Consider the following 68,754-nt stretch of genomic DNA (forward strand, 5'->3'; position numbering starts at 1 on the left):
CTCCACACCCTGAGAATTGAAATGCATGAAAAAATAGATTTAAAATACAACTCTTTAAAGGAAGAAATTTCCACGATCAGAGCTGATATGACAACCATGAATAGCTCTCTGACATCCATAAACTCCGCAATTGAAACCATAACACAAAGAGTGGACCATATAGAATCCAGAATCTCTCGCCTGGACGATGAAGCAGCTGACAACAACCAGAAAATGACCACACTCCAAGAAAAGGTGAAGCTTCAGGGAAGATTAATCCAGGAACTAATGGACAAAGACAAGAGATATAATCTGTGCATAATTGGAATAGAAGAAGGAGCCAAATATCAGAACAGAGGGCTTAATCATGTTCTCAATAAAGTTATTGCAGAAAACTTCCCCAATCTCACAGGGGACCCCATCCAGGTAACCGAAGCCTATAGGACACCTGGCAGGCCAGACCCCAGGAAAACCACCCCAAGGCACATAATATTCAAGACTACAGACCTCAAGATTAAAGAGCAAATTCTGAATTCAGCCAAAGCGAAGAAGGAAACTTTTTTCAATGGGAAGAGGATTCGAATAACATCCGACTTATCCACACAAACTTACCAAGCTCGAAGTGAGTGGAAGAACACCATCCAAGTACTTCAGAATAACAATTTACAACCTCGGATCAAATATCCAGCGAAACTGGAGTTCACATTCGAAGGGAGAACCAGATCTTTCCACACCAAAGAGGAGCTAAAGGAGTATGTGAATAAAAAAACAGCCCTACAGCGAATATTAAGAGGGGAAGCCCACCCAACAGAGATCGTAAAAGACACACAGACAGAATCAGAAAGAAACTTCAATAGCCAAAGTCCAGCAGAAAGACCAGCTCACTAAAGACAAGAAGAAGAAAAAAAAAAAAAAAAAAAAAAAAACAGGAAAAAACAGCCCAACAAGAAAATGGAAGGAGAAAAAACACCCTTATCCTTGATCTCTTTAAATATAAATGGCTTAAACTCCCCGATCAAGAGGAGCAGACTGGCAGAATGGATCCGCAAACAAAAAGTTGACATCTGCTGTCTACAAGAGACCCACCTTACAGCAAGGGACAAAAACAGGCTTCGAATGAAAGGATGGAGCAAGATCTACCAAGCAAATGCACCCACCAAAAGGCAGGTGTAGCCCTTCTGATCTCAGACAAGCTGATCTTCTCTTTAAAGTCCACTCAAAAAGACAAAGAAGGACACTACATATTAATACAAGGAAAAATCCAGAATCAAGACATCACGGTGATAAATGTATACTCACCGAACAAAAGAGGCCCGACATATGTCAAGCAAATTCTCACAGAATTACAGAGCAAGATAGATGCAAACACAATCATAGTGGGTGACTTTAATACTCCTCTCTCTCCAAGAGACAGATCCAACACCCAGAGGATTAGTAAGGGAGCTGAGGACCTAAATAACACCATTTCCCAAATGGATCTAACAGACCTATATAGAACCTTCCACCCTACAGAGACCCAATACACCTTCTTTTCAGCAGCCCATGGATCATATTCCAAAATAGACCACGTCATAGCCCACACAAAGAACCTCAGCAAATACAAAAGTATTGACATCATCCCATGTATTATATCTGATCACAGTGGATTAAAGGTAACCCTCAACAACAAAGGATACCACAGAGCCTATACACACTCTTGGAGGCTAAACTCCACGCTGCTATCCAACACTTGGGCCACAGATCAAATTAAAGATGAAATCAACGAATTCATAAGCCACAATGACAAAGAAAACACATCACAAAGAAACCTATGGGACACAGCTAAGGCAGTACTGAGGGGCAAGATCATTGCACTCAGTACCCACATTAAAAGAATGGAAGCAGAGCAGGTGAATACCCTCACGATGAAACTAAAACAACTGGAGAAACAAGAAATGACAGAATCTAAAACGACTAGGAGGGGAGAGATTACAAAGATTAAAGAAGAGATAAATCTGATTGAAAATAGAAAGACTATTCAACAAATAAATAAGACTAAAAGCTGGTTCTTTGAGAAAATAAACAAAATTGACAGACCCCTTGCAAGACTCACAAAAAAAAGAAGAGAAGAGACTCATATTCGTAAAATCAGGGACTCCACAGGAAAAATTACAACAAGTACACACGATATTCAAACAATCATAAGGAGCTATTTCCAAAACCTCTACTCAGCAAAAAACAATAATTTTACAGAAATGGATCAATTCTTAGAGAAGTACAAACTGCCCAAACTGAACCAAGAAGAAAAAAATCAACTAAATAAACCAATAACTTACGGTGAGATACAAGAGGTAATCAAGAACCTCCCTACTAAGAAAAGCCCAGGCCCAGATGGATTCACCAACGAATTCTACAAAACCTTTAGTGAGGAGCTAATTCCAATACTCCTCAAACTCTTCCGCGAAATAGAAACGGAGGGAGAAATCCCAAACTCATTCTACGAAGCTAATATCATACTCATCCCCAAACCAGGCAAAGACCCAACAAAAAAAGAGAACTACAGACCAATATCACTAATGAACACAGATGCAAAGCTCCTCAATAAAATATTAGCTAACAGGATCCAGAAAGTGATCAAGAATATCATACATCATGACCAAGTAGGCTTCATCCCTCAGTCACAAGGATGGTTCAACATCCGTAAATCAATCAATGTAATTCACCACATAAACAGAACTAAAATCAAGAATCACATTGTTATCTCAGTCGATGCCCAAAAAGCCTTCGACAAAATACAACATCCATACCTATTAAAAGCTTTGGAGAGAACAGGAATAGATGGAACATTCCTCAAAACAATAAAAGCCATATACAACAGACCAACTGCTAATATCGTATTAAATGGAGAGAAACTTAAATCATTCCCCCTAAACACAGGAACAAGACAAGGATGCCCACTCTCCCCACTTCTGTTCAACATAGTGCTGGAATCCCTAGCCATAGCAATAAGGCAAGAGGAGGACATCAAAGGGATCCACATCGGCAAGGAAGAAATCAAGTTATCCCTATTCGCAGACGACATGATCTTATATCTCAAGGACCCAAAAAACTCAGTACCCAAACTCCTACATCTAATAAACCAATTTGGCAAAGTAGCAGGATACAAAATCAATCCACAAAAGTCAGCAGCTTTTCTGTACACCAGCAATAGACAAACAGAAAAGGAAATTATGGAAACAATTCCATTTACAGTAGCCAAAAAAAGAATAAAGTACCTAGGGATCAACTTAACCAAGGACATGACGGACCTATTCAATGAAAACTACAAAAATCTAATAAGGGAAATCAAAGAAGACACAAGGAGATGGAAAGACCTCCCATGCTCATGGGTAGGCAGAATCAATATAGTGAAAATGGCCATATTGCCCAAATTGTTATACAAATTCAATGCAATCCCTATCAAAATCCCAGCCACATTCTTCACTGAAATAGAGAAACCAATCCATAAATCCATATGGAACAGCAAAAAACCTAGAATAGCCAAAGCAATTCTAGGCAAAAAACATAGTGCAGGAGGTATCACCATACTAGACTTCAAGCTCTACTACAAGGCCATCATAACAAAAACAGCATGGTATTGGTATAAAAACAGATCGGAAGACCAGTGGATTAGAATTGAAGACCCAGAAATAAAACCGCACTCTTACAGCCAACTGATATTCGACAAAGGAGCTAAAGACATACAATGGAATAAACATAGCCTCTTCAACTACTGGTGCTGGGAGAACTGGGCAGCCATATGCAGAAAACTCAAAGTAGACCCAAGCCTATCACCATGCACCAAGATCAACTCAAAATGGATCAAGGACCTCAACATCAGACCTGAATCCTTGAAACTACTGAAGGACAGAGTAGGAAAGACACTAGAACTTATAGGCACAGGAAGGAACTTCCTGAATAGAGTCCCAGGGGCACAACAAATAGGGGAAAGACTCAACAAATGGGACTACTACAAATTAAAAAGTTTCTGCACAGCTAAGGTCATAGCCACCAAAATAGAAAGACAGCCAACGATATGGGAAAGGATATTTACCAGCACAGCAACAGACAAAGGCCTGATATCTGTCATCTACAGAGAACTCAAAAAACTAAGCCCCTCCAAGCCCAATAAACCTATTAGGAAATGGGCAAAAGAGCTAAAGAGAGACTTCACAAGAGAAGATATAAAAATGGCAAAGAAACACATGAGGAAATGCTCAACATCCCTGGTAGTAAAGGAAATGCAAATAAAAACAACCCTGAGATACCACCTCACCCCAGTTAGAATGGCCTATACTCTGAACTCAGGAAACAACAAATGCTGGAGGGGCTGTGGGGAAAGAGGAACCCTTCTCCATTGTTGGTGGGAGTGCAAATTAGTACAACCACTTTGGAGAACAGTATGGAGGTTTCTCAAAAAGCTCAATATAGACCTACCCTATGACCCAGCCATACCACTCCTAGGCATCTATCCTAAACAGCAAAACCCAAGATATCAAAAGGACATTTGTACTTCCATGTTTATCGCGGCACAATTCACAATAGCCAAAATTTGGAAACAACCCAGATGCCCCTCCACAGATGAATGGATCCAAAAAATATGGTACTTATACACAATGGAATACTACATAGCGATTAGGAATGGTGAAATATTGTTATTCGCAGGGAAATGGTCAGAACTCGAACAAATAATGTTGAGTGAGACAAGCCTAGAACACAGAAAACAAAGGGGCATGATCTCCCTGATATATGACTGTTAACAAAGGGAGATGGAGAGACAGTAGAGACCAAGTCTGTGAACACTGTATATGTGCTTGATACATTGTATATTGCATATGGGTCTACCTGACCTAGACAAGGGATGGAAAAACAGGTTGTAAGATATCACAAGAAATGTACACACTGCCCTACTATGTAACTGCACCCTCTTTGCACAACACCTTGTAAAAAAAAATTTATGTTCAATTAATAATAAAAAAATTTAAAAAAAAAAATGAGTCTCATGCTAGGCACAGATGGCTCATGCCTGTAATCCTACGTACTTAGGAGCTTGCTATATGAGGATTGTAATTTGAAGCCAGTTCAAGCAAAAAAGTCTTTACAATTCTTATCTCCAAATAACCAACAGAAAGAAAGCTAGAAGTAGCCTGGCATTGGTGGCTCACGCTGTAATCCTAGCTACTCAGGACGCTGAGATCTAAGGGTCCCAGTTCAAAACCAGTGCAGGCGGGAAAGTCCCTAAGACTCTTATCCCCAATAAATTCAAAAAAAAAACCCAAAGTGGCACTGTGGTGCTAGTGGTAGAATGCTAGCCTTGAACAAAAAGAAGCTCAGGAACAGTGCCCAGGACTTGAGTTCAAGTCCCAGGACCAGCAAAAAAAGAAAACAAAAAAAAAAACCCACAGATATAAGAGGAGGTATGGCTTGAGTCATAGTCTCATCCTTGAGCAGAAAAGCTAAACAAGAGCATGAAGCACTGAGTGAAAGGCCCAATACTGGTAAAAGTAAAATAAAATGAGCCACATTGTAATCTATGAATTTTCAGTGGTTAATAAGTCAATGTAGCTCACCAATTATAAGAAATGAACTGGAAGACTTCTGGGAAGATGGCAGAGGAGCAGCAGAGCCCTAGTTAAGCTCCCTCCCACATCCCAGTTTTACCACTCCAGAGAAACTTTTACTCCTAGAAAGACAGCCCAAGTAAGTTATAACAGAATAGGGATTCTGTCCAGAAAGGAAAAATCGACTTTGCTGGCCTGAAAACACAGATTTGAGCTCTGGGTGGTGTCCCGCTGCCACGCTGGTGCCGGCTCCCACACAACACCCAGCATTCCGCGCACCTAAAGCACACAACGACAACCAGGAAGAAATCCTCCAGACAGCAGCAAACAGACGCAGATCGCAGGCTGAGCACAGACGGGCTGAAATAGCAGAGAAGCGTGAGTACCCCACAAAAGACATTCTCACTCACACCCACAGAGCAGCATTTGGAAGGTAGCCCTTCCCCCACCACCAGAGCGAAAAGCCATATTTGATTATGGCATAGACCCGGTCAGACCAGACTGGAACTAAAGCAGGCCAGGGGAAAGCGAGGATGAAGGACCCATCTTTGAAAAGTGCAAGAGTAACTGACCTGTGAGAGCCAACTCCACCCAGAAGAAGGTCCCCCCACCCAGGTGGGAGGCACAGCGTCCCAGGCCATGGCTCACAGACTCAGGTAATCTCAGTCAGAGGTGCCCCGTCCCATCGACACTGCAGCTACCAACTCTCCAGCAGCCAAAATTTCTAAAATCAAACCACAAGTGGTGAGCAGCTATGGGTGGCATCGAAAATCAGACGGGGGAAAGTAAACACTTCCCGAGACAAAAAAACGGCCCCATTACAAAAGACAGCCAATTCCTACCAGCAAACCAAGCTGAATTCTATAGGCAGCTCTGTCCAGGATAAGGACGTCCTGCCCAGGAAGGAGGAACAGGAGCTCCTCCGAGACAAGCAGCCCTCATCCAGGTAAACCAGACCCGAGGTACCCCACCCTGCTGAGTCCGAAGCCTAGACAGAGCCAGGCGTTAAAGGCAACAGCCCCACACCAGACAGGAGGAGCCGCGGTTCCTGAGACTGTTCAGTGTCCCCCAACTACAGAGGACACCCAAGTCCTACCTGCAAGCTGTGCGAACCACAGAGCCCCAGGATTTAACTAATAGGGGAAGAAGATCAGAACAGATCCACCCCCTCCAAGCTGAAAGCAAATCAAACCAGCCAAGCAGCAGGAAAGTAAACTATAGACCATTGCAAGGAAACCAGAGACTGGGAAGAGCCCACACAAACAAGGAAGATTCCATTTTTAAACATTTTTTAACTTTTTTATATTTTATTTTTCATTTTTGAGATCTCATCCGATTACCCTGGATACTGTATATACTGGTATTAGAACTAGGGAAGTGAAAGGGAATATCAAAATCGAGAGACAAAGGATAAAAAAGACAAATGACTCCAAAAGCAATACTTGCAGAACCATTTGGTGTAAACCAACTGAACAAATTCATGGGGAGAGGAGGGGAGAGGGAGGTGGAGGGGGAACGAGGGAAGAGGTAACAAATAGTACAGGAAATGTACCCATGGCCTTACGTATGAAACTGTATCCCCTCTGTACATCACTTTGACAATAAATAAGTAATTATTAAAAGAAAGAAGAGGAGGAGGAGGAGGAGGAGGAGGAGGAGGAGGAGGAGGAGGAGGAGGAGGAGGAGGAGGAGGAGGAGGAGGAGATGAACCACTAGGCCTCAAAAATGTGGTCAAGGTAGAGGCTAGAAATCAGCCTCTCAAGGATGGAGATCAAGGATGGGGGTATAAAGGAGTATTTTATGCTTTCTGGGTTTTTGTTCCATAAACCCAAACTGCTCTAAAAGACAAAAATATATTTTTAAAATATTTTAAATGTAACTTAATTATTGCCCAGTCACATTCACTTTGCTCTGGACAATGCCAGCCATCTAGGTATGTTTTGTACAAGGCTTGCTATAAAGTGTGGACCGAAATTCCTCCCATTGTCCACCAGGCCCACTCCAGATGCCTTACCCAGCACCTCCTCTCCCCTCCTCTGCTACCAGAAACAGATGGTTTAGGGAACACTGTAAGATCTTGGCAACAATTCGAGTGGCCTCTGAGAAAACAATACCCAAAGGAATCCTGCTCTCCCAGGCAAAAATCCCAAGACAACGTTGTTTCAACAGATGAAAAGAGACACTTGAAGAAGTAGCAGAAGAACCTAGGATCCCCAGGCACTATTTTGGGCTCTGTGCAGGAGCTCAGCCTAGGTTGATAGGAGCTGGGGGGCCCCTGAGTGCCAATTAGGGACGGAAGTCAGGGTGAGGGAAGGGAGAAGTGATACCAGCAATCACCAATTAAAAGTAAGTGGAAGCCACAGCACCATGGGACCATGATCAAAATATTACATCAGCCAAGTTCCAGAATCAAGTCCCTGAACAAAGGGTGAGGGGAAGAAAGAGGGGAGGCAGAGGCAGCCCACACTCTGGCAAGCTTCCACTTCCATCCCCAGTGCATAGCATCGACAATCAGGGCATAATTGATGTCTCTTAATTGATCATCTAAAAAACCCCAACTGGCTATGGCAGGACATGAGAAACACACCTTACAGAGTTAGCCAGGGGGCTATCAGCATAACAGACGCCCAACTAACTCAAAGTTGCTCATGTCAAGTCAGATCACTTTGTGTAGAACAAAGATGACTTGGTGTAGAACAATAAACAATAAACTTCCATGACTAACTCCTTCCATCCTGGAGGATGGTTTTCCAAGCATATTCACAAACCCTAGTTGATAGGTTTTTCTCAGAATCACTGTCTTAGGTTAGTATGAGTATTTCTACCTGGGAATCTAAAGAACTTTAAAAAGTCAACCCTGGGATTCCAGACACCTGCCAAAGACACAGGCAGTGTGTGTGTGTGTGTGTGTGTGTGTGTGTGTGTGTGTGTGTGTGTGTGTATGTGTGTGTGTGTGTGTGTGGACTTGGACTTGAACTTGGCCTGAAAACTGTCCCTTTAACTTTTTCTGCTCAAAGTTAGCACTCTATTACTTGAGCCACATCTCCATTTTCAGCTTTTTGGTGATTAATTAGAGATAAAAGTCTCAAAGACTTTGCTGCCTGAATCTGGCTTCAAACAGCAATCCTCAGATCTCAGGCTTCTGAGTAGCTAGGATTACAGGTGTGAGCCACCAGTAGCCTAGCTCAGTACACATGCAGTATTATGTTCTTAAGCAATACTATGATTACATATGCACAGAATGTCTCTAGAAGAGAGGCAGAAAATGAAAACATTATTCCAGTGAGGGAACTAGAGGCTCAGGGGTAAAAATGAAGCTTTTCCCTTGTATACTTTTTGGGGAGTTTTAAAACTTTTCAATTTTATGCCACTGAGTATATAGTTCTTGCAATAAAGTGAAAAGAAAGTTACAATTAGAAAACAGAAAACCACAGTCTAATTGTCTCATAGTATAAGGAGCATCTCTAATATGGGGTAAGAAGCCAGAGGTGTTTTCTTTCTCCTGTGTCTTGTGCCTCACCCGTCACCCCATCCACACAGACATGCCCCAAGTTCCTGTGAAGACTCTCCCCATGATTGCCTGGAAGGAGGAACTTGAGACTCCAAGGCTCCAGTTTGGGGCCCTCTGAACCAGCTCTAGCTTATGTCCTTTTAAATGAAAGGACATAGATCTGCTCTGTGCATGCCAGCCAGAACAAAATGGGACTTTGGTTGATAGGTAAAATGATCCTAAAAACATGATTTTGACCTGGAAAATAAAGATGTAATTTTTGTACAATTATCTAAGGAAAATAGAAAAGCTAACACTACAGCATAAAGGATCAAAACTAGAAAGCATGAAGGCCACCCTGCAGTTCTTCCATACTCAGTGATCTGGCAGGTCCAGACAGAAGAGGAGGAACATCCATTTGAAGGGAGCACTCAGGGAGGTTTCTTGGAATCAGAGAAGCCACTCCCTCATACAATGTGACACTTGACACAGAAGGAAAGGATTAACCAGTGCAGTAACTAAACCTATAATCCTACCTAAGAGGCTGAGATAAGAGGCTTTCAGTATAAAACCAGCCAGGCAGAAAAGTCCAGGAAACTCCAATTAACCAGCAGAAAGCTGAAAGTGGAGGTGTGACTCGAGTGGTTGAGCATCAAGAGAGCACAAGACCCTAAGTTCAAGTCCCAGTACTGAAAAAGAATGTAGTTACATTCATACATCTAGAGACATTAAATTAGTTGATAGAACTGTGAAAGAAATCACTTCTCAGGCTGCTCTATGTTGACACTCAATCTATAAATCATGGTCAGTGCTGTCCTTTAGGTTTTGCACCCAACTATTTGAGCTGAAGCCCAAGTTCTGGCTTTTTGGTGGTTAACAAGAGATAAGAGTCTCACATACTTTCCTATACAGGCTGGTTTTGAACCCTGATCCTCAAATCTCAGCCTCCTGAGTAGCTACAATTGCAGTCATGAGCCACTGGCACTTAGTTCTCTTCTCTTCTCCCAAAGCTTTCCTGTCACATTTTTAACTTCTGGACATTTCCATGCTCCATCATAGCTCAGTACTTCTACACAGGTGCTGATTTCTGTTGTCTTCACTTCCTCTGTGGTCCTCCCTTAACCCTTCAAGACACTGCTACAACATTACATTGATATTACACCTTTCCTGTGCATACTATTATGGTCTACCAAAGGTAGACTTTGACATGTCTGTGTCTGTACCCAGAGAGCACTTATGGCATTGCATGCCAATTACTGTCTCCTGTAGAATTCTCACCTTTCAAATCATGATTTCTAGGTTTGAGTTCCTAGGTTTTTGTTGTGATTTTTGGTGGTTGGGGGGGCGGGGGATGTGGTTGGTCTTGGGGCTTGAACTTGGCTTGGGTGCTATCCCTGAGCTCTTCAGCTCAAGGCTAACACTCTACCACTTGAGCCACACAGTACCACTTCTGGTTTTCTGTTGGTTAATTGGAGATAAGGAGTCTCATGGACTTTCCTGCCCAGGCTGGCTTTGAACCATCTCAGATCTCCGCCTCCTGAGTAGCTAGGATTATAGGTGTGAGCCACCAGTGCCTGGCTTGGTTTCTAGTTTAATACCTGACACAAGTACCCAACAAATTTATATGGAACCAATGAATGATCCCTGAAAGAATATTCCCATAGTATACTCCTAGGTTAACCATTGATCAAACAAGCAAAGCAACTACTAGAGCAGGAATTCTGTTTCCTAGGCTCTTCAAGCCAGCAGAACGGCTTCAGAATTAGCATTATTCCACACATAAGTTATCAGCATTCTCTATATTAATTTTATATGTTTTCCAAATCCATAATCTATGTCAGCACCATGACTGCACTGGGTAATGTCTAGCACTCAGATGCATACAACAATGTATAGAGCACAAAAGATGAGGAACTCAGGGGCTGGGAGTATGGCCTAGTGGCAAGAGTGCTTGCCTCATATACATGAAGCCCTGGTTTGATTCCTCAACACCACATATATAGAAAACAGCCAGAAGTGGCACTGTGGCTCAAGTGGTAGAGTGCTAGCCTTGAGCAAAAAAAGCCAGGGACAGTGCTCAGGCCCTGAGTCCAAGCCCCAGGACTGGCAAAAAAAAAAAAAAAAAGATAAGGAAGGCTCCTTTCTGCCTTCCTTTTTTTTTTTGGTGCTGGTACTGGGGCTTAAACTCAGAGCCTAGGCACTATCTCTAAGCTTTTTTACTCAAGGCAGGCACTCTTCCACTTGAGCCACAGATCCACATCTGGCTTTTTGGTATTTAGTTGGAGATAAGAGTTTCACAGACTTTCCTGCTCAGGTTGGCTTGGAACCTAGAACCTCAGCTATCAGCCTCCTGAATAGGCCACCAGTACCCAGCCCCTATATCATTCTCTAAATGTTATCTCCCCTAGTTTTAAATACATTTTTCTCAAGTTGAGATGCCGTTTTTTACACTTGACATCAATCTGTAAATAAGTTGCAAGTGAAAATTTAAAATAAAGAAAAATCATACTATCAGATATTAAAAATATATATCTATTGCCCACTTAACAAAACTCACTAAAAGCTGCTGAATAAAAGGAGTAGGGTATGGGGCTGGGGATATAGCCTAGTGGCAAGAGCACTTGCCTCATATGCATGAAGCCCTGGGTTCGATTCCCCAGCACCACATATACAGAAAATGGCCAGAAGTGGCGCTGTGACTCAAGTGGCAGAGTGCTAGCCTTGAGCAAAAAGAACCCAGGGACAGTGCTCAGGCCCTGAGTCCAAGGCCCAGGACTGGCAAAAAAAAAAAAAAAAAAAAAAAAGGATTAGGGTAATAGAAAAGTGAAAGAAATTTAATGATCAATCTGATTAAAGTATATATGTATATATCCAAGTAAAACTGCTTTGAGCAATTTACCCTAAAAAAACAACAACAAAAAAAACTAGACAACATGAGGGTAAAAATGGTCCTGTCTGTATGTGTATACACTAGTGAGTAAACAAGGAAGGTTGAAACAGGAAAAACATGGTGATAATAGTTTGTGTACAAGTGTGAAAACACTATGGCTACTAGCAGAAGTAGAAGACTGAAAGGGGATGAACTTGACCAAGTTGTATGCATAGAGGAATATGTCAAAATTAAGCCTCCTTGTACAACTCTACTCATTTCCTGACTTATGAAACAGTAACCTCTGTACAACACCTTAATAATAATAAATTTATATATGTAGGAAAAAAAGATCTGAGATACTCAGTAGGCTGACATCTGAGGAATAAGGATCAAAGCCAGTCCAAGCAGGAAAGTCTATGAGACTCTTTTTTTTTTTTAAATTTTATTGTCAAGGTGACATACAGAGGGGTGAGACTCTTATTTCCAATTAACTAACAAGACGTTAGAAGTTCAAGTGGAAGAGCAGCAGCTTTGAACAAAAAAGCCAATGGATAACACCCACTCCCTGAGTTCAAGCCTCAGTATCAGCATAAACAAATAAATAAATATATATATATATATATATTTTTTTTTTTAATGAGCAAGCTGGGCCTTGGTGACTCACTCCTATAATCCTAGCTATTCAGGAGACTGAGATCCAGCCAGCCCAGGCAGAGAAGTTCATGAAACTCCATGTTAACAAGTACAGGAAAAGACAAAAGGGGGGGGAGCGGGTAGTACAGAAAACTATGCAATAAGAGACTAAGATCCGAGGATCACAATTTGAAGCCAGATTCATATCCATTTAACCACTAAAAATATCAAGACGTAGAGCTATGACTCACTGAAGTGGTACAGCACTAGCCTTGAGCACAAAAGCCCAAGGACAGTTCAAGCCCTGAGTTCAAGCCCCAGGACCACAACAAAAAAATTAAAAAGTAAAAGAATAAAGATGCTGTGATGTATGCAGACTCCAGATTGCTACATCATTTCCTGAAGAACATAATTGGCAGCATAGATATCAATCTCAGAACTGATGCATATCACAACTATTTGAATCTTATTCACAAAATCTTTTTCTATATGTACCAAATATAGCTGCTACCTACCCCAAATTTGGCAGCACCTTTATGAGCTTTCTTCCATTACTCAGATTAGTCTGTATTAGATTACAAGATTCCAATATAAAGAACATTCCAATTTAGAGATTTGTAAGGAATGGAAAAGGAAATGGAGACATCACTGGAGTTCTACTTTATTCTTAGCACGGGATTGATCATTTAATGAAACATGATCTTCTATCCTACAGAAAACACACACACACACACACACACACACACACACACACACACACTCCTTGGGAATCAGAGCAAACTTTTTTGCTTGTAAAAAGTTCTCTACACGTAAATCCCAAGTATGTGGGTAAGCAGCTCAAAAATCTAAGGATTTAGGAGAAATTAATAACCAATGCCTGGTTCAGAGATCTCTAAAGCTGATTCTGAACATCTATCTGTATTCACATGTTTTGGTCTGGAAATGTTTTTGATCTAACTAGAAGATTAATGCTCAACCTATCATTTTTCACCAGCCTAAACAAGAAGTTTTAATTGAAAGTGATCTTTAATCAACTGACTGATAAAGATTTCTCATTCATTGTACTCAATGTAGATAGTAATCATTACCATTAAAAGAATGCACAATTCCTAAAGCAGACAGGCTGTTTTCCATAGCTTCAGAAGTAATTTCCTTACAGTGAATAGCAGACTCATTTCCATGAGTGATCCATTAAATTACAACTCGATGCTGGATTAAAAATAACTAAGAGGGCTTGTGGGCCTCCACCACTTGGGAGGCTTAGGCAAGAAGACTGATTTTGAGGCTAGGCTAGGCTATTTGTTCCAGTTGACTATTTTATGAGTATAGACCTCAAAATCGACAAGCACCTGCCTAGCAAGTTGTATGTTCAAACCCCAGCACTATCAAAAAAAAAAAAAAAAGGGCTGGGGATATAGCCTAGTGGCAAGAGTGCCTGCCTCGTATACACGAGGCCCTAGGTTCGATTCCCCAGCACCACATATACACAAAACGGCCAGAAGCGGCGCTGTGGCTCAAGTGGCAGAGTGCTAGCCTTGAGCGGGAAGAAGCCAGGGACAGTGCTCAGGCCCTGAGTCCAAGGCCCAGGACTGGCCAAAAAAAAAAAAAAAAAAAACAATTTTGGTACCCTGGGTATTTATTGTATATATGTTTACCATAAGTAAGGAAAGGAAGGGGAACATCAAAATGGAGACACAAAGGGTAAAAGGAGAACCAATGCAACAGCAGTACTTACAAAACTATATGCTGGGGCTGGGAGTATGGCCGAGTGGCAAGAGTGCTTGCCTCCTACACATGAAGCTCTCAGTTCCATTCCCCAGCACCACATATATGGAAAACGGCCAGAGGGGGCGCTGTGGCTCAAGTGGCAGAGTGCTAGCCTTGAGCAAGAAGAGGCCAGGGACAGTGCTCAGGCCCTGAGTCCAAGGCCCAGGACTGGCCAAAAAAAAATAAAAAAAAACTATATGCTGTAAACTAACTGTACAACTGGGGTGGGGGGGATGGAGAGAAAAGGGGAAGGGGGAGAAAAATGAGGAAGGAGGTAACAAGTTTGATAAGAAATGTACTCACTGCCTTACATATGAAACTGTAACCCCTCTGTACATCACTTTGACAATAAATTTAGAATAAAAAAATGGGCTACACTCAAAACTGAATCCAAGTCCCCATGTATGGCCTCAAGGCAGACACTGTATTAAATCCTCTCTGGCTGCCCTAGTTACTTTGGTGTAATCCAGGATAAGTGCTTTCTCAAACTATTTCAAGCTGAACTTTCATTCATATATGTTGTTAAAGATACACTTCAAGAAATTAGTCTTTCAGGACAAAAAGGAGGACTTCAAAGTGTCATCTTATTAGATTCAGCCCTTATAACTTCTTTAACTAATCAGATAGTTACTGTCACCCGTTCTCTGAGAAATCCTCTGCATTTTACATTCTTTTTAATTTGTCTTTTTTATGCCAGTACTGGTGCTTGAACTCAGAGCCTCTGCTCTTACTAGGCTTTGTCTGCTCAAGGGTAGCATACCACTTGAGCCACACCTTCACTTCTGGATGGTTTTATGTTTGAACTCAGAGCCTGGGCACTATCCCTCAGCTTCTTTACTCAAGGCTGGGCTCTACTACTTGCAGCAAAGTTCTACTTTAGTCATTTTGCTTGTTAACTGGAGATAAGAGTCTCACAGACTTTTCTATCTGAGCTGGCTTGGAAAACACAATCCTCAGATCTCAGCCTCCTGAGTAGCTAAGATTATAGTCATGAGCCACCAGTGCCCAGCCATTCTTTATACATTTCCATCAATGATACCAAAGTCACTGAACAAGAGCTACACTGGACTCAGGACAAAGACCTAAGATACATCACTAAAAATCTTCTAACCACATTAATATTTTATAGCATTTCACTTTTTATTAATTATCTGATATTTCTCTATTTTCCATAGCATGTTAACAGAAACCACTATAAAATGTATCACTAGAACATAAAGAAACTGAATAGCTAGCTCTGATCTTTCAGCTTGGGAATATTACTGTAACACTACTATTCGGTAAACTTGAACCACTCTGGGGACTACTTTTGGGGTGACGGATGTGAACAGGACAAGGTAGATAAGCCCGGTGCTGATGGCACACACCTGCGATCCTAGCTACTCAGAAGGCAGAGATCTGAGGATACTGGTTTGAAGCTAGCATGGGCAGAAAAGCCTGGAGACTCTCACCTCCAACTAACCAGCAAGAATCCTAAAGTAGAGATATAGCACCAAGTGGTAGAGTGCCAGCCTTGAGCAAAACAGCTAAGGGAGAGAACCCAGACACTGATATCAAACCCCACTGACACACACACACACACACACACACACACACACACACACACACACACACACCTTTCTGGACTGTATGAACTGCCAGATCTAATTTTAACTGGGAAAGAAATAAACTTTTTTTTAAGGGATACAAAAGTATTCCTTTTTTTTTTTCTTTTCCAGTCCTGGGGCTTGGACTCAGGGCCTGAGCAGTGTCCCTGGCCTTTCTTTTTTTGTGTGTGTGTGCAAGGCTTGAACTCCACCTCTTGAGCCACAGTGACACTTCTGGCTTTTTCTGTTTATGTGGTGCTGAGGAATTGAACCCAGGGCTTTGTGCATGCTAGGCAAGCACTCTACCACTAAGCCACATTCTCAGCCCCAGAATATAAAAGTATTCTTGAGAGAGAGAGAGAGAGAGAGAGAGAGAGAGAGAGAGAGAGAGAGAGAGAGAGAGAGAGAGGTACTACTTCAATTCACTGAAGGGATCCTGAAACCAAGAATCCACATCTAGAAAGAATAAAGCAGACCACACACTATAGGGTAGTTTTTTTTTCTGTCCAAACAATTTTAATTTTGTTCCAACCCCAGAAAGGAGTCTAGGATCTTAAAAATGAAAAACTGCTTATAAACAAAGCTATTTAAAAATTAAGCCTCCACCTTTAACAATAAATACTTAGCTGATATATACATATACATTAGGACTTGGGAAGGAGACAAAAGCAGAAATTGGGACTCTGCCCCATGGCAAGATCCCAAACTTCTACCAATTCTGTGTTCTCTGCTTAAAACAGAGAGCAGTCAGAGACAGCACAGACATGTCGGGAAAGTTACAGCTCTGGTAGAGCTAGAACATGATCAGAGAAAGAAAAGACACCAGGTATCTCACAGGGCAGAGAAGAGACAACCCCATACAACACACAACCCTCTTCCCTAGCCCAGATGAGTTACTGGTGGATTTGGCTGGTCCAGCAGCTTAAGTGCTGAGTGCTTATCTCCTGCCTCCACTCTTCTCTTCTCGCATGCATGTCAGAAAGGTCATTCACACTTTGGTCTGGAGGCCACTGTGGCAGCAGCCTGACTGCTCGAACCCTGAGGCTTTCCATTCACCACCAACAGGAGGGGCGTTTCCACACGAATGCTGGAAAAGGCGTAATCCTACAAAAGACACATACACCAAAGTTTATTACGAGGCCCTAGGTGCAGAGAACTCCAGAAAGGGGATATACCAGCTGCAACTTCTCCCCTGCCCTCCCTTTACCTCTCCTTCACATTAGAGGAAAATCAGCTGACAAAAACTGAGCTTGTCAGTCCTCATAAGGAAACCCAGGACTGATAGGGTGCTAACAGTGCAACTACACAAATGGGACAAGAGCCAGGTGCTGGTGGCTCATCACTATAATTCTAGCTACTCAGCAGGCTGATATCTGAGGATCACAGTACTACGGCAGCCCAGGAAGGGTAGTTTATGAGACTCTTATCTCCAGTTAACTCCCAAAAAGCCATAAATGGAGCTCAAGTGGTAGAGTGCTAGCACTGAACTAAAAAGCTCAGGCACAGTGCCCAGGCCCTGAGCTCAAGCTGCAGGACCAGAAAAAAAAAAAAAAAAAAAAAAGACATTAAGTTCCTCTCATAGATCTGTCCTTCCCCATGATGTTTAGTGACATAAAATTAGAAACAGTTTACACCCAACAAGCAATACTATCAACACCACTACATAGGAGTGATAATTTAAAAGAATGTAAAACATGTAAAAACATGCAAATGTTCACAAACATTTAAATCAAATATTTTAATGATTTAATATGTGTGTGCATATATTTCAGAAATGGCAAAAGACTCAAAGTATACATTACATGCTGAAGTATTCATAGTAATAAGAGCTGAGTGATATTATTCCAGTCTATTTTTTTTGCTTACTAGTCACTTCCTTTTACAGTAAAATGCATATTCACGTCCATCTATATATATGATATATATAAAGTATATAAGCATCAAACGAAAACACTCATACATGGACCAATTACTTTTCTGCCTTTTTTTTTTTTTTTTTTTTTTTGCCAGTCCTGGGCATTGGACTCAGGGCCCGAGCACTGTCCTTGGCTTCTTTTTGCTCAAGGCTAGCACTCTGTCACTTGAGCCACAGCACCACTTCTGGCCATTTTCCACATATATGGTGCTGGGGAATTGAACCCAGGGCTTCATGTATACGAGGCAAGCACTTTTGCCACTAGGCCATATTCCCAGCCCTTTTCTGCCTTTTTTAAAAGCAGACAAGCTTCAGCCAGGCACTTCTGTAATCCTCATCAGGAAGCTGAGATCTGAGGAATGCAGCTCAAAGCCAGCCCATCCAAGAAAACCCATGAGATTCTTATCTCCAATGAAGCACAAAAAAGCTGGAAGGGGAGCTGTGTCTCAATTGACAGAGCACTAGTCTTGAGCAAAAACCTAAGGGACAGCACCCAGACCCTAAATTTAAATCCCAGTAACACACACACTAACACACACACACACACACACACGCTTAGTTTCACTAAGTTGCAAAAGAATCCTAACCATTACTCACTCACCTTTCCCTTATGATGAATTCGGTGAAGCCGAAGGCTAGGCTCAGGGATGGCTACAGAGTCTCCAATGAGCACTCCCCAGCTCTGCACCATATTATACACCATCACTGCATAGCATGGTCCATCAGTATCTACTAGGCCAAATGTGCTGCCAGGTTAAAGTAAGGTTGGAGAGAAAGAGGAGAAGAAAGGTATGTGGGCAGGAATAAACACAAACAGTGGCTTAAAAACACAGCAAAACAAACATGCTTTTTCAGTCATATAGGCAATCCACAACAGGTATCATTTACTATGTATATCTGAGTCCTCATCTGTCTTAGGTATTATATACCACTAGAAAACACTCACCAGGCTCAATAATCTATCACTCAGCTAAAAACTCAGGACACAAGCACTCTGTAGCTGTCTCACAAAAAATAATTCACATGAATTATGCTGCAGGTGGAAACAGTATCACTATCTTAACCAAACCCTCGAACCATCACTGTAAATCTATCTTAATTCCATGAAGTTTCACTGAATTTTACAGTAGGATACCAATTCAATTATGAATGACCTACAATTTAGCAGAAGTCAAGACAACAAAACTATCCCTTGGGCTAAAATACAGCTCTCAGACAGACTTGCCTTACATGTGCCACGTCCAGGATTTGATCCCCAACACTGCAAGAAGGTAATCTGTTAATATCACTAACAGCCCCGTGGGTTGGGCACTCAAACAACTTTTCCTTTGTGCTAAATTCAGTGAAACAAGCTGGGCCATAAGCCTAACTTGAAGGCTACTTGAAGAATTCACCCTCTAAGTGGATTTTTTTTTTAACTAGAATCTCAAATCAGGGCCTCATACTTGCTAGAGAGGCATTTTTCCACTAGAACCATACCCCTAGTCCTCAAAATGAATCTTAAAGGATGAAAAATTATCTAGGTTACCTGGGTGTGGTGCCACCTGCCTATAATCCCAACACACTAGAGACTGAGATAAGAGATCTAGAGTTTGAGGTCAGTCTACTGCACACGGAGATTTCATGGTCAACTTGATCTACTTAGTAAAACACTGTCAAAAACAAAGGGGCCAGGTGCCAATGGTTCATGCCTGCAATCCTAGCTACTCAGGAGACTGAGATCTGAGGATTATGGTTTGAAGCCAGCCCAGGCAGGAAAGTCCATGAGACTCATTAACCACCAGAAAAAAAGTAGAGCTTTGGCTCACTTGGTAAAGTTGCTAGCCTTGAGCAAAAAGCTCAGGGATAGCACCTAGGCCTTGCATCAGAAAAAAAAAGAGCGTAAAACTACTAAAATCAGTAGTTTAGCAGTATGCTAAACTATTTAGAGGAAAGCACATGGATTTCTGAACTTATTTTGAAATGTAAGATAAAGACAGATTGAGCTAGAGGTGTGGCTCAAGTGGTTGCATGCCATGAGTTCAAACTGTAGTACAACTGAAAAACAAAAAACGAAAGACAGATCAATCAATAAACTAATTATAATGGGATAAACTAATTATAATGTTAATAACAGAATATAGATAACTACCTATAAATAAAATAAGGATTTAGATTACATAGGTGTATGCATTTACCAAAATTCTAAGAATTTTCAAATTCTTGGAATAAAATGTTGAATAATAAAGCTATAGGATTAGCCAAGCAGAGCAACTGAGTATGACATAAAGACATGAAAATGGCTGTCCTGAAACTTACATAACAATTGCATGGTTGGAACAAAGGCACATTCGTGAGGGTGACAGAATATAATGGAGAGAAGCAGGGTGCAAGCCATGACAGAGTTTGCATACTAAGCTATCTTTTATTCCCCAAACCACAGAGTATCAGTAAAATACTTTGAATAGGAAGTGACACTGGTCAGAAGCGTATCTGATTTCTCTGAGGGGCACAGAGGAAAAACCAAAGTCAGAAAGATATGTTTGGAGAAATAAGAGGCTAAGTAAGGTAATAGGGACAGAAGAACGGGGACAAAAAGCAAACAAACTACACAATCTGGTGACTGCTTTAGTGCAGGAGAATGGAAAGGTCTAGAACAATTTCCAGAAGTCTTAGCTTTATGACTCAATAGAAAGATGGTACCACTCACTGACAAGAGATTCCGGGGAGGAGGAGAAGGCTTAGATACAAAGAATAGATGAATCATTTTGAACACAGAAAGTTTTGAGAGTCCAGAGGCAGTTATATAAGTATAGCAATCTAAAATCTAGAATATGAGATGTGGACCAGACCAGCACAGAGGAGCAGCAAAAGCTCTGGATTTATGGGACATCGCCAAACAAGATGAGTTGTAAGTACGATGGTGAGGATCAGAGCCATGGCATCCCCTGACGATCGGAATTCCTAGGAAATACTGTGCATAAGCATAGTACTCTCCTAGAGAATCCAGTGCAAGCCCCAAAACTTTCTACACACTGTAGAAAATTGATAGGTGAGTCAAGTTGTCAACTGTGGTCCCTCAGGTTAAGAGAAAAGAAGAGAACAAAAATAGAGTCCTAAGAACTTAATATTTCAAAGTTGGGCAGAAAAAGAAAAACCAAGAGTGGTAAAGTATTTATTTGTCCTCAAGATTCTCTAAAACCTATGCTTGTCTGTATTCCTCTTTGGCTCTTAAGAGTCCACTTAAGTTAACTAACCTTTTTTCAACTTTCTTCTTGCCTTTCAAATCACCAAATACAAGGATCTCTAGAGAGATCCCAGAGAATTCTCCCAGAGAATTTTCAGGAATAGAATGAGAACTATGTGTAAATTGGAAGGAAGCAGAAAGGATGTGACAGGCAACAGTAAAAGACAAGTCAGAATGTCACACGGCCATGTAACAGAAGCCACTGGATCAGATGTCTCAAAAACTGAGCCTAGAAAATATACCACTTCAGAAGAAAACAGAAAGAAGAAATCGATCAGCCAAGGATTAGGAAGTGAGTAGAGGATGAAGGACTGACAAAGTTAACTAAATCCTAATTTTTTCACTTAAAACTTTTCCAAGTAAATTTTCTTGATTCATTCCTCTGATAGACTATAAGCACTCTTTGTTTGGGTTTTTTTAATTTACTTTTCTTTTTTTCTCATTATATGTGTGTGTGTGTGTGTGTGTGTGTGTGTGTGTGTGTGTATATATATATATATATATATACACACACACACACATACTGAATGACCTGAGGTAATTCTGCAATCAGGCAATCAAGCCTTAAATTCTACCTCAAAGCTTACCTTCTAGAACTGCTTAAAACATACCTAAGTATGTACTCTTTCAACTCTTATGGTCATCAAAACTCTAAGGGTCAGGAGAAGTTTAGAATCTCTATGGAGATCTTACAAAACCCTGTCCAGAACTGGAGATGTTGCTCAGCAGCAGAACGCTTACCTAACATGCACAAAGCCCTGGATGCTTTGTCTCCTGCACCACAGAAAAACAAAAAAGGATAACTTCTTAGCCAGGCATTGTAGTACCTATGTACTATAATCTCAACACTTAGAAGGCAGTAAAATAGTGAATTCAAAGCTAGCCTGGATTACATAACAAGTCCAAGACAAGCCTGAAATACATATATATACATACACATATATGTACCTCATATATATATATATAACTATATATGGCTCAAAACAAATAAGTCAAGCACTGGTGGCTCGCACCTGCAATTCTACCAGCTACTCAGGAGGCTGGGGCTGAGGATCACAGTTAAACTGCATAGAAAAGAGTTTGTGAGACTCTTATCTCCAGTTAATCAGAAAAAAAGCTAGAAAAGTTGCTTCAACTTCAGTGGTAGAATATCAGCCTTGAGCAAAATGCTAAATGACAGTGCTCAGGCCTTGAATTCAAACCCCAGTATAGCAAGTACTATTCATAGAACAGTCAAAGAAAGGAATCAGATGTCACTAATCTGTAACCACTATGTCCTCAACTGCCAGAGAAAGGCCAGGAAATTAGTTCAGCAGGGAAAAATCAGAAAGGTAAGAGAAACTCACAAGGGAACCTTCTCCTCTGTGGTCAGACTAAATACCACCTTTCCTAGGACCACAACACCGCTGTTCACACCAGGCTGCAGCTTATTCAATGGCTTGAGCTCCAGTGCCACCTTCTGCCCAGAGGCTGACTGATAGCGCCCATCACCACAAGGGCCTAAGTGGGCTGGGCGCAAGTTTCCCAGCATGCTCTGCAGCTTTTTGGTCTTTATCTTTCCCTGCAAAGGAAGCAGAAATAGGTAAAACACTGGAAACTGGACTCATAGGGGATCCAGTCCTTCCCTCCTGCCTACCCACTTCTGTAGTGTCATTCCCTACCAACTAAGCCTATTCTTTTTAGTGCCAGCCCTAGGTTTTGAACTCAGAGCCTTGGACACTGTCCCTTAGCTTTTACACTCAAGGATGACACTCTACCACTTGAGCCACAGCTCCACTCACAGACTTTTCTTGCCTGGGCTGGCTTTGAACTGTAATGCTCAGATCTCAGCCTCCTGAGTATCTAGGTTTACAGGCGTAAGCGAGCCATCAGCACCAGGCACCTATTCGTTTTTTATTATTATTACTTTACTGAATCACTCAAGAATAAAAGTAGGGGGCTGGGAATATGGCCTAGTGGCAAGAGTGCTTGCCTCCTACACATGAAGCTCTCGGTTTGATTCCCCAGTACCACATATATGGAAAACGGCCAGAAGGGGCGCTGTGGCTTAGGTGGTAGAGTGCTAGCCTTGAGCTGGAAGAAGCCAGGGAGGGTGCTCAGGCCCTGAGTCCAAGGCCCAGGACTGCCCCCCCCCCCAAAAAAAGAATAAAAGTAGACTTTGGCCCTTTATACATCTTTACCTTGCTCTCCAGGAGGCTGGTTAATCTATTGAGGAATTCCAGGAGTTGTTGCTCACGTTGATGGGGCTCTGGCCAGCCAGGGTCTAGTGCTGCAGCCTGAGAGAAGCCCTCCAGGGCCTCCCCATAATTCTCTTCATATTTATGTAACTGCACAAAAGGAACCCATACCTCTCAATTATTTACAAACCAATGCAGAGGAAATACTACAATGGGCTCGAAATGTAGAGAAATAAAACTGCTTTCCTTCCCTGATAGCTTCCTTTCCTACCATGAACATCCTTCATCCTGGTCAGTGGATAAAAATGTCACAGAGAAGAGCAAAGAAGCTATTTTCTGATCCCTAAAATAAAAGTTACATATACTAAATCATTCTCATTTTTATATTTATACTTTATGTCAGAAGGTTTTTGTTTTATTTACTTTTTGTTGTTTTGTGAGTACTGAGGCTTAACCTCAGGGCCTTACATCCTTACTTGGCTTTTTTGCTCAAGGCTAGTGTTTTACCACTTGACCCGTAACTCTACTTCCAGATTTTTGCAGATTAATTGAAAAAATTATACTAAGTGAAACAAGCCAGACCCAAAGAAACATAGATTCTATGGTTTCCCTCATTGAGAATAATTAGTACATGTCTAGGATAGTCCTAGCAGAAGATTACAATGGCTAAATAGCTATGTCCATATGAACACATAAGATGATGCTAGGCAAAATAAACTCCAAGTTACGGAAAAAAGTGGTTTATTATTGTTATTTTCAACATATCATATGAAATTATGCCCTTTTTCTTTTGTCTTTCTTTCCCATGGTTTTACCCGATATCACTGTAACTGATTTTAGTACCCTGGAACTAGGGAAGGGAAAGAGAATACCAAAATCAAGAGACAAAGGATAAAAAGACAAACCAATCCAACAACAATACTTACAAAACTATATGGTGTAAACCAAGTGTACAATTCATGGGGGGTGGGGGAATGGGGAGGGGGAGGCAGGGGAAAAATGAGGGAGGAGGTAACAAGTTGGATAATAACTGTACTCACTGCCTTACGTATGAAACTGTAATCCCTCTATATATCACTTTAACAATAAAGAAATGAAAAGGGGAAAAAAAGTCTCAAGGACTTTTCTGCTCAAAATGGCTTTGAACCACAATCCTGAGATCTCAGCCTTCTCAGTAGCTCACTCTTTACATTGCCACCAATACCTAGGAACCTCAGAAATTTTCTAAATCATCTTCCCATTCTTTCTTAAAAATTTTTTGCTTAATTTTTTCATTGTTATTATAAAGGCAATATACAGATGGGTCACAGTTAGGTAAGTTGGGTAAAGACTACATATTATTTTGGACAATGTCATCCTTCTCTTGCTCTCTCCTAGTTTGTCCCTCCCATCCCCACTCACAAGTTACATAATTCATTTTCAACATAGTGTCCAGTGAGTACCACTGCTGCATTTGTTTGACCTTTTTCCCTCCATTTCTGTGCCTCCCCTTACATTCCCAAAGACATATAAATGAACAAACAGAACAAACAGGAAATAAAACAAAAACAGCAAATAAAGAAAAAAAAACCCTCATTTTCATTTCCTGGAGTTTGTTTCAATAAATATTAGTTTGTATGATCAGATGCACGTAGGCATTTTGGCTTTCTGCTCCTCTCATCTTCCTATTCTTGATGTGTTCCTTGGCCCCCTACACTTTCCCTCTGGTGGTATTCCTATGGATACCCAACTGAGCAAACGCTTCTTAAAATGAACTTAGTAAAAGGTAAAAGATTTATAGGATCTGAAGAGAAACCAGAGTATATTTAAAATGAATTTAGGTTTCCTCCCACAGGCAATACCCAACTCTGTCCCTAAGTATAAATGAGTTATCTTTGCAGACTTCAGATTTAGATGTCTTCTTACAGTGGCCCTATTCAGATGAAGGTCAGGATTGCTGGAAGCTCTCTTGTCAACCTTCTCCTGTAACAGGATAAAAACATCATCAGTGGATCCCACCTAAATCCTAATAGCTGTGCCCAACATGTCCCTGGCCTCACCTCAGAAAAATCTTAGGTTGTTCTTTTTCAAAATGTTACCTATAGCCATGCATTGGTAGCTCACACCTGTAATCCTAAGAACACAGGAAGCTGAGATCTGAGGATCAAGGTTTGAAGCTACCCAAGGCAGACAAATCCAACAGTCTTATCTCTAATTAATCAGCCAAATCCAGAAACAGAAGTTGTGGCTTAAGTGACAGAGAGCCAGACTTAAGCAAAATAAGCTAAGTAAGAGCACAAGGCCTTGAGTTTAAGTCCAAGTACTGGCATGAAGAAAAAAGAAAAGAAGTTATGCTTATTGAGGAACTGCTCAGAACAGGTATGATTCAATCTCTGAAACCTCAGAGATATAAAGGTATTGCATTTGTGAAACTTTAAGATGTGGCTATAATTAATCTACACAGTGTTATAAAGATATGAGAAAATGCATAAAAGCATTTTGATTTTAGAAAATTAATGACATTCCTGCCCAGGGCATAAACGATGCCAGTAGAATGCCACTCCTCTTACCCATAAGTACAGTTCCATACAGTAGAATGCAGGGCCTATAAATACACATAGGATGTCAAGTGCTACTTCTCTGAAATATACAAAAACCCAAGATGGCATACAAATGTGCTGTGAAGAAACTCATTTTTTTTGTTGTTGTTGCTGCTGCTTTCAGATTCTAGTTATTGCCTGGCACACTGCAAAAGCACAAGCAACATGAATTCAAATTGCTTAAGTGACCATTTCAGATATGTTTTAAATGCAGGTTTAGGTGAAAAAATTAAAGACTTGAAAATAACTATTAGGGGCTAGAAGCGTGGCTTAGTGGTAGAATGCATCCCTAGCATGCATGAAGCCCTGTGTTGGATTTCTCAGTACCACATAAACAGAAAACCTGGAAGTGGTGCTGTGGCCTCAAGAAAAAGAAGCTCAGGGACAGTGCCCAGGCCCTGAGTTCAAGCGCCAAGACTGGCAAAGAAAACAAAAACAAAAACTATTAGGTGGGTGTCAAATACAAAATTTTTAAAAGGAGTATACTATTTTACTGTTTAAAATGTAAACAGTGACCTTGGTGTCGCATGCCTGTAATTCTAGCAGCAGGAGGTTTACAAGTCAAGATTATACAGGGAGCCCATCCCAAACCAATAAAATGGAAAGGAAAAGAAGAAAGGGTGGAAAATACAATGCAATTATGGCTGTCAATATGAACACAATCTAGAGGGCATGGAATGTGGCTTAGTGATAATGATAGCATGCAAGAAGCCCTGAGTTTGGTTCTTCAGTACCACATAAACAGAAAAAGTTAGAAGAAGTGCTGTGGCTCAAGTGGTAGAGTGCTAGCCTTGAGCAAAAGAAGCTCAGGGACAGTACTCAGGCCCTGAGTTCAAGCCTCAGGACTAACAACAACAACAAAAAAAGGCTAGAAAACCAAACAAGCATGAGCTTCACCCCAAGACTGGCAAAAAAAAAAAAAAAAGACTAGAAAACTAAGCAAGCATGAGCTCCAGTGAATCAACCTCTAAGAAATGCTGCAGAATAAACTAGGTACTGTTTTATCTTTTACCCATGGAGAAACCCAGGTGATATTACCTAAGTTAATCTAAGGATAGTGCTTAATTTACACTTTAAATATTAACTTTCATTAAAATAAATGTATATAAATATTTTTAGAATTTCTTTTTCTACTGTACTAAATAATGGGTTTCATTATGGTATTTTCTTACTTGTATACAATGTAGTTCAATCACACTTAATCCCTTGTCACTCACTCTTATCTTTCTCCCTCCCACTGATCCACACCCAAGTAGTCACATAATAAGCATTATTTTAATAGGCTTTTTCCTTATTAATAAAGATGGACCTGTTGATCTAACCTCTGTGATTTGGTTATACATGTCTGTGAGAAATCTAGACCATTCAAGGAGTTATCTGGCACCAAAGTATTATAGGAAACAAATAGTTATTATAGCTCAAGTTCTAAAAAGAACAAAATCATCCCTGCAGATGCAGCTTTGCAAAAAATATACCTATGGGACACTAAATTCATGGCCCCTGCTGCTTGCTAAAGGACCAAAAGGAAGACTAAACCATGTGCTTGCTTTTGTTGCTATCGCTATTTTTTTGCACCTGGGTGATCCAAAATACTTACTGCTTGGGCATAGGCACTGAGAGCTTGCTGGGAGATCTTAGGGCTCTGGCCAGTATTAAAATAGAGAGAAAGGTATGCATTCCCCAGAATATCTGGAAGAGAAATAGTGGTAGGTCATCTCAGAGCCCAAGCCCAAGATATGACCTACTTTTACAACCTTTGTAAGTCTATTTGAAAGACCCCACATTGAAGCCCTATCATAACCCAAGCTCACAAACCTCCAGTCTCCACCTTCCTCATGCTGGAAGTGTAAATAGGATAGAATGATTTATACACACTGTAATCCCATAATGTGGGAGGACTTGTTCAAAGCCAGTATGATCCTATCTCACAAATTTAAAAAGAAGAAGCAGGCATCAGTAGCTCACTTTTATAGTCCTAGCTACTTAGGATTGCAGTTCAAAGCCAGCCCAGGCAGGAAAAGTCCTTGAGACTCATCTCCAATTAACCACCAGAAAACAGGGAGTGGTGCTGTGGCTCAAGTGGTAGAGCACTAGCCTTGAGCAAAAAAAGCTCAGCAACAGCACCATGCCCCAAGTTCAAACCCCAGGACTGGCAGGACTACCCTGAAAGCTATATTTGATTTGACTTTACTGAAACCCCTGCTCACTTAAGTGAAAACCAAAGTGTCTTCTCTTGAATCAACAGTTCTAGGAGCTTCAATAGAGGATCATTAAAATACCTTTTGCTCTTCTTTTACACAAAGATGCCCTTCGAATCAGACTGGATAGATAGGCTCCAGAAAATTCTGATACGTAGCCATGACAGAGCCACTACTCTAGAAACTTCTTAGGGAAATTTGTTGTGCTTTGGGGAGCACTCACACCAGGATCGACCATCAAGGACATCCATCTGGACAGCCAGCTTGGCCTGCCGAACACTGTCCATGACATGGCGAGAGTGTTCATCTAAAGATCCAGGCTGTAGTTGGCGAAGCACCATTGACAGGTTCTGCAGGGAGACTTTATTCTTACACTGTAAGTAGAAAAAACAAAATTCAGCCTTCCTAATTCTACCTATGCCTTCCAAATCAGTCTGACCTCCATATTCCTCTCATTTTTCATCATAATTCTTGCTGTAATTTGCGGCTTTGATGCCCATCTACAAGGACCAGTTTGGCTCCTAAATTTGCCTCACTTTGCATCTACCCCAAACTTGTCCCATCTTCGTTTTCCTTTCTAGATCCCCTGTATCTTGTTTCCTCATCAAGGTTTGCTCTCTGCCCTGTCTCCCTTCTGATTTTCTTCTCCAATTTCAGATTCTGTTTTGATCTATCATTCTTATCCTAAAGAAGTTCATAGAACCAAAGGAATCCTTTCCCACTGGGCTGGTCTATGGGGATAGTGCATGGCTCACATGGGTGAGGGCTCCAGAGAAGCAAGTGTGGGCTGCGGTAACATCCCCTTTCTTCCAGTACACCTCACCCAGCTGGTTCCAGGCTTCCACCAGGGCAGGTTCCAGCTTCACAGCCTTTGACAGAAGCTCTTCAGCCTTAGGACTATAATCATGAATCACATTCAATGCCTTTCCTGTTAGCATTAGAGCCTGTGCTTTGCCCCGGACAGAACCTAGGAGGAAGAGAAAAATATAAAGCAAAAATTTTAAACCCAGAATGCACTTCCCTTCAAGAAAAGGTACATGCCAGCTGTAAGGATGGACATAAGAAAAATCTCAGCAACAAATCATTTACTAAAAGCCTACTACTGCAATGAGAATGTTAGGTAATTGGGTAACAGAAATACTATTGCTGGGGCTGGGAATGTGGCTTAGTGGCAGAGTGCTTGCCTTGCATACATGAAGCCCTAGGTTTGATTCTTCAGTACCACATGAACAGAAAAGGCCGGAGGTGGCACTGTGACTAAAGTCATAGAGTGCTAGCCTTGAGCAAAAAGAAGCCAGGGACAGTGTTCAGGCCCTGAGTCCAAGGCCCAGGACTGGCAAAAAAAAAAAATATATATATATATATATATATATGTATGTATGTATATATATATATATATATATATATATATAAAATTGCTACATGAGAAGGCTAACAACCTGGTAAAGGCAAAACATATAAAAAGGAAAACTAAAATAACAATGAAAAGCATATGGCATACACTTAGGGAAGTGTTGACAAGAAATCAAGACAAGACCCTCCAAAGCAAGTAATCCTAGGTACTCAGGAAGATGAAATCTGAAGTCCAAAGCCAGCTCAAGCAGAAAAGTCCATGAAACTCTTATCTCCAATTAACCACCAAAAAGCAGGAAGTAAAGGTATGACTCAAGTGGTAGAGCACTAGCTTTCAAAAACAACAACAAAAAGCACAAGTAAAAGGCTCTGAGTTCAAGCATTTTTTAAAAAAATCCAAACTAGAACATATATATGTGCATATATATATATATATATATATATATATATATATATATGCAGAAATGTGTGGCACAGGCATGGAAGAATGGAAGAATGGGTAATCCACTCTCACAAGGATTGAAATCAAATTACTCAAACATGAGTTGAGGATAGGGGAACAAAGATAAACTAGGTTTCCTGGTGCACACTTGTAATCCCAGCACACCAAGTACAGAAATAAGAGGGTCATAAATTGGTGGTCAGTGAAGAGGTAAAGTAAACCCCATTTTCAGGCAGCCCCCATTTTGTTGTCTGTCTAAACTATGAGTAACCCAGGCCACCAATTATCCCGGCTAGCAGGACAAGCTTATTAGGGCCCAGCTGGTCAGGAAACTCCCTGCTTAACTCTAACAACCTGGGAATGCTTAACTCTAACCACCACAGAATACCTTGAGCCCTGATCCAATCAGATTTGTACCCGTATCCTAATCTTGCTTGAACATCTGATTGCTGTAACTTGGTTTTTTGCCTTTATAAGCTCTGTGAAATCTCAGCTCAGGGCTTCCTCCAAACCTCCGCTGCGTCGGTGGGTAGGATGAGGCCCAAGTTGCAGCTCACCTGAATAAAGCCTTGCTTTTGCATTTCGGAACGTCTGGCTCTCGGTGGTCTTCTTGGGGGTCTTCTCGCGATTTGGGCGTAACAGTTGGGGGCTCGTCCAGGATGGACCCAGAGACCCCCGAGACCACATACTCCGAAGGTAAGAAAACAGCGCTGTTCATTTGTCTTGTCCTGTCATTTGTCTGTTTGTCTGCTTTGCTTCCTTTTTGAGGACAGCCATTCCGACTCGTATTTCTTGAAGGGGTTGTCGAAGCGGACACGCTTACACGGCAATCTTGGGGGGACTGGAGAACGCCCCAGACTCTCCAACCTTAAAGTGGGACCCCTGGAACCCTGCCTTGAACTTGGGTCCACTCCTTCTGCACCCTTGCAGGAGGTTGTGGGCCAACTTGGGAGATCTCCAACTTGTAGCTTTTCTTTTTCTCAGGCCTGTGTGTTTTCCTCCTTTTGTATTAATTGTTTTGTTTTTTTGTAGCCTTTTGGACTGAACATCTGATCAGAGCTATGGGTAATATTCTATCTTGGGGACCTCCATCTAGCCCCCTAGACTTGACCCTAGCCCACTGGAAGGAGGTTAAGGAGATAGCTCAGAACCAAGGCCCACGTGGCCCTTAAGAAGGAAACGTGGATCTCCCTGTGCAAGTCAGAATGGCCCACCTTTGAGGGAGCTAATTGGTCACCCAAGGGGAGCTTTGACATAGGTAAGATCAGGACTTTGCAACGCCTAATCTACACCCCTCGTTCGGGCCATCTAGACAAGAGAGAAACCAAGAAGGAAGAAAAGAAATTGTACCCACCTGTCCTGGAGGAAGCATGGAGGAGGAAATGTTTCCTGCTCCATACTCCCCACCCCAGTTAACTCTACAAGAGGAGGACTCTGAGGAAAATGTTTCAGCTGTGCCCTCCGCTCCGGAGGGTCTTGCCCAGTCAACTCGCCGGCGCCGACAGCCCAGGACACGGATGCATCAGCCCCAAGTCCAAGTCCTGACCTGCAGCCGCCGACAGGGTGGACGTAGGGCCAGCCCAAGCCACACACAGGTGGCAGGGAGTGACCTCACCATGCTGCGCTGTCATCTCTGTGTTGTTTGTAAGTCTAACAGTCTCTTTTGTGTCAAACCTGCGTAGCTCATTGGAAAGATGTACAGGCACCGGTTCACAGAGTGTGAGTGTCCACAAAAAGAACTCTGGGGGACCCCCACCTAGCCTTCTGAAGCAGAAAGTTATTTGGTGTGCTAAAATGTTTTACTAAGACTAAAACTGTTTTACTAAGACTATCAAGCCCTGGAAAATGAGGCTGGAGAATGCTAAAATCATTTGTTAAAAGTTTTGTCTTGGGGCTGGGAATATGGCCTAGTGCCAAGAGAGCTCGCCTCGTATACATGAAGCCCTGGGTTCAATTCTCCAGCACCACATATCTAGAAAACAGCCAGAAGTGGCGCTGTGGCTCAAGTGGCAGAGTGCTAGCCTTGAGCAAAAAGGAAGCCGGGGACAGTGCTCAGGCCCTGAATCCAAGCCACAGGACTGGCCAAAAAAAAAAGAAAAGTTTTGTCTTAAAATTTGGGTGTTGCAGGAGTAAGATTGACAAAAATACCTCTTGCCATTGGAAAATGTACGGCCGATGCTTATTTTGCATGCTTTAAGATCTTTTGAATATGTTAGTGTGTGTGTGTGCATGTGTGAGTGTGAACATGTTCAAGACTGTTAGTATGATGTAAAATTGAGTGAGTTTAAGTTTAAATTCAAATGGTCATCAAGTTCAGGCATTACCAAATGTTTTAAAATTAGTGCATTGTTTTTTAAAAACAACAGGAGCTAGAGTTAAAAAATCTCAGGGTTCTTTAATTACCAGTCAAAAAAAAAAAAAGTGGGTATCTTAGGAGGCAAGCACTCTAGCCACTAGGCCATATCCCCAGCCCAAAAAGTGGGTATCTTAATTAAGACTTGATTTAACAAAGGGCAAGCTGGCGTGAATTCATGAAGCCCTATGGAGTCAGGATGGAGCCAGTAGAGGGCTTTGTCTGTTTTCAGGTGAACATTGGAAACCTTGTGGTAAAAATGATTTGACTGGAATTTCTAAAACTGCCCCTTGAGAGGTACTAAGAATTGGAAAAGTTTTTTAAAGTTTATTTATCTGATGTTGAGGTGCCAGACTTTGATCACATGAACCCCATTTTAGAGCCAATCAGATTTGCACCTGTGTCCTAATCTTGCTTGCTTGAACACCTGATTGTTGTAACCTTGTTCTTTGCCTTTATAAGCCCTGTGTAATCGCAGCTCGGGGCTTCCTCCTAACCTCCGCTGTGTCGGTGGGTAGGACGAGGCCCGAGTTGGCAGCTCGTTAAATAAAGTCTTGCCTTGCTTTTGCATTTCGGAGTGTCTGAATCTCGGTGGTCTTCTTGGGGGTGGTCTTGCGACTTGGCACAACATTTGGGGGCTCGTCCGGGATAGCCCCAGAGACCCCGAGACCCCAGACTCCGAAGGTAAGAAAATAGGGCCGTTCATTCTGTGAGTCTGTGTCTGTGTGATTTGTAGTTTTGTTTTCTGTTTAGGCCAGCCGCTTGAACCTGAAGGACTGGACCGAGAGGCCCTTCTAATGGGTGTCCGTCTAGTCCACTCTATATTTGAGGTTGTCTGGTCCGCTCCTACACAGGAACGGGAGAGAGAGAGCCTCAAGACTGTGTGGTCTGTCCCCTCACAGGGGCAGGAGAGACACAATGAGACTATGTAGTCTGCCCCCTCACAGGGGCAGGAGAGGCACAGTGAGATTGTGTGGTCTGCCTCCTCACAGGGGCAGGAGAGACACAGTCAAACCTGTAAGCCGCGGCTCCCTAAGTCTGTCTGTAAGTGTTGTCTGGTCTTTGTGCCTGTGATTATTTTTGTGTGTTTCTTTCTTGCACTGTGCCTGAATGACAAACGGATGATGGGGAATGTTCCTTCCACTCCCCTGGACTTGATCCTAGCTCACTGGAGGGAGGTTAAGGAGATAGCTCAGAACCAAGGTGTGGCCCTTAAGAAGGAAAAGTGGATCACCCTGTGCAAGTCAAAATGACCCACCTTTGAGGGAGCTAATTGAGGGAACTTTGACATAGGTAAGATCAGGACTTTGCAACACCTAATCTACACCCCCCGTTCGGGCCATCCAGACAAGAGAGAAACCAAGAAGGAAGAAAAGAAATTGTACCCACCTGTCCTCCAGGGAGGAAGCACGGAGGAGGAAATGTTTCCTGCTCCATACTCCCCACCCCAGTTAACTCTACAAGAGGAGGACTCTGAGGAAAATGTTTCAGCTGTGCCCTCCGCTCCGGAGGGTCTTGCCCAGTCAACTCGCCGGCGCCGACAGCCCAGGACACGGACGCATCAGCCCCAAGTCCAAGTCCTGACCTGCAGCCGCCGACAGGGTGGACGTAGGGCCAGCCCAAGCCACACACAGGTGGCAGGGAGTGACCTCACCATGCTGCGCTGTCATCTCTGTGTTGTTTGTAAGTCTAACAGTCTCTTTTGTGTCAAACCTGCATAGCTCATTGGAAAGATGTACAGGCGATGGTTCACAATCAGAGTGTGAGTGTCCACAGAAAGAACTCTGGGGGACCCCCACCTAGCCTTCTTAAGCAGAAAATTATTTGGTATGCTAAAAATGTTTTACTAAGGCTATCAAGCTCTGGAAAATGAAGCTGGAGAATGCTAAAATCATATATTAAAGGTTTTGTCTTAAAATGTGCGTGTTGCAGCAGTAAGTAAATAATTATTGCAAAGTGAGAAAAGGAGAATTATGGCTACCAAAATGTTTAATTGCCATTCCAGTTTCTTTGTAGGTTTTTTGTAACAGTTTCCAGCAGGCCCACAGGGAAGCACAGGTGATTCCTACAAGTTTGTCAAGATCTAATATTGACCCTTAATAAGTTCCAGGTAAGAGAGCATGCTTAAAAACTACTTCTGTGTGGACCACCTTGTTGCTTATAATTGGAGTAAAGTGGCCCCTTATAAGACTCATTGATCTGAATCTGCGGTTCAAAGCCAGCCCGGGCAAAGAAAGGTCCCTGTGAGAGACTTGTCTCTAATCAGCCAGCAGAGTGCTGAGAACAGAGTTGTGTGGAGCTCAAAGTGGTAGGGTGCTAGCCTTGAGCTGGAGAGCTGAGGGACAGCGCTCAGGCCTTGAGTCCAAGTCCAGTGGGAAGTCACTCCTCCTGGGACAAAAGTGATGGAGCATCCAGAGGCAGTAAGCCACTGTTTGGATGGCAGAGATGGTGTCAGATCCTAGAGTCACTCCTATTTGGCCTTTCAAAAGTTAATCAAAGCCGGGAAGTCCTAGAAGAACAGTTCATAAGCATGCCTTTCCAATGCCCATGTCTGTCTACTGGGCAGGAACTTGCTAGTCATCTGTGATAGTGGTTAGTAAGGGGAAGTTTGTCAAATGAGAGGATAGATTAAAATCTCACCCCCCCCCCCCCCCGCATTTACTCAAAGCTCTGACTGGCAGTAAGAATTTTAAGCTGATACATCTGTTTAGGAAAGAAAGCTTGTAGACCTGAGATTGTGTCCTTATCTGTTAAAGACCTGCAAAGGTAATGTAGGCATTTTTTTAGGTCATCAGAGATCAGTTCCCCAGCAGTTGTTTTTGGGAAGCTGAGGGCAGGCTTTGGTTACTACTTTGGGCCCTATTGGCCCATGCCTTATCTCTATATCATCCCCTAGACATGCAAGCCATTGAAATGGACAGAATGGAGCCATGATTGGCTCCCAAGGTACCAAAAAGAAAAAGGGGGAAAATGAGGTGCCAGACTTTGATCACATGAACCCCATTTTAGAGCCAATCAGATTTGCACCTGTGTCCTAATCTTGCTTGCTTGAACACCTGATTGTTGTAACCTTGTTCTTTGCCTTTATAAGCCCTGTGTAATCGCAGCTCGGGGCTTCCTCCTAACCTCCACTGTGTCGGTGGGTAGGACGAGGCCCGAGTTGGCAGCTCGTTAAATAAAACCTTGCCTTGCTTTTGCATTTCGGAGTGTCTGAATCTCGGTGGTCTTCTTGGGGGTGGTCTTGCGACTTGGCACAACAATGTGATCCGATTCCTGTGCTATTTTTGTAATTTGTATTGTAAAGGACATATATTAAACTAATGGGGATAGGAGTAAACTCTTATTAACTCTATGTATGTAGGAAGAAATGGCAAAATGGGCTAATGTTTCTCACTAATTTATTGAAAAGCTGAATGGATAAGTATTTCTAACTCTGTAATTGTAATTCTTGCATTAAGGAAAAATTGTCATTTGAGTTCAAAGGTCTTCATGCCATGCAGTAACTGGGACTGAAGGAAAAAAAAAGAGGCTCTTTTAAAACAAGCAGCCCGGAGGCAAAGGGTGGCACCTGGTTTCAGAATGCCTGAAAGCTTCAGAGTTTTTCCAATGCAGATAAAAGCTAAAGTGTTAGTGTTAAAGCAGAGGTTAGTAAAAAGGCTTTGGAAATCAAGAATACATTTATAAGAAATTTGGAAGTAAAATTGTCCTAAATGATTATTGCAAAGTGAGAAAAAGAGAATTATGGCTACCAAAATGTTTAATTGCCATTCCAGTTTCTTTGTAGGTTTTTTGTAACAGTTTCCAGCAGGCCCACAGAGGACAGGTGATTCCTATAAGTTTGTCAAGATCTAACGTTGGCCCTTAATAAGTTCCAGGTAAGAGCATGCTTAAAAACTACTTCTGTGTGGACCGCCTTGTTGCTTTAATTGGAGTAAATTGGCCTCTTGTAAGACTCACTGATCTGAAATCTGCAGTTCGAAGTCAGCCCAGGCAGAGAAAGGTCCCTGTGAGAGTCTTCATCTCTAGTTGGTCAGCAGAAGTGCTGGGAAAAGAGTCGTGAGTCACTTTGAGGCTCAAAGTGGTAGAGTGCTAGTCTTGAGCTGGAGAGCTGAGGGACAGCACTCAGGCCCTGAATCCAAGTCCAGTGAAAAGTCACTCCTCCTGGGACAAAAGTGATGGAGCATCCAGAGGCAGTAAGCCACTGCTTGGATGGCAGAGATGGTGTCAGATCCTAGAGTCACTCCTGTTTGGCCTTTCAAAAGTTAATCAAAGCCGGGAAGTCCTAGAAGAATAGTTCATAAGCATGCCTTTCTAATGCCCATGTCTGTCTACTGGGCAGGAACTTGCCAGTCATCTGTGATAGTGGTTAGTAAGGGGAAGTTTGTCAAATGAGAGGATAGTTTAAAATCTCAACCCCCCGCGCATCTACTCAAAGCCCTGACTGGCAGTGAGAATTTTAAGCTGATACATCTGTTCAGGAAAGAAAGCTTGTAGAGCTGAGATTGTGTCCTTATTGAGATCTGTTAAAGGCCTGAAAAGGTAATTTTTTTTAGGTCATCAGAGATCAGTTCCCCAGCCAATCAGGAAAAAGCTTTTACAAACTAGAATGTTAAAAGGCTACACTGCTGTAGCCCAAAAAGAAGTCTGTATAGTTGAAAGTTAAATGTTGAATGTAATTTCCAGTTCGAAGTAAAGCTCCTAATGGACATCTGATCCTGCAGCCCCTTGGGGTAAAGTAGACTAAGGTTATAGGTTGCTGGCTAGGTAAGGTCAACGTCCCTGAGTCAGCCTGAAGAAGTTATAGAAGATAGATGATCTTCACCCATCAGCCCCCCCTTTAGGACCAAGGGACCAGAGTTCTTTTTCGGAAGATGAGACAGGATAAACTAGAGGCATGGAAAACAAAGGTAACAGTATACAGAGACTGCACTTGTGAGAAATGGTTACAGGACAAGCCTTCTATATTGGCTTTAAAAAAAAATCCTAGCCTTATTGGAAATATCTGATTTAAACTTATTGCCCTGGCAAAATGACCCAAGGGCCATTGATAGCCTAAAGCTGTCTTGACTTTCAGTTATTGCCAGCCTACTAGTGTGCTTAAGAAGGAATCAGGAAAATACTAGGAAATTTGACTAAAGTTAGGCTTTAGGTTAACTTAGGTTAAGCTTCTCTAACTAGTCTATGGAGAAAGTTGCAGGTAACCCAGCAGAAGGTATGACATTCTACTGGAACCACTGGGAGCCACTGCTGCTTGACACCACCATGGCCCCTGCCCATTCCATTTGAGTGAGGATCAAGGACAGTCTAACAGTCATCTGGAAGAATCTACATCTTCAGATGGAACTCTTATCACATGCAGCTGATTTCTGCTGGAAAGTGCTTTGGACCTGATAAAACTTAAATTTGGGGGGGACATTCTTGAGTTGACTGGAGTTAACTAGCGCTATTAAGAAAGTTGGATATTGTAAGAAATTTTCAAGCAGACTGGCCTGCTGCTAAATTCAAAGCATGTATGACAGGCTGGAGAGTCACTTCCAGGCAATGCTTGGGGTGGGAGCTGTGTCCAAGAGCATTAAAATGTGTCCAGATGGATTAGGGTGTGACCTCAGAGAAGAGAGGGAGGTAACTGCCATCAGGTGTGCCAGGTACCAAGGTAACTGGACAGAGATTTAACCTGCTGGGGGTGGATCTTACAGATGCCACTGGCCAACCTTAGGCACTTAGAGGCACTGGAAACTGGAGAAATCCACCCTAAAATAGTAACTCATAATAGTTGGCTCTGGTCTGGCTTCTTAGGAGCAGCAGTCCTATCGGACTAACCCTTGCCCCACCTTTGTTTTCCCCAACAGCCTGTGGGTGGAGTCACAGTAAATTGCCTTGATGTAGTTGAGATAAACCGGATTCTACAAACCAGAGGAAAAGAAAATGTAGACAGTTTAAAACTCTAGCAGCAAAGAAGCCCCAGGAAATGTAAAGAGGAAAGTTAGTATAGAAAGCCTTGGAGAAAGGGATAGAGAAACGGTTTCCTCTGGATAAGAAAGGGATTTAAAAAGTAAATTCTCACAGAATGTTGCAGTAAGTCACTGATGGTGTGAGGAAGTAGAAGATGGTGTGAATGGGGATATGTTAAATTTTATAAGACACAGATTATAAAACTGTATAAGGAAAGACTTTAGAAAGAGAATTGGGGAAACAAAAATGTTTCCTTTAGATTAAAAGGTTTTGGCATGTTAAAAGTGAGAAAGAAAATTCCTAGAAAGTTTGAGTATGTTCCTAACAAATGGTATCAGTATGTCTTAAAATTAGAGCATATAGGTAAAGTTGGTATGTAATCAAATTGGCTATAATATAAATAGGGTCAGAATTGGGACTTCGGTGTAAAACTATGTTTATCTGTACCTGCATCTGCAGGGCTAAGGGACTTGTGTGATGTCATCTACATGTTATTCCTAACTTGCATTCGCATTTGTTATGAGCTTTTATCCCCCTCAGAGCCCTATAACAAGTAGACTGGACCTCCTCCTGAGCCACACCCGCTACCAACTGAGTAAAGGGCCACCGACAATTTATGGTATTGCGGGCACAATACCAACCTGTCCCTACCGATTCTCAGTCAGAATCAAACTAATAAGAGAACCATGATTGGTTCTCGAGTTACCTATCAGAAGGGGGGAATGAAGAGGTAAAGTAAACCCATTTTCAGGCAGCCCCCATTTTGTTGTCTGTTTTAAACTATGAGTAACCCAGGCCACCAACTATCCCGGCTAGCAGGACAAGCTTATTAGGGCCCAGCTGGTCAGGAAACTCCATGCTTAACTCTAACCGCCTGGGAATGCTTAACTCTAACCACCACAGAATACCTCAAGGCCTGATCCAATCAGATTTGTACCGTATCCTAATCTTGCTTGAACACCTGATTGCTGTAACTTGGTTTTTTGCCTTTAAAAGCTCTGTGAAATCTCAGCTCAGGGCTTCCTCCTAACCTCCACTGTGTCGGTGGGTAGGACGAGGCCCGAGTTGCAGCTCGCCTGAATAAAGCCTTGCTTTTGCATTTCGGAACGTCTGGCTCTCGGTGGTCTTCTTGGGGGTCTTCTCGCAACTTGGGCGTAACAGTCAGACCAAAAATAAATACTTTTTTTTAAATGGAGACAATTATTTGTTAGGAAGTTAGACTTCAGCTAGTCAACCTCACTTAAAGGCAGGCAAGCCAAGCACTAGTGGCTCTCACCTACGTTCCCAGTTTCTCAGGAAGCTGAGATCTGAGGATTGAGGTTCAAAACCAACCTAAGCAGATGAATCTGTGAGACTCTTACCTCCAAAACCCAGCAAAAAGCCAGAAGTGGAAAATGCCAAGCAAGAGCTTGAGGCCCTTACTTCAAGCACGCAAAAATAAATAAAAGGCAGGAAAGGAGATAAGATTAAATGCACAAGGTAATAATTTGGATATCCAGGCTGGGAATGTGGCTTAGTGGTAGAGTGTTTGCCTAGCATGCATGAAGCCCTGGGTTTGGTTCCTAAGTACCACATAAACAGAAAAGACTGGAAGTGGCTCTGTGGCTCAAGTGGTAAGAGTGCTAGTCTTCAGCACAGAGAGGCTTAGGGACAGAGCCCAGACCCTGAGTTCAAGTCCCAGGACTGGCAAAAGTAAAATAAATGAATAAATAAATTTAGAAATTAAAGAAAAAAGAATATCCATAGCCAATGTCAATACATAAGATGACTTAGAAGTAAAAAAGTTAGAGGCATAGGGGCTGGGACTGTGGTCTAGTGGTAGAGTGCTTGCCCTAGGATGCATGAAGCCCTGGGTTCGATTCCTCAGCACCACATGTACTTTAGAAAAAGCCACAGGTGGTGTTAGCCTTGAGCAAAAAGAAGCCAGGGATAGTGCTCAGGCCTTGAGTTCAAGCCCCAGGACTGGAAAAAAAAAAAGTTAGAGCCACAGCCGGGCACTAATGGCTCCCACTTGTAATCCCAGCTACACAGGATGCTAAGATCTGAGGATGGCAGTTCAAACCAACCTGGGTAAAAAAAAACCATGAGACTTATCTCTAATCTACAAAAAAAAAAAAAAAAAAAAGCCAGAATCAGAGCTGTGGCTCAAGTGGTAGAATGCTAGACTTGAGCACAAAAGTTGAGGGTCAGTGCCCACACCCGGAGTTCAAACCACAAGACCAGCACATGCACGCGCGCACACTTACATCGCAGAAAAATCCCTTTTAAAAATCCAGGCACTCGGGCTGGGGATATGGCCTAGTGGCAAGAGTGCTTGCCTCGTATACATGAGGCCCTGGGTTCAATTCCCCAGCACCACATATACAGAAAATGGCCAGAAGGGGCGCTGTGGCTCAAGTGGCAGAGTGCTAGGCTTGAGCAAAAAGAATCCAGGGACAGTGCTCAGGCCCTGAGTCCAAGCCCCAGGACTGGCAAAAAAAAAAAAAAAAAAAAAAAATCCAGGCACTGGTGACACACTTGTAATACTAGCTATCCAAGAACATAATATCTAAGGATCACCATCCAAGGCAGGAAAGTCTGAGACCCTTATCTCCAATTAATCACTCAAAAAGCTAGGAATGCAGCTGTGGTTCTAGTAGTAGAGCACTAGCATTAAGGTACACATGCTCAGGAACAGCACCTAGGCTATAAGGTTCAAGACCTACGACAGGCACCAAAAAAAAAAAAAAAATTATAAGACTTGAGGCAACACGTATATTCTTTTATTTCATATCATTGCTACAACCAAGCTTTAGGAAAAGGAGCTCAGGAAGTAAGAGTATTATTCTGCATAGGAGCCCTAGAGCAAGCACAAACAAACAAGATGTCAAATAGAGAATCTATCATGTCTCAATGAAGGGCAGAGGGCTACATACCCAGTATTTGCTCCATCTGCTGCACAGTCTTCTCCATCTCTTCCCGAATATCCTCATGCTTCCGCCCAGCATCCTCAAGACTGTGTGTCTCAAAATAGCAATCTCGAAATGAATAGAGCTGATCTACCAGTTCCTAGAAAGCAGAAGAGTGGTATCATTAAGTGAAGAGCATCTGACTGGAAAACTTGGCACTCACTAGACATACTAGCTGTTTGCCTAGAAATATTGGTTCTCTTATCTCACCTAGGAATGGCACTATAAGTAGGTGGGAAGGTCTATCAAAATGCCACAGAGGAAAGCAGCCAATGTCCCAGGACTACTCTCATGGCCCCAAGTTGTCTTCCACACCAGTCTTTGCATGGTAACAATGCTTTTTTCCCAGCTCCAACAAGACTTACAATCTGACTAAGCATTTTACATACCACCATTAGAAGAAGGGTAACACTTCACAGCTGGAGACAATCCAAGTAAACAAGATCATTATCTGTTTCTAGTGCCAGAAAGAATAAAATTTTGAAATTTACCCCTAAAATTGGACTTCCTAAACTCAGTGGCAGGACATGCAAGAAGCTCTAGGTCTGATTTCCACCATAGACACAAAAAAAATGAGACCCAAAAAATGGATTTCCTGGGCTGGAGGGTGGTCTCAAATGGTGGAGTGTCTGCCTAGCAAGTGCAGGGTCCTGCATTCAAATCCTACTATCACAAAAGAAAAATGGACTTGTAACAAAAATAAACTTGTCTCAGATTTTTCATATCTGAAAATGCACAAGCCTTCTGAATTCAGTGCTTTCCACCACAAATAGACCAACTTAAAATTGGCAATGGTGTTTTGTTAAGTCTTTTTTTTTTTTTGGCTCTCTTACATTTTTTTTTATGCCTATGTTCTCTTTCCTCTTTCAAGTGTTTTGAGTTTTCCTAAAATACACAGGCAAAGCTTTTTCACTATTTTTTCCTGAAACAGACGGCCTAACCCCATCAAGTTGTATCAACCATCTCAACAGAACAGCCTAAATCTATCTACCTGTCTTTATCCACTATGACCATCCTGCACCAGCTCAACTTCATTACTTATCTAAACCATTGTGGTAGCACCATACTGGGTTGTGTAGTTCCTACTCTACCCCATACTCCTCATTGTAATCCAAGTGCCCTGATAAAATTGTACATGAAATGACAAAGTAGTTTCCCAATTGCAGAGAGAATAAAATCCAAGTCCTCACCGTGGCCTCCCACAAACCACTCTACCACAAACTTCACTTCTTACCACCCTTCCTCCTACAGCACTCAACCACATGGCCATCATTCAACATCTCAGACACATCAAGTTCAATCTCAGCTTGAGGCATTTTGGCATGCTTTGCCTCCTCCTGGACACTGGCTCCTAGACTTCTGCCTTCTCATCATCATCATTCACCTCTCAGCTCAAATATCAACTTCTCAGAGAGATTCTCTAAAACACAAACCCAAGAAATTTTTTTTCCTGCTCCTACTGTTAAATCGCCCTCTTCACAATAACATCCTTTGAAACGATATGTATGGCTTCATCACTCTCTCTCTCTCTCCCACTAGAATAAAAGCTCCATGATGAAATGGTCTTTTATTTAGTTTAGAGATACATCTGAGCCACAGAATGGGGGTTGTCATGATAGACTCTTTTAAAAAAAATTGGAGGTAGAGAGAGGTAATGAGCACAATTCTTTTCAAACAGTGTTATTCCCTCCCTCAATTTCTCTCACTTTCCCGTCCCACCAACTTCCCTCCCCTCCCCAAGTTGTAAAGTTCCAGCATAGTGTCTTGTATTACTATTGCATTGTTCATCCTTTGTCATTTGTTTCACCATTTCGGTGATTCCCCTTCCCATCCTCAAATCAGATAAACAAAGGGTAACAAAATAAAAAACAGTGACAACGGCATGAATGGATCAATAAAATGTGGCAGATATACACAATAGAATTCTATGCTTCCATCAGAAAGAATGACATTACCCCATTTGTAAGGAAGTGGAAAGACTTGGAAAAACTCATATTAGGTGAAATAAGCCAGACGCTTATGCTCTTCATTAGGATTTTTGCTCGAGGCTGGTGCTCTACCATTTGAGCTATATCGTTATTTCCGGCTTTTGGGTGTACAGATGGCGATAAGAGTCTCACAGACTTTTCTTCCTGGGCTGCCTTCAACTATGATCCTCAGATCTCAGCCCCTGAGTAGCTAGGATTACAAGCATGAACCACTGGCACCTGACCATGGTAGGCTTTTATTAAATATACTGATCAGCATGTCACCCCTGACTCTAGCAAATATACCTGTGCTTAACTTAAAATCCTACCCTAAATAAAGAAAACAGAAGAGCACCTTTTGCAAAGCACTTTTTAAATTGTCATGTGTGTATTACTTCTCGGACACAGACTTCAAAGGTGCTGGTTTTAGTGGTTTAGCAGAACTCAAAGTTTTGTTGTTTTTTAAAAAGCACCCATGCAGGGCTGGGAATATGGCCTAGTGGCAAGAGTGCTTGCCTCACATACATGAAGCCCTGGGTTCGATTCCCCAGCACCACGTGTATAGAAAACGGCCAGAAGTGGCACTGTGGCTCAAGTGGCAGAGTGCTAGCCTTGAGCAAAAAGAATCCAGGGACAGTGCTCAGGCCCTGAGTCCAAGCCCCAGGACTGGCCAAAATTAAAAAAAAAAAAAAAAAAAAAAAAAAAGCACCCATGGAGATGGGAATATGGTGTAGTGGTAAAGTGCTCGCCTTGTATACATGAAGCCCTGGGTTCGATTCCTCAGCAACACATATATAGAAAAAGCCAGAAGTAGTGCTGTGGCTCAAGTGGTAGAGTGCTAGCCTTGAGCAAAAAGAAGCCAAGGACAGCCCCCTTGCCCCTAGTTCAAGCCCCAGGTCGCAGGGGAGGGGGAAGGGGGGAGAGAAGAGCCCATCAACTAGGTAGTTCCTCCCTACCAGGTACAACACTCAGCGACAAGGGCACCGTGGTGTGGTAGGCCGTTTCTGCACCCCTCTTCGTGTGTCCCCAAACTGCAATATGCTATTCAAAATGGTATTCAAGGGCTGGGGATATAGCCTAGTGGCAAGAGTGCCTGCCTCGGATACACGAGGCCCTAGGTTCGATTCCCCAGCACCACATACACAGAAAACGGAAGCGGCGCTGTGGCTCAAGTGGCAGAGTGCTAGCCTTGAGCGGGAAGAAGCCAGGGACAGTGCTCAGGCCCTGAGTCCAAGGCCCAGGACTGGCCAAAAAAAAAAAAAATGGTATTCAAAAAACCGGAAACTATTCACTTGAAAGGGAAGCAACCAAGCTCAGGCCATTATTGCAATGGTTGCTCATCTGAATGCCGAAGACATGAGGGAAACCGACCGAAGACATGAGGGAAACCGACGGGGATGAGAGCGTGGTCACAGAGCAGGTCGGACACGGACACACGGACACACACACACACACACACACACACACACACACACACACACGGGGGGGGAGGGGAGAATGTTCTGGAGAAATCGAGTGGGAGGGGGATGCTTCGTGAGAACGCTCAGGAATGGAGTTTGGCACAACCAATCCCCTTCCACAAGAGGCTGGATCTGAGTGTAACCCCCGCCGACAGCCGCACTGGGACACCGGGCCCCCAACAGCGGCACCCGCAACCCCGACCTCGGCCCCAGACAGCGGCACCGGGCCCCGACAGCGGCCCCGGCCCCGCCCACGCTGCGCCCCCAGTAGGCGGCACCGACCGCCGCCCGCGCCGCGCCCGTGCTGGCCCTGGGTCCCGCCCTCACCGCCCTCCGAGTTGTTCCAGTAACCGCACCACCGACGCCGCCGAGCTACGGACTTCGCAGGGGCCGCCTCCTCAGCCCACCCATGAAATCTAACCTGTGGCCTCACCTGCAGTTTCTGCAAGAGGTGCCCAGCCTCTTCCTCATCAGCCATCATCCCGCCACAGGCCTTCCCTGCCCCCACTTGATAACCACAGAGACGCAGACTCAGACACCCGCGAAGTCACAGCGACATCTAAGGCCACGGAGGCCGAACTGCACCTGAAGGAGGCGGCCGGGAAACCCGGATGATGGGGGGAAGGGGGGCTGGTGCTGCAAACTTGTTAGGCTTTATTAGGCTTGTTAGCATTATTCCACCTGGATGCTGACCCCACCCTACCATCACTTCCGACTTTATAAACTTATATTCTGCAAATCAAGGGTCTTCAAATCATGATTACAGGCATATGCTTGCTGAGTGTTTGCCTATGATATTTGACATTTTGAAGGGGCTATAAAATGATTTTGTCTGCAAAATTACCATATGAATATATTTGATCACTTTCTATATTAATACGTATACTATGCTTGGGGTGATGGTAATATAGATTACTATGTTGTATGTTCATGTTTTACATGAACCAAAGAAAAGCCAAGGTAAGGAACAAGGCCCTGAGTTCAAGCCCCAGTACAGGCACATACAAAAAATTAAAACATTTTAGTTTAAAAAAAAAAAATCAGACTGGCGCTGTGAATATGGCCTAGTGGTAGAGTGCTTGCCTAGCATGCATGAAGCCCTGGGTTTGATTCCTCAGCACCACGTATACAGAAAACTCCCGAAGTGGCGCTGTGGCTCAAGAGGTAGAGTACTTGCTTTGAGCAAAAAGAAGCCAAAAAGAAAAATCAGACTGGAAAGTATTAGACACTGGCACTAGTAACTTTCCAAAGAATGGAACTGAGACACTAGGTGAGTGGAAGATGTTAGGTTTTTAAAGTAGGTAGCCGGTAAAGGAGAACGCCACACAGTATTCAGGCAGGAAAGAAAGTGTATTACCAAACTGCTGGCCTGTGGCCAAAATGACCCATGGCCAGAGAGAAGGGAGAGAGAGAGAGAGACCCCCACCCAGCCCTGCCTTATATCTAGGGCAGGGGCAAGGGGTGTGGCCAGGTGGATTAGGATGTGACCTCAGGGAAAGGGGAGGTAACTGCCTCCAGGTCTGCAGGTTACCCAGGTAACTGGGTGGAGACTTAATGAGGTGGGGGCATCTACATGGAGCCCTCAGGGAGAGGACCTAACAGAAGAATTTTACCTTTTTTGTACCTTATTACATATATACAGTACTAAACTATACCAAGTACTATTGTAATACTATTTTTTTCTAAGCTTTAATCGTGTACTTGTATTTTAAGCTGTGTGCCTAACACAGCAAAATGATGAAGACAGCAATCAAAAATGTACACAAAACCACTTCTTCAAACCTACTCGGCAAAATTGAAAACCACAGGGGCCTTGGCTCACAACAGTAATCCTAGCTAAGGCTTAAATTTTGAGTACCAAGGTTCAAAAACAGGCAAAGCAGAAAAGTCCACATGACACTATCTCCAATTAACCAGCAAAAAAGCTGAACTGGAGATATGACTCAAGTGGTAGAGAGCTGGTCTTAAGTGAAAAAGCTAAGCAAGAGAGCCAGACCCTGAAATAAAACTACACAGGAAAGAATATTTTGTACTATCATCTATAAAATCTCATTTGAAGCCGGGCGCCCAGTGGCTCGTGCCTATAATCCTAGCTACTCATCTGAGGATCACGGTTCAAAGCCAGTTGGGGCAATAAAGTCTATGAGACTTTTATCTCCAGTTAACCACCAGAAAACCAGAAGTGGTGCTGTGGCTCACATGGTAGAGCACTAGCCTTGAGCTGAAGAGCTCAGGGACAGAGCCCTGGTCCAGAGTTCAAGCCCCATCACAAAAAAAAAAAAATATCATTTAAACTATGCAGTAAGGATGGATTTTAAAAATTTTACACTGTAGTAATAAAACTATAATCTCTTGTCAACAAGTTTCTAAAGTAATGCATTCCTACATAAATCCCAAATAAATCTGTAAATAGACCAAGACCACAGTTTTATTCATGCAAATTTTATTTTAAAGCAATGACAAAAACTTTAGAACTACCTCTGTAAATTATTTTTTTTTATTTTTTTATTAATTGAACACAAATTTTTTTACAAGGTGTTGTGCAAAAAAGGTACAGTTACATAGTAGGGCAGTGTGTACATTTCTTGTGATATCTTACGACCTATTTTTCTATCCCTTCTCTAGGTTGTAAATTATTTTTAAACAAAGAGTAAATGAACAAACACACATCAAACATTCTGTCATTCACTGGCATGAACATGCCCCCAAAAAAGTTTTTATGAATGCAAATACATAAACATATAAAATACCCACAACTAAACAGTAATCCAGTCAACCAGCCATCATTTTACAAGGCCAAAATCTTAACATAAATGTACTGGCAAACAGCAATGTATCAATGAACACACTTACATATACATATGTGCATAAATACCAGAATCAATCAAAGATATGTAGACAGAACACTAGTGCTAATATACATACGCATTAACACACAGAGACGCCAAAACCTGCCAAACTGAAACAGTGATTTACAAAGACATACAATGTTGTGACCTTTTCACCAGTGATGCAAATTGAATTCAGCAAGTAAAAGAAACAGATTAATGGAATGCTCATATTTTAAAGACAAGGAAACCAGACACTACAGCCATCCATTCCACTAACAATGAATTTCTTGAAACTGAAATGTAATGTCAACTTCAAAGACTTAATAGCATAAGGAAGTGGGCTACTTCTATTCAGAATAAAGATCATAATGAAATCACTGAAAGCAGAAACGCTGTATAAAGCAATTAAATTCTTTTCACTTTGAAGGCCCTGCTAGAGATTTGCTGCTGCTCTGACTCATGACTTTGAGATGCAAAACTAAAAAAGCTGTTACTGGGTTCAGGTGCTGTGGGAGAACCCACAAAAAATGGCCTGAACTGAAAATCTTCATCTCCACCACCCCGATTTCGAACTGGCGTACTGTCCAAAGGAAACTTGGAATTGTTCCCTATGAAGAAAAAATTAGGGAAGGGCATAAGCATTTATTTCCTCACAGATATTTAGGAACAAAGATTACAATGAACGTTCAATAAAATGTTTACACAATTCTATTATTATGAGATAAGCAAACTACTGACCTAATTATCAGATGAAAACTACAATATCCTCATCCCTCCCCTTAACCACGATTCCCTGAGTATCAAAGATTATCACAGAAAATAATTTAACACAATGAAATGTTTATAGTAGAGGTAGAAATTGATAGCACAATTCTGTTCATTCATAGCTGGGTTTGGGGGGGGTTGGGTTTTCCTTTTAATTTTTTTATTGTTATAAAGGTGATGTACAGAGGGGTTAGTGACAGAAGTCAGATAATGAGCACATTTCTATTTGGACAATGTCACCCTTTCCCTCATTTGTTTTGTTTTGTGGATTTTACTTGGTCAGTTATGGGACTAGAACTCAGGACCTGGGCACTGTCTTTTGCTCAAGGTTAGTGATCTACTATTTTAAGCCACAGTGTCACTTCCAGGCTTTTTGGTGGTTAACTGGAGATAAAAGTCCACCAACTTTTTTGCCCAAGTTGGCTTTGAACCTCATTGTTAAGATCTCAGCCTCCTGAGTAGCTACCATTACAGGTGTGAGCCACTAGCGCCTAGCTGTTAGCTACTACTCTACTTTCAAGGAACCATTGTTTTTGTCCTAACTTCTTCCAAAAAAAAAGTTTTAATACTGCCAAATATACTCTAAGAAATATGACACATATTTTATAAAATGTTGGCATATAACCAAAACCAGTATTTCCTCAGTATAGACTTAAGAATAATCACAATGGAGCTGATTAAACATTTAATTCTTAAGCCATTCTTTGGCTTTTACAGGTAACCAATTCAGGCAAGTAACTCACACTTGTAATACCAGCATGGATTGAGATGTGGCTCAAAAAGTAGAGTACCCTATGGTAGCAATGCTGCACAACTGAAGACATGGATGAAAAACACATAAGCCTACCATCACTTTAGACCCTTGGAGTCATCACTAACTACTTGCAACTATGAAAGGTTCACTGTAAAAAATCATTGATTTAAAGTCTTCTCTTGCCAGAAGTGGTACTGTGGCTCAGGTGGTAGAGGACTAGCCTTGAACAAAGAGAAGTTCAGGGACAGAGCCCAGTCCCTGAGTTCAAGCCCCGGATCGGGAAAATAAAAAAGTGTTCTCTTACCTACTGGGAAGCCAAAGACACCAGACTGTGCGATCACAGATGGTTCAAGGGTGCTGTCTTGGTTAACAATAGTGATATTTCGCAGCCTAAGGCTATCATAGAGGCCTTGGAGCTTTTGATACTGACGATTGCGCTCCATAAGTTTCTCAGAGATGTCACTGAACTTTTTCTTGTATTCTTCTAGCACTTTCTTCATAGAGGTGACCTCTCCTTTCATAGAGGTCAATTCTACATCCTTGCTCTGTATTTGCTGAGTATATATCTTCTCCATCTGTTTCAGATGGCCCTCAGCCTTGCTGAAATTGTATTCCTGATATAGACGCTCTTGATGTACCTGTCTCAAGACAGAGAAAGATTTCTAAGATTAAAAAAAAATGCAAAGATAGCCGGGCACCAGTGGCTCATACCGGTAATCCTAGCTACTCAGGAAGCTGAGATCTGAGGATCACAGTTCAAAGCCAGCTGGGGCAGGAAAGCCTGGGAGACTCTTATCTTCAATTAACCATCAGAAAACTGGAAGTGGCACTGTGGCTCAAGTGGTAGAGTGCTAGCCTTGATCTGAAGAGCTCAGGGACAGCACCCAGGTCCAGAGTTCAAGCCCCACAACTGACAAAAATAAAATAAAAAGAGGACTAAAAACTATACTTATTTCCTCAAAAAAAATAAAATTAAAATTAAATTCTACCCTGCAAAAGACACTGAAATGCCAAGTATGGTGGTGCTCAACTGTAATCCAACTACACAAAAGGCACAGATGAGAGATCTGAACTTCAAGGCCAGATATTGTCAATTTTATTTACTTTGAGGTTTTCTCTTTATTTTCTGTTCCTGGGACTTGAACTCAGGGCCTCGGTACTGTTCCTGAGCTTCTTTTGTTCAAGGCTAGCACTTTACCATTTGAGCTACAGCTCTATTTCTGGCTGTTTTCATAGGTTAGTGGAGGGAGATAAGAGTCTCACAGGCTTTCCTGCCTAAGGGGGCTGGCTTCAAATAGTGATCCTCAGATATTAGCCACTGAGTAGCCAGGGCTGGCACCCCGCTTGTTCTTGTGGTTTTTTTAAATTTGTGCTGGTACTGCGGCTTAAACTCAGGACCTAAAATCTGTTCCTAATCTCTTTCACTAAGGGTTAATTTCTGTTAATGTCAATACTATATACACTGCTATGCTTTGACTTAAAACATTTGTGCCACTTGAGCCACAGCTCCACTTGTAGCTTTTCAGTGGTTAACTAAAGACAAGAATCTCATGAGACTGCCCCACTGGCTGCTCTGAAAAGCCATCTTTGCATTGTTACTGCATCCTGCTTGCCGCAGCCCCTCGCCAGAGTCCCCCCACCTCCCCCCACCTCCCTAGCTTTCTTTTTTTGTCCCTAGCTGCACTGGATCACTGGCGTGCCCCCCACCACCATGTCAGACGCGGCCTTGGACACCAGCTCCGAGATCACCAACAAGGACTTGAAGGAGAAGAAGGAAGTCATGGAGGAGACGGAGAATGGAAGAAACGCTCCTGCCAAGGGGAGTGCAGCTAATGAGGAAAATGGGGAACAAGAGACTGATAATGAGGTAGATGAAGAAGGTGGGGAGGAAGAGGAGGAGGAAGAAGAAGGTGATGGTGAGGAGGAGGTTGGAGATGAAGATGAGGAGGCTGATGCAGCTACAGGCAAATGGGCAGCTGAAGATGATGAGGATGAGGATGTTGATACCAAGAAGCAGAAAACTGATGAGGATGACTAGACAGCAAAAAAAGGAAAAGTTAACTCAAAAAAGGCCGCCGTGGCCTATTCACCCTCCACTTCCCGTTTCAGAATCTAAACGTGGTCACCTTCCAGTAGAGAGGCCCGCCGCCCTCTGCGGGCAGCGTCACCAAGCTCTCCACCACCCCACCAAAACCACAATGAGAATTTGCAACAGGGGAGGAAAATACCAAAACTTCCAAGGCCCTGCTTTTTTTCTTAAAAGTACTTTAAAAAGAAAAAATTGTTTGTATTTTTATTTACATTTTATATTTTTGTACATATTGTTAGGGGTCAGCAATTTTTAATGATCTCAGATGACCAAACCAGCCTTCAGAGCATTCTGTCCTACTTCTGACAACTTGTGGTGTGACCATGTTCATTATATTCTCAAAGGAGAAAAAAAACCTTGTAAAAAAAGAAAAAAACAACAAAAAAATCTTATTCTGAGCATTCCTGTAACTTTTTTTGCGTATGTACTTAGCTGTACTATAAAGTAGTTGGTTTGTATGAGATGGTTAGAAAGGCCAAAGATAAAAAGATTTCTTTTTTTCCTTTTTTTTGTCTATGAAGTTGCTGTTTATTTTTATTTTTTGGCCTGTTTGATGTATGTGTGAAACGATATTGTCCAACAATAAACCGGAATTTTATTTTGCTGAGTTGTTCTAACAACAACAACAAAAACAATCTCATGAGACTTTACTGCCCAGGCTGGCTTTGAACCAGGATCCTCAGATATCAGTCTCCTGAATGGCTAGAATTACAGGTGTGAGCTACCAGCATCCAACTTAAATTGTTTTTAATTTATTCATTTTTGTGAGTGGAGCTGGGGATCAAACCTAGGCACACCTCACTACTTAAGTGTTCTAACAGGCACACCATTCCTATTCTTTTCAGCTTTAAAAAGGCATTATATTAGTGTTAGTTCTTCTTCAAGAAGCTTACTTTCTAGTAAAAGAAGGTCAGCAAGTAGCAGAATAATAAATAAGTATATGACAGAGAAAGAGAGTGCTTTGAAAGAAGAGAAATTAGAGGAGTTGGGAAGAGTGGGGGGGGGGGGGGGAATGGAAGGAACTCAATATATATGCCTTGTCTTATTGACAAAGACCTGAATAACCTCGTGGTTATCTAGGGCAAGAACAATGCAGGGAGAAAAAAAAAAAAAAAAAAACAGGCTCTTCCCAATGAGAGAGAAATATTCTTTCCACGTGCTGAACTAAGGAGGGCTAGAACCAAATGCCATTAGGGAGGAAAGGAGGAGAAGAAGTAAGCAGGAGCATAGGGTGGGGGACAGGGCTCAGGCTCTGCACAGCTTCTCAGGCTATTGAAGGGCTTTGGATGTTACCCCAGGGAGTTAGAAGTGACAAATCTGACTTCAGTGCGAATACAACTGCTGCGGCCAAGTACCAAAAGCAAAAGAGGTCTCTTTTCTCCAAACCTTACAATTAGTATGTAGATACTCTCCTATTTTTGCACAGAAAAACATGCATAAAATATATATTTATGCAAAAACAAAAATACCAGCCAGGTGCCAATGGCTCACACCTTTAATCCTAGCTACTCAGGGGGCTGAGATCTGAGGATCTCGGTTCATAGCCAGCCCAGACAGGAAAGTCCATGAGACTCTTTATCTCCAATTAACCACCAGAAAACCAGAAGTGGCACTGTGGCTCAAGGGGTAGAGTGCTAGCCTTGAGCTGAAGAGCTCAGAGACAGCACCCAGACTCAGAGTTCAAGCCCCATGACCGACAAAAACAAAAACAAAAAAAAACAACAATGGGTATCTGAGTAGTAAAATTTTCTTACTTTCAAATTTTCACAAAACATTTTTAGTAATTTTGCAAACAAAGTACTAAAATTTTCCATGCATACATAAAAAATAAAAACCAGTGCATAATAGGAACTCCCAAAGAGAAATTAACATACATACTAACCTGATACGTCCAGAAGGCCAGTGCTCGGGAGCTAATGTCCAACACAATCTCTGGTCTGAGCCCTGCTAATACCATAGCTTTATATTCCTCTGATGGACTGAGTTCTGTGCGGACAATATCTAGCTTTCCAGAAAGAGTACTGTTACAGGCAGGGCAGATAGCTGGGGAACGACTAAACTCACCACTGCCATGCTGATCACAGAAGATGTGAGAGCAGGCAGTAACCCATGCATACCCAGAGAGTTTGCAGCGACACTTTCGATAATTACAAAGCAGCATATCTTCACACAAAGACATAATAAGGAGGTTGACAGATGCTGAAAAGTCCTAATAAGGAGTAAATGAAAGGCAAGTAGGTCAAATTGTAATGAAAATAATTAACAAGTGAAATATACATATACATGCTTTATTTTACCAAAGTTGAATATTTTCAATTGAATATTTTGTTGTTATAGTATATCTTATAATCATTGTAGAGAATCAACAGTAGAGACTCAACAGAGACTCAACAGTCTCTTTTCTGATGGCATGGTTAAAAAAAAAAAAAACTAAAAGAAAAATTACACAGGTGATCACAAAACTTACCTGAACTTATACTTACAAAGCACAAACAAAACTGATTTATTCTGAATATTTTCAAAAGGTTGTATAAGGAGGTTGCAATGTAATGTAGCCATCTCCAGTACTTCCTGTGCAGTCATTCCTTCCATAATTCTCGACACCCATCTGTTCCCTCACCTGACTCTTCACATTTCCCACTTTCTTCATCACATACATAAGAGTATTGAGTGTATTTTTCAGTGTTCCTTTTTAGATCCATTTTGTTACACTGTTAACTGCTATTTTTATTCACTGTCCAAACCAGAATTCATTATTCACTCATTCTTTGCTAGGATATTTTAGTGCTACATCTCAGACTTAGCAAACACAAAACTCCAAGCATGATTTCAGGCATTTCTCTGGAAAATTTACTTGAAGCCACATTATTAGGTTTTTCATACACATTAGATGGAGAGTAACCTAATTAATTCCAATTAGCCATCATAAAGCCTGAAAAATCTACATATAACCTGTTTCTGTAATTTCCTCACCAACAGTTAAATAATTCACCTATTAATTTCAACAGTATACACTGCTATGCTTTAACTTAAAAAATTGGTTTAAAAAAAAAAAGGTCTCTATCCAGTGGCTCACACCCGTTAATCCTACTAAGGATCCCAGTCCAGGGCCAGTCCAGGCAAGACAGCCCATGACTCTTACCTCCAATTAACCACCAAAAAGCCAGAAGGGGAGCTGTGGCTCAAGAAACAGAGCACCAGCTTTGAGGTCACCTGGCAGAGCACAAACAGCTCAGGAATAGCGCTCAATCCCTGAGTTCAAGCCTCAGGACTGACACCAAAGATTAAAACTGCAGCCTTGTCCCTCGGTGAGTCACATGAATGCCTGCCTCCCACGGGTCTCACCCAGACACCCAAGCACGCACCTGTACCTCCAGAACACGGTGCAGCGATCATAGAGCCAGCCCTGGAGGAGGGCAAGCCTTGCCCGGACCCTTCCCTGGGAAGTCAGGGACAGCGCTTTCAAAGTCCCCACGCCCGGGAACGTGCTCTTTTCTTCACGGCCCTACAAACTGTGGCGCACTTTTTTTTTTTTCTTTTTTCTTTTTTCTTTTTTTGGCCAGTCCTGGGGCTTGGACTCAGAGCCTGAGCACTGTCCCTGACTTCCTTTTTTTTTTGTTTTGTTTTGTTTTTTGCTCAAGGCCTGGAGTCTGCCACTTGAGCCACAGCACCACTTCTGGCCGTTTTCTGTATATGTGGTGCTGGGGAATCGAACCCAGGGCTTCATGTATATGAGGTGAGCACTCTTGCCACTAGGCCATATTCCCAGAATGTGGCCACATTTTTGAGAATTAAACTCACAGACATTTCCGAAAACTCCAACCTGCTCTCTACACTCAGCAAATAAAATAATAACCACAACAATACAAATAAAATAAATATTTGGCCTGGAGAGGGAAAAACTTACATCCACACGACACCACCTCAGGAGCGGTGGCTAACACGACGTCGTCCCACACTGCACCAGAGCGCATGCGCAGAGCTGCGTGATGCCTGCTGGGTAGACGCTTGTGACTGGTTCAAGGTGGTTTCTCGCAGGACGCAGGCGCGGGATCTGACCGACGTGGACAGGACAGGAGGCCCGTGGGAAGAGTGGGTCTCAGAGCGCAGGCTCGAGCTCGGGGCCGCCAGGTGACGCCCACAGGAGCTGCGGTTCGTGAAGGGTTTGCAGGTGGACAGCAAAGGCTCTGTGAGTAACCAGGAGTCGTTCCTAGAAATTCTGTGGCACTAGGAACAGTCAGCATTGCAAACACTCACCAAGTGCTTTACGAAGAATAACTCGGATCTGCTGGTCAGCCCTGAGGTTAGCAGGAGTCTAGAGTTTGGCAGTACTGAAAAGCATGACTCAGGGCCTCTGGCTTGCTCTCAGGTAGCGTGCCACCACTGGAGCCATGGCGACACACTTGCTCACTCCTGGTTGCTTTTGGAGACAGAATCTCCACTTCTGCCCAGGCTGGCTTCCAGAAGTCACTGTTTGGATCCCAGCATCCTCTGTAGCTAGTTCAGCATCCCTGACATTAACTGGCATGAACCACCATTATCATTTGGCTTGCTGGTGGTCTTCAAAATGATGGTAATGATTTAGTCTAACATTCTTACCTGTCCCTTTGTTTTGGGGGATTTGTTGTAGTTTGTTTTTCTTGTTTTTTGTTGTTTGTGGGGCTTGAACTCAGGGCCTAGACACTGTCCTTGAGCTCTTATGCTCAAGCCTAGCACTCTAACATTTGAACCATAGCTCTACTAGTTTTCTGGAGTCTCACAGACTTTCCCTACCTGGGCTGGCTTTGAACCACAATCCTCAGATCTCAGCCTCCTGAGTAGCTAGGATAACAGAGTGAACCACCAGCTATACTTTTCTTTTTCGTGATTACCTCTAGCAATAATAATTTTTGAAATTGTACAGACTTAAGAGTTTAGATTTAAATGTAAACTGAGAAGGGATAGAAGAGTACTAAGGTTTCAAAGCTTAATGCTTACCCTTGGAGCCACCTTTTCACTTTCAGAATGTCACCCTGAAGTGAATTAGTAACCAATTCCATCAGCCACACTATGGACATCAAACTACAAACCTTTTGCCAAGATGTAAATCTATTACACTTTTTTCCTTCAAACAAAAACCTGTAAGCAGTATTGTATTACTAATTTAATGCTACTGTCCCAAGTTGGAGTCAAGGAATGTAGTAAGTCTGTATAATAAGCTGTGTGCTTTGCTTTGGCTAATTGGGCCTTTTATTCATTTTCTGGTTTTAACTATGCCAAATATAGAAATATTTAAGTATAAAAAGCAATATCTCACTGAAAGTTTAAAAAGATTGCAAAGCATTCAAATTTCAATTTCATACCGAACTTTGTAGTCATACCCAAGTCACCTTTGAATTATAATATAAATCCCTTCCTGGAGATGTGTCCCTGTAGCACATAGTTGAATTTGTTAAAATTAAAGTTATATAAATGTTAGTACAAATATAAGTAAATTTAGGGGCTGGGATTGTGGCTTAGTGGTAGAATGCATGCCTACCATTCATGAAGCCCTTAGTTCCATTCCTCAATACCACATAAACAGAAAATCCTGGAAGTGACTCTGTGGCTCAAGTGGTAGAGTGCTAACCTTGAGCAAAAGAAGCTCAGGGACAATGCTCCAGGCCCTCAAGCCCCAAGACTGGCAAAACAAAACAAAACAAAACAAAAAATCTGTAAGCACCAAATGATGGAAAAATCAAATTAAAAAAAAAAAAAAAAAAGGCTAGGTGCCAGTGGCTTACACCTGTAATCCTAGCTACTCAGGAGGCTAAGATCTGAGGATTGATGTTTGAAGACAGCCTGGGCAGAAAAGTCCCCATGAGATTCCAATCTTCAATTAATGACTAAAAAATCAGAAGCGAGCCAGACAGGGCACTGGTGCCTCACACCTGTTATCCTAGCTACTCAAGAAGCTGAGATCTGAGGATCATGGTTCAAAGCCAGCCCAGGCCGGAATGTCCATGAGACTCTTACCTCCAATTAACTACCAGAAAACCAGAAGTGGTGCTGTAGCTCAAAGTAGTACAGCACTAGCCTTGAACAAAAAAGCTCAGGGACAGGGGCTGGGGATATGGCCTAGTGGCAAGAGCGCTTGCCTCGTATACATGAAGACCTCAGTTCGATTCCCCAGCACCACATATACAGAAAATGGCCAGAAGTGGCGCTGAGGCTCAAGTGGCAGAGTGCTAGACTTGAGCAAAAAGAAGCCAGGGACAGTGCTCAGGCCCTGAGTCCAAGGCCCAGGACTAGCAAAAAAAAAAAAAAAAAAAAAAAAAAAAAGCTCAGGGACAATCTCCAGGCCCTGAGCTCAGTCCCCACGACCAATGGAAAAATAATAATAACTTGTTGCAAGTCTTGCCCCAAGAATTGTGAATAGCCTTGCTACATGAGACACACACACACACACTCTCTCTCTCTCTCTCTCTCTCTCTCTCTCTCTCTCTCTCTCTCTCTCTCTCTCTCTCTCTCTCTCTCCTCTCTCTCAAACAAAACAATCACTTAACCCCCTGATTTAAAAAAGGTCTTGGGCTGGGGATATAGCCTAGTGGCAAGAGTGCCTGCCTCATATACACGAGGCCCTAGGTTCGATTCCCCAGCACCACATATACAGAAAATGGCCAGAAGCGGCGCTGTGGCTCAAGTGGCAGAGTGCTAGCCTTGAGCGGGAAGAAGCCAGGGACAGTGCTCAGGCTCTGAGTCCAAGGCCCATGACTGGCCAAAAAAATAAAAATAAAAATAAAAAAGGTCTTTAGCCACTAATCCTATAACCTCCTGTAGTTCTAGCTACTCAGAAGGCTTAAATCTGAGGATCATGGCTCAAAGCCATTCTGGGCAGGAAAAGTTCGTGAGATTCTTATCCCCAGTTAACAACTAAAAAAACATAAATGGAGTGCTAGCCTTGAACAAGAGTTAAAGGACAGCACCCAGACCCAAATTCAAGCCCCGGAGCCCGGAGCCATCACAGAAATAGGGGGGTAACAATAGCTATGCCCTTATGAACACATAAGATGATGCTAAGTGAAAGGAACTCCACATTATGGAAACAAGTTGTAATTGTTGTAATTATTTTCAACCTGCCAAGTGAAACTGTGCCTTTTTTTTTCTCTCGTTACCCCCACTATCACTGTACCTTATCTCCTCTGAGTACCCTGGATACTGTATATACATGTATTAGAACAATGGAAGGGAAAGGGAATACCAAAATTGAGAGAGGATAAAAAGGATAAAAGGATAAAAAGACAAACCATTTCAAAAGCAATACTTACAAAACCATTTGGTGTAAACAACTGTACAACTCATGGGGGGGTGGGGAGGGAAAGGGGAAGGGGAGGCGGGGAAAAAATGAGGGAAGAGGTCACAAGTTGAACAAGAAATGTACTCACTGCCTTACATATGAAACTGTAACCCCTCTGTCCTTCACTTTGACAACTAAGGGAAAAAAATAGGGGGGTAAAAGTGCCATCTGTAGCTACTTGCTAGCAAGTAACTGCTCACTACATATGGCCACTAAAACAAAACTCCCATCACATTAACTATATTTTAATTGCTCAACATAAACATGCTGTCATACCTGACAGTACAAATAACAGTACTATCACAGAAACATCTGTTGAACATCAGTTCTATAAAACAAGCTAACCTTTAAAAATTTCTTTAAAACACCTACTGTCTGTCAGGCACTATAATTTTTTTTAAAAATCAAACCTTCACAACTCTATACTGACAAGAAATTCAGCCTCAGAGTTACCCAAGAGTCATCCTCAGGTCACCCAAGGCTGTCAAACCCCATTTTTTACTTTTATCAATGTATTTCCTAGATGAAATAAGCTAAGCCATAGAATTCTTTGTTGTAGCATGCAATGAGAATGACACAGGGCTCATTGGGTCAGAAAGAAGCTGAGGCATTTCTTTTCTCCTGAAATGATTTTAGAGATATAATCAGTGTTATTTGTCCCTTTACACATCCTATACTTGAATAATGGAGCATGAAATATTAATTTAATAGAACACCAATAGGAAACAAAGCATATGATCAAGTTTCTACTTGATCTTTAGTGAGAGAAATTCTTACTGAATAATTTCTAGTTTGAAAAACAAAAAATAAAACATTGCTGTTTCACAAAAATTTTTTTTTTTTTTTATTTTTATTTTTATTTTTTTTTTATTATCAATTGAACATAATTTTTTTTTTTACAAGGTGCTGTGCAAAGAGGGTGCAGTTACATAGTAGGGCATTGTGTACATTTCTTGTGATATCTTACAACCTGTTTTCCCATCCCTTGTCTAGGTCAGGTAGACCCATATGCAGTATACAATGTATCAAGCACATATACAGTGTTCACAGACTTGGTCTCTACTGTCTCTCCATCTCCCTTTGTTAACAGTCATATATCAGGGAGATCATGCCCCTTTGTTTTCTGTGTTCTAGGCTTGTCTCACTCAACATTATTTGTTCGAGTTCTGACCATTTCCCTGCAAATAACAATATTTCACCATTCCTAATCGCTATGTAGTATTCCATTGTGTATAAGTACCATATTTTTTGGATCCATTCATCTGTGGAGGGGCATCTGGGTTGTTTCCAAATTTTGGCTATTGTGAATTGTGCTGCGATAAACATGGAAGTACAAATGTCCTTTTGATATCTTGGGTTTTGCTGTTTAGGATAGATGCCTAGGAGTGGTATGGCTGGGTCATAGGGTAGGTCTATATTGAGCTTTTTGAGAAACCTCCATACTGTTCTCCAAAGTGGCTGTACTAATTTGCACTCCCACCAACAATGGAGAAGGGTTCCTCTTTCCCCACAGCCCCTCCAGCATTTGTTGTTTCCTGAGTTCAGAGTATAGGCCATTCTAACTGGGGTGAGGTGGTATCTCAGGGTTGTTTTTATTTGCATTTCCTTTACTAGCAGGGATGTTGAGCATTTCCTCATGTGTTTCTTTGCCATTTTTATATCTTCTCTTGTGAAGTCTCTCTTTAGCTCTTTTGCCCATTTCCTAATAGGTTTATTGGGCTTGGAGGGGCTTAGTTTTTTGAGTTCTCTGTAGATGACAGATATCAGGCCTTTGTCTGTTGCTGTGCTGGTAAATATCCTTTCCCATATCGTTGGCTGTCTTTCTATTTTGGTGGCTATGACCTTAGCTGTGCAGAAACTTTTTAATTTGTAGTAGTCCCATTTGTTGAGTCTTTCCCCTATTTGTTGTGCGCCTGGGACTCTATTCAGGAAGTTCCTTCCTGTGCCTATAAGTTCTAGTGTCTTTCCTACTCTGTCCTTCAGTAGTTTCAAGGATTCAGGTCTGATGTTGAGGTCCTTGATCCATTTTGAGTTGATCTTGGTGCATGGTGATAGGCTTGGGTCTACTTTGAGTTTTCTGCATATGGCTGCCCAGTTCTCCCAGCACCAGTAGTTGAAGAGGCTATGTTTATTCCATTGTATGTCTTTAGCTCCTTTGTCGAATATCAGTTGGCTGTAAGAGTGCGGTTTTATTTCTGGGTCTTCAATTCTAATCCACTGGTCTTCCGATCTGTTTTTATACCAATACCATGCTGTTTTTGTTATGATGGCCTTGTAGTAGAGCTTGAAGTCTGGTATGGTGATACCTCCTGCACTATGTTTTTTGCCTAGAATTGCTTTGGCTATTCTAGGTTTTTTGCTGTTCCATATGAACTTATGGATTGGTTTCTCTATTTCAGTGAAGAATGTGGCTGGGATTTTGATAGGTATTGCATTGAATTTGTATAACAATTTGGGCAGTATGGCCATTTTCACTATATTGATTCTGCCTACCCATGAGCATGGGAGGTCTTTCCATCTCCTTGTGTCTTCTTTGATTTCCCTTATTAGATTTTTGTAGTTTTCATTGAATAGGTCCGTCACGTCCTTGGTTAAGTTGATCCCTAGGTACTTTATTCTTTTTTTGGCTACTGTAAATGGAATCGTTTCCATAATTTCCTTTTCTGTTTGTCTATTGCTGGTGTACAGAAAAGCTGCTGACTTTTGTGGATTGATTTTGTATCCTGCTACTTTGCCAAATTGGTTTATTAGATGTAGGAGTTTGGGTACTGAGTTTTTTGGGTCCTTGAGATATAAGATCATGTCGTCTGCGAATAGGGATAACTTGATTTCTTCCTTGCCGATGTGGATCCCTTTGATGTCCTCCTCTTGCCTTATTGCTATGGCTAGGGATTCCAGTACTATGTTGAACAGAAGTGGGGAGAGTGGGCATCCTTGTCTTGTTCCTGTGTTTAGGGGGAATGATTTAAGTTTCTCTCCATTTAATATGATATTAGCAGTTGGTCTGTTGTATATGGCTTTTATTGTTTTGAGGAATGTTCCATCTATTCCTGTTCTCTCCAAAGCTTTTAATAGGTATGGATGTTGTATTTTGTCAAAGGCTTTTTGGGCATCGACTGAGATAACAATGTGATTCTTGATTTTAGTTCTGTTTATGTGGTGAATTACATTGATTGATTTACGGATGTTGAACCATCCTTGTGACTGAGGGATGAAGCCTACTTGGTCATGATGTATGATATTCTTGATCACTTTCTGGATCCTGTTAGCTAATATTTTATTGAGGAGCTTTGCATCTGTGTTCATTAGTGATATTGGTCTGTAGTTCTCTTTTTTTGTTGGATCTTTGCCTGGTTTGGGGATGAGTATGATATTAGCTTCGTAGAATGAGTTCGGGATTTTTCCCTCCGTTTCTATTTCGCGGAAGAGTTTGAGGAGTATTGGAATTAGCTCCTCACTAAAGGTTTTGTAGAATTCATTGGTGAATCCATCTGGGCCTGGGCTTTTCTTAGTAGGGAGGTTCTTGATTACCTCCTGTATCTCACCGTAAGTTATTGGTTTATTTAGTTGATTTATTTCTTCTTGGTTCAGTTTGGGCAGTTTGTACTTCTCTAAGAATTGATCCATTTCTGTAAAATTATTGTTTTTTGTTGAGTAGAGGTTTTGGAAATAGCTCCTTATGATTGTTTGAATATCGTGTGTATTTGTTGTAATTTTTCCTGTGGAGTCCCTGATTTTACGTATATGAGTCTCTTCTCTTCTTTTTTTTGTGAGTCTTGCAAGGGGTCTGTCAATTTTGTTTATTTTCTCAAAGAACCAGCTTTTAGTCTTATTTATTTGTTGAATGGTCTTTCTATTTTCAATCAGATTTATCTCTTCTTTAATCTTTGTAATCTCTCCCCTCCTAGTCGTTTTAGATTCTGTCATTTCTTGTTTCTCCAGTTGTTTTAGTTTCATCGTGAGGGTATTCACCTGCTCTGCTTCCATTCTTTTAATGTGGGTACTGAGTGCAATGATCTTGCCCCTCAGAACTGCCTTAGCTGTGTCCCATAGGTTTCTTTGTGATGTGTTTTCTTTGTCATTGTGGCTTATGAATTCGTTGATTTCATCTTTAATTTGATCTGTGGCCCAAGTGTTGGATAGCAGCGTGGGGTTTAGCCTCCAAGAGTGTGTATAGGCTCTGTGGTATCCTTTGTTGTTGAGGGTTACCTTTAATCCACTGTGATCAGATATAATACATGGGATGATGTCAATTCTTTTGTATTTGCTGAGGTTCTTTGTGTGGGCTATGACGTGGTCTATTTTGGAATATGATCCATGGGCTGCTGAAAAGAAGGTGTATTGGGTCTCTGTAGGGTGGAAGGTTCTATATAGGTCTGTTAGATCCATTTGGGCAATGGTGTTATTTAGGTCCTCAGCTCCCTTACTAATCCTCTGGGTGTTGGATCTGTCTCTTGGAGAGAGAGGAGTATTAAAGTCACCCACTATGATTGTGTTTGCATCTATCTTGCTCTGTAATTCTGTGAGAATTTGCTTGACATATGTCGGGCCTCTTTTGTTCGGTGAGTATACATTTATCACCGTGATGTCTTGATTCTGGATTTTTCCTTGTATCAATATGTAGTGTCCTTCTTTGTCTTTTTGAGTGGACTTTAAAGAGAAATCCAGCTTGTCTGAGATCAGGATGGCTACACCTGCCGTTTTGGTGGGTGCATTTGCTTGGTAGATCTTGCTCCATCCTTTCATTCGAAGCCTGTTTTTGTCCCTTGCTGTAAGGTGGGTCTCTTGTAGACAACAGATGTCAACTTTTTGCTTGCGGATCCATTCTGCCAGTCTGCTCCTCTTGATCGGGGAGTTTAAGCCATTTATATTTAAAGAGATCAAGGATAAGGGTGTTTTTTCTCCTTCCATTTTCTTGTTGGGCTGTTTTTTCCTGTTGTTTTTTTTTTTTTTTCTTCTTGTCTTTAGTGAGCTTGTGTTTCTGCTGGACTTTGGCTATTGAAGTTTCTTTCTGAATCTGTCTGTGTGTCTTTTACGATCTCTGTTGGGTGGGCTTCCCCTCTTAATATTCGCTGTAGGGCTGGTTTTTTATTCACATACTCCTTTAGCTCCTCTTTGGTGTGGAAAGATCTGGTTCTCCCTTCGAATGTGAACTCCAGTTTCGCTGGATATTTGATCCGAGGTTGTAAATTGTTATTCTGAAGTACTTGGATGGTGTTCTTCCACTCACTTCGAGCTTGGTAAGTTTGTGTGGATAAGTCGGATGTTATTCGAATCCTCTTCCCATTGAAAAAAGTTTCCTTCTTCGCTTTGGCTGAATTCAGAATTTGCTCTTTAATCTTGAGGTCTGTAGTCTTGAATATTATGTGCCTTGGGGTGGTTTTCCTGGGGTCTGGCCTGCCAGGTGTCCTATAGGCTTCGGTTACCTGGATGGGGTCCCCTGTGAGATTGGGGAAGTTTTCTGCAATAACTTTATTGAGAACATGATTAAGCCCTCTGCTCTGATATTCGGCTCCTTCTTCTATTCCAATTATACGCAGATTATATCTCTTGTCTTTGTCCATTAGTTCCTGGAGTAATCTTCCCTGAAGCTTCACCTTTTCTTGGAGTGTGGTCATTTTCTGGTTGTTGTCAGCTGCTTCATCGTCCAGGCGAGAGATTCTGGATTCCATATGGTCCACTCTTTGTGTTATGGTTTCAATTGCGGAGTTTATGGATGTCAGAGAGCTATTCATGGTTGTCATATCAGCTCTGATCGTGGAAATTTCTTCCTTTAAAGAGTTGTATTTTAAATCTATTTTTTCATGCATTTCAATTCTCAGGGTGTGGAGATTTTCTTTAAAGGCGGCTTGCATTGTATCCATTTTTGCTTCCATTTCTTTAAACGAGGCTTGCATTGTATCCAGTTTTGCTTCCATTTCTTTCTTGGCTTCCTGGGTGTCCTTCCAGATTTCCGCTCTAAACTCCTGGAATTGTTTTCTGATTTCATTTCTGACGGTTTCGATCATTCCTGTTAACATGTCCTCATTTGCTTTTTTATTCTCCATCTCCTCTCCAGTCGTGCTGCTTTTTGGAGCTGGCGAGTTGGCTTGTCCTTTGATGAACTGAGTTATGTTTCTTTGTGATTTGCGCATCTGGAAGTCTGTGTAGTTCTTCCCTCCCTTCTGTGTAGGCGTGTCTGCGTCAGCAGGTGCTGTCGCTGTGGCCCCGCCCACCAGTGCAGGGCACGCCTATCAGAGCGGGCGCTTTCGCCGGGGCCCCGCCCTCCTGTGCACTGTGAGTCCCCTACAACAGGCACTTAAGTGGGGTCTGCCTCCCAGAGCGAGCCCTGGGTTGTTGGGTTGTGCTTGCGCCCTCCCGCGAGTCCGTTGGGGGGGGGAAGCAGTATGTGTGGGGCCCAGTGGGATCGACTGTCCGGGTGTGGCTTGGCACCCTCAGACCTCGCCTCCGCTTCGAGGAGGGGGAACGAGATCAGGCTCAGGTGACCCTGCTGGGCTGGTATTGCCCACCAGCGCCTGTGATTTTAGTTGTAAGAGTCTGCAAGGTCTAGGCGCCTCGGGTGGGGCTTGCCCTGCCGGCCGTCCCTGGCCCCTGTTGGGAAGGGGACGGGGCCGGTTCTGCCAGTTCAGGAACCTTTGGGGGCTTGGGGCTGTTCCGCCCTTCCCCTGCTAGACTGGCTTCCCAGTGCCTGCTGGGAGCTTCCCGCCTGATTTGGGGAATCTTTGTTCCCACGGGAGTGGGGAGGGGGAGGGAGGGAGATATATCGTCTTTGTCGGGCTTGGGTCTCCCGTTGGGGGAAGGGATTATGGGGGACTCACTTTTGCTGCTTTGTGTGCGTGTCCCGCACCGCCGTTGGCCCTTCAGGGGTTGGCGAAGTGTCGTGGTGGCTCCCCCGTTCCCTCTTTCTGCCGCGCTGGGTTCCCTTGTCCGAATCCGGTGTGGACCCGAACTTCTCGTCGCTGCTGGGTGTGTCTTGGTCCGCACCCTGCTTTGTGTCCGTGGGGTCTCCCGCTATATGGATTCTGCGCTCCTGGCAACCTGTCTGCCGATCGCCGGGTTTCCCTTTCCCAGCCTGACCCTGTTTGGGCCAGGGCCGGCTGGTGGGGGGAGGGTGCCCCGATTAATCTCCGGCTCCGTGTAGGTTTTCGGTTCTTCTTTTTTGCTCCTTTTTGTTTTCCTGCGTTTCTCCACTGCTTCTGGATGCTGGTTTTGCTGGGTTCTTGGTGGAGTGTTGGGTGTTGGAGTTCCCAGCTCGCTATTCAGTTGGTGCGAGTCGGGGTGCCTCCCTATTGTCTCGGCGCCATCTTTCTCCTCCCACAAAAATTTTAAAAAGATTAAGTTGCCCAGTTTTCGTGCCCTTCACACATAAATTCCAATGGTGAATGTGTGTTGCCTCTCCCAATGTAACACTCCCTACAGATTGGTCATGCTTCAGAAAGTGGCATTCTACCACTCAAACCCCACTTGCATATCCCTGAAGCATTTTGTAAATATTCCATAAACAATCAATGACCTGTACAGTAACTGATTCTAAGTTCTTACTGGTATTCCATTTTTATAACCAAAAAAAACACACTTAGCTATTTTCAAAATACTGCTCTTTGCCAGGAGCAAGTTGCTCATGCTTATAATCCTAGGTACTCCAGAGTCAAAGATCTGAGGACTGCAGCCGAAGACATCCCAAAAGGAAGAGTCTGAGATTCTTATCTCCAATTAACCACCAAAAATCCAAAAATCCAAGAGGGGCGGGCGGCGGGGGGTGGGGGGGGGGTGGGGAGGAGGCCCTCAGGGAGAGGGAAAAGGAGGAAGGGAGAAAAGGACACATGTACAATGCAAAGGTCTAAAGGTAATGTACTTGATCAAAGTACCTGACTTTATAGTCAGGTCAATTGTTAATGATTCCTACTGAGAATGTACAAATTAAAGCTCATTTGATTTGTAAGGGATCCACAGATATAGACCCCATCACAGGGCCACTTCTGGGCCGGCACACAGGATGCAGAAGATCCAGGTCTTCCTCAACAGTTTTCATCTTCAACCTGAAACAAAAGAAAACAAATGCTCAACTGACCCCTTGGCACGGTTTTTCAAAGACATTGCTACCAAAAGAAAAAAGAAAAACTCCAAGTTTTATTTTCTACTATTTCAGTTGTTTTGGCTAGTAATACTCATTTTATAGATTTATCTTTTTTCTAGATTTATCTTTTTGTATTGTTTTAATTGTAAAAAGGAGTTTCAGTTCAACAGGTCAGTTCTCAATCAGTGTAATCCTTTTATCACCTATCTATCTCAACTTCACCCATCCTTTCAAGTTACCTAGTTCTATCTATTTACTCTCTCAAATACAGGAGGAAGACTCCAAGTATGAAATAAAAAAGGGTGAAATCAGAAACTTGGACCAATTGCACAGCTTCTCCCACTATTGCAACTAGTCCTAGTTCCTGACTCCTTAAAACAAAAATGATATAGTGCATGGGGACTTTGAGTCAAGACAGGAAGAAAAAAATATCTTGAAGTCAGAATGCAAGAGGTCATAAAAGTTTCCGTTTTAGTTTGCTATTTTATCTATTTCATAACACTTTGCCATCTTGTAGATTTGTCTCCTTGGCTGGTTTGGAGCCTCAATCCTCAGATCTTTCTGAATAGCTTTCTGAATAGCTAGGGTTACAGGTGTGTGCCACTAGTATATAGCTCTAACACACTTGTGCCAGTTAAGTGAGTAATGGGTATATTTCCTCTTTTTAGACAGATGCTAGTGTATTTATAATCCCAACTATTCAGGAGACTAAAATTAAGAGTTCTACGTTGGGCAACTGAGCAACAGCCAGTTTCTATTTACTTTTTTTTTCATGCCGGGACACTGTCTCTGAGGTTTTTGCTCCAGGTTAGCACTCTACCACTTCTGGACTTATGGGTGGTTAATTGGAGGTGAGTCTCAAGCATGTTCTCGCTCATACCAGCTTTGAATTGAGATCCTCAGATCTCATCCTCCTGAGTAGATAGGATTACAGGTGTAAGCCACTAGCACCTAGATTACTCTATTTGCTGTTTTTTAAAGAACTGGAGGTGTGGCTTACTGCTAGAGAGCTTGTCTGGCATAAAGAGGCCAAAGATTCAATCCCTAGTAACAGAGGAAGGAAAGAAGGGAGGAAGAAAGGGAGGTTTGGCCCAAGTAGTAGAATATTATTATCCTTTAGCCAAAACACTGATGAATTTTTGAAGTCAGACAGTTGAATGTAAATTCTGACTCTGCATTTGATCTATTCTTTATATAAAAACTAAGTAGCTTGGAAATCTAGATGTTCTGTGTAAAAAGATCCATTTTTGCTGGAATGCCAGTGGCTCACACCAATAATCTAGCTACTCAGGTGGCTCAGATCTGAGGTTTGGAGCCAGCCCAGGCAAAAAAAGTCTCCATGAGATTCTTACCTCCAATTAACCACTCAAAAACTGGAAGTAGAGCTGTGGCTCAAGGCTCTAAGCTTGAGCAAAAGAGCTCAGGGACAGCACCTAGGCCCTGAATTCAAACCCCATGACAGCCCAAAACAAACAAACAAAACAAAAATATCTTGCTTTCCCAGTCCTACTCTTCCCTATTTGACAAGGAGGAAGCCAATGTCTTCTGTATAGTTATCTTTTAACAACAAAATCATGCTCCTGTTGGGAAGAATTACTTTTTTCCAAGTTGGCTATAAACTGAAAAATGAAGTTGATAAGACATGGAGTGGGGCTGGGAATATGGCCTAGTGGCAAGAGAGCTTGCCTTGTATACATGAAGTCCTGAGTTCAATTCCCCAGTACCACATATATGGAAAATGGCCAGACGTGGCAGAGTGCTAGCATTGAGCAAAAGGAAGCCAGGGACAGTGCTCAGGCCCTGAGTCCAAGGTCCAGGACTGGCAAAAAAAAAAAAAAGACATGGAGTGTATAATCCTTTTCAGACCTGGACAGCTTTGGGGAAATTCCCAAAGTTTTTTTTTTATTTATACTGCATTCCTATATCCAAAAATAAAAATAAAGGGTTCAATTCCTCAGCACCACATAAACAGAAAAAGCTAGAAGTGGCGCTGTAGCTCAAGAGGTAGATAGCTAGCCTTGAGCAAAAAGAATCCAAAGACAATGCTCAGGTCCTGAATCCAAGCCCCATGAGTGGCAAAAAAAAAATAAAAAACCACTGAAAAGTATCTGGAATCCTTTTAAGAATATAGCAAAACCAAACTAAAATGTCATGTCTCCCAACTGACCCAAACACTTATTATTCTTTTTTTTTTTAACAAGGACACCAAACATACTTTATTAGCACAAAGAAGCAGCCATAACAAGGCACAGCAAGCAGAAACATATATTAGCAATCAAAGGATTAGTGTTGCATACAAATATAGCTTTTCTTTTTTGTAGCCTTGGCAATAGCCATAGGGATATAAAATAACCTTCTGTAGTAGCTGGTATGGAAACTAAGAAGCACTCACCAGCAGCACAGAACACATTAATAACAAGACAAGAATGGATTTGGCTACTGTAGTG

General features: G+C 42.3%; 3 protein-coding genes and 1 long non-coding RNA gene across 5 annotated transcripts; 2 read left to right on the forward strand and 2 right to left on the reverse strand.

Moving 5' to 3' along the window:
- Positions 1 to 16,391: 16,391 nt before the first annotated feature.
- Ttc5 (tetratricopeptide repeat domain 5) lies at positions 16,392 to 44,983 on the reverse strand. Of its 2 annotated transcripts, XM_048355695.1 has the most exons (11): positions 44,910 to 44,980; positions 42,284 to 42,469; positions 41,017 to 41,149; positions 28,757 to 28,968; positions 28,225 to 28,375; positions 27,401 to 27,492; positions 25,130 to 25,186; positions 23,228 to 23,374; positions 22,394 to 22,608; positions 18,423 to 18,567; positions 16,392 to 17,010 (listed from the first exon to the last, which is right to left on the reverse strand). In XM_048355695.1, the coding sequence occupies exons 2-11, from the start codon at positions 42,320 to 42,322 to the stop codon at positions 16,891 to 16,893; spliced, it is 1,311 nt and encodes a 436-aa protein (XP_048211652.1). In that variant the 5' UTR covers positions 42,323 to 42,469; positions 44,910 to 44,980; the 3' UTR covers positions 16,392 to 16,890. The 2 variants fall into 2 exon arrangements, with proteins under 2 accessions (XP_048211652.1, XP_048211650.1); XM_048355693.1 differs by lacking the exon at positions 42,284 to 42,469 and having other exon boundaries at positions 44,910 to 44,983.
- LOC125358513 lies at positions 29,891 to 39,397 on the forward strand. The gene is made up of 3 exons (XR_007212322.1): positions 29,891 to 29,994; positions 36,914 to 36,918; positions 39,267 to 39,397. It is a non-coding gene; the product is annotated as an uncharacterized LOC125358513 (long non-coding RNA).
- Positions 44,984 to 47,677: 2,694 nt separating the features above from the next.
- Positions 47,678 to 53,362, reverse strand: Ccnb1ip1 (cyclin B1 interacting protein 1). The gene is made up of 3 exons (XM_048354841.1): positions 52,798 to 53,362; positions 49,131 to 49,464; positions 47,678 to 47,915 (listed from the first exon to the last, which is right to left on the reverse strand). Exons 1-3 carry the CDS (start codon positions 53,092 to 53,094, stop codon positions 47,713 to 47,715), a joined length of 834 nt encoding a protein of 277 aa, XP_048210798.1. The 5' UTR covers positions 53,095 to 53,362; the 3' UTR covers positions 47,678 to 47,712.
- LOC125358005 (prothymosin alpha-like) lies at positions 50,526 to 51,012 on the forward strand. Its single transcript, XM_048354842.1, has one exon. It carries the CDS (start codon positions 50,538 to 50,540, stop codon positions 50,862 to 50,864), a length of 327 nt encoding a protein of 108 aa, XP_048210799.1. The 5' UTR covers positions 50,526 to 50,537; the 3' UTR covers positions 50,865 to 51,012.
- Positions 53,363 to 68,754: the final 15,392 nt, after the last annotated feature.

Source organism: Perognathus longimembris, chromosome 10 (assembly GCF_023159225.1).
Source record: "Perognathus longimembris pacificus isolate PPM17 chromosome 10, ASM2315922v1, whole genome shotgun sequence".
NCBI classification, from domain to species: Eukaryota; Metazoa; Chordata; class Mammalia; order Rodentia; family Heteromyidae; genus Perognathus; species Perognathus longimembris.

Bases quoted from the DNA above. Each gene is read 5' to 3' on its own strand.
- LOC125358005 (XM_048354842.1), top strand. From the start codon at position 50,538: ATGTCAGACGCGGCCTTGGACACCAGCTCCGAGATCACCAACAAGGAC.
- Ccnb1ip1 (XM_048354841.1), bottom strand. From the start codon at position 53,094: ATGTCTTTGTGTGAAGATATGCTGCTTTGTAATTATCGAAAGTGTCGC. The intron at 49,465-52,797 runs GTTAGTATGTAT...GTCTTGAGACAG, and splicing joins TGGCCTTCTGGACGTATCAG to GTACATCAAGAGCGTCTATA. The intron at 47,916-49,130 runs GTAAGAGAACAC...TTTTCTTCATAG, and splicing joins TGTCTTTGGCTTCCCAGTAG to GGAACAATTCCAAGTTTCCT.
- Ttc5 (XM_048355693.1), bottom strand. From the start codon at position 44,957: ATGATGGCTGATGAGGAAGAGGCTGGGCACCTCTTGCAGAAACTGCAG. The intron at 28,376-28,756 runs GTGAGCCATGCA...TTCTACTTACAG, and splicing joins TCTCTGGAGCCCTCACCCAT to TGTAAGAATAAAGTCTCCCT. The intron at 25,187-27,400 runs GTAAGTATTTTG...ATCCTGTTACAG, and splicing joins TCAGTGCCTATGCCCAAGCA to GAGAAGGTTGACAAGAGAGC.